The sequence below is a fragment of the Nymphaea colorata genome, chromosome 11 (assembly GCF_008831285.2).
Source record: "Nymphaea colorata isolate Beijing-Zhang1983 chromosome 11, ASM883128v2, whole genome shotgun sequence".
Taxonomy (NCBI): Eukaryota; Viridiplantae; Streptophyta; class Magnoliopsida; order Nymphaeales; family Nymphaeaceae; genus Nymphaea; species Nymphaea colorata.
The window spans coordinates 19,576,690-19,635,009 of NC_045148.1; the positions used below are offsets into that span (position 1 = coordinate 19,576,690).

At 41.7% G+C, this 58,320-nt stretch overlaps 3 protein-coding genes across 3 annotated transcripts; 1 reads left to right on the forward strand and 2 right to left on the reverse strand.

Annotated features, from left to right (window-relative positions):
- Nucleotides 1-544: 544 nt before the first annotated feature.
- LOC116263637 (cysteine-rich repeat secretory protein 38-like) lies at nucleotides 545-1,429 on the reverse strand. Its single transcript, XM_031643369.1, has one exon. The coding sequence runs from the start codon at nucleotides 1,427-1,429 to the stop codon at nucleotides 545-547; it is 885 nt and encodes a 294-aa protein (XP_031499229.1).
- Nucleotides 1,430-6,507: 5,078 nt separating this feature from the next.
- Nucleotides 6,508-12,111, reverse strand: LOC116263638 (cysteine-rich receptor-like protein kinase 10). The gene is made up of 9 exons (XM_050080610.1): nucleotides 11,354-12,111; nucleotides 10,911-11,036; nucleotides 10,624-10,815; nucleotides 10,046-10,164; nucleotides 9,710-9,920; nucleotides 8,680-8,920; nucleotides 7,498-7,670; nucleotides 7,261-7,411; nucleotides 6,508-7,006 (listed from the first exon to the last, which is right to left on the reverse strand). The coding sequence occupies exons 1-7, from the start codon at nucleotides 11,694-11,696 to the stop codon at nucleotides 7,589-7,591; spliced, it is 1,314 nt and encodes a 437-aa protein (XP_049936567.1). The 5' UTR covers nucleotides 11,697-12,111; the 3' UTR covers nucleotides 6,508-7,006; nucleotides 7,261-7,411; nucleotides 7,498-7,588.
- A 40,018-nt stretch (nucleotides 12,112-52,129) lies between these two features.
- On the forward strand, nucleotides 52,130-53,244 carry LOC126410500 (uncharacterized). The gene is made up of 3 exons (XM_050080366.1): nucleotides 52,130-52,895; nucleotides 53,010-53,066; nucleotides 53,210-53,244. Exons 1-3 carry the CDS (start codon nucleotides 52,130-52,132, stop codon nucleotides 53,242-53,244), a joined length of 858 nt encoding a protein of 285 aa, XP_049936323.1.
- Nucleotides 53,245-58,320: the final 5,076 nt, after the last annotated feature.

The window sequence follows — 58,320 nt, forward strand, 5'->3', positions numbered from 1 at the left end:
GCAATAATCATATAGCTAAACCAACGCTTGCAGGAATTTATTTCACCAACTGAAATGAAATGTGACAAAACCATAACATTGGAGGAAGAGGAGGTTCTGGTGAGAAGCAATCGTGAACAACTGGAGTCCGTCACAGTGCTGTCCACAACAACAAACAAGAAGAACAAACAAATGCACTCGCAGAACACATATGAGAAAAACGAAGAGTTTACTTTCGCAGTCTGCACATAGAAACCGAACATGATCTGCCCTAGCTATTTGTAACTACGACGGCATCATTAGCAGCCAATATGTCGACACCAAGGCAAGAGTGATGACGGTGATCATAGACACAGATGTTGCGCTTGAGTAGCTCAGTTTGTCTGCATGGAGAAATTCTTGCAGTTAGCTAGAGAAAGAGAGAGAGAGAGAGAGAAGGCTTTAACCAAACAACAAGTAATAAAAAAGAAAGGTAAATGCAGCAAAAGAGAAAAATAACAAAAGAAACCACGAGCAAGAAACATGCACAAACAAAAAACTGAAGCAAAAACAAGAGGAAGAGGGACTAGCCTGACGTAGTGTTAAATGACCCATTTGATGAAGGACTTGGAGGTTCCGGAGGGGGTGAGTCGAATGGAGGAGATGGGCTTGGGCTTGAATTTGATGGGGATGGCGAATTGGACGGAGGAGACAGGCTTACAGTTGGGGTGCCAGCATAAAAGAGCTGGGTATCATACCTCACACGGCAACTTCCAGTGACAATTTCACAGCCGTGTGCATTCTTGCAAGTAGTTTGGATTAGGGAGGTGGTGTTATCCAAGCACAGCTTGCAATCGGCAAGGCTGGTGTCCCAGGTGCACTGCACTAGCACGTATATCGTCTGTAGATCGCTATAAGGGATGTATCCCGTCACAAACATGAGCCTTGAAAGGTCTATTGTTGCTAGATAGGTGAGATTCTTCAGCAGACTCCCCAATTTCTCGTTGAAGACTTTAGGGTCAATCACTTTGTCAGCAACCCAATACCAAAAACCAGAATCCTCAACATTGAGGCGAGCAAAGAATTTGGTGTTGGAGTAGCGGAGCTGGCAATTTTCATACCATATGATGGCATCGACTGCGCTGGGACAGTATGTGTCGACGACTGCTTGAGTGGAATTGTGGATGCAAGCCTTGCAGTCTTCCTGATCAATGTCGCCCCTGCACTGAACCAGGCCATACACTCTGTCCAATCCTTGGCCCCAGGTGGCAAAGCCAAAACCAATGGGAGGAGCAAGGTTTGTCAAGGTGAAGAAGACCCTGCGCATGTTCGCTTCAAACTTGCTTCCTGCCGTGTAATTCACAGCGGCGTTGCAGCGGCTGTTGATGTAGTCATTGCTGCTTATTGCACGGTCGACAAGGAAGAACAGGAGGAGGAGGGTGAAGCCAACCTTCAACAACCTTTGCCCCATGACAGAGTAAACCATATCTATTTCCGCCTGTTAGGGACAGTGGGAAGAAGTCTTCGCTAGATGGAGGGGAGCTTTGGTTATGTCTGTGTATCCAAGGATGCACTGGCGGAGGCAGAAATTTTTGGTTAATGGACACTATTTTAGAAGTTCTCATTCTTTTAAGCGGCACATGGTTACATATAAATAAGCATATGCGATTGCAAGACAACTAGATAATATGTCACAATAAAATCCAGTTGAATTATAAAAATCAGTTTTTGAATCGGCAAGGCTGAACAGGTCGTTGCGAATGGGTTAAAAATATTCAGAAGATCATTTTGCAAAAGTAAATGGAAAACATATAAAAATTATTAAAATAACGAATTAAAAGATTAGTTAAAATTGAACGGATGGCACTCTTCAATTAGCCATGGAATCAAATGCCAGCTTAAAAGGAGAAATCTAATGTAAAACGATGTAAGGAGTGAAATATTGCAATAATCATCGCCCAGTAATCTCTCGTTAATCAGAACAAGTTTCTGCGGCAGAATAACAAAGAGGTCTAAGAAGCAGCACCGAAGGGTGTTTAGCTGCCTGCGCGCACGACTCCTCCAGCTAATAGGACTGATAGATAGGAAGACAGTGCGTCCCTTGAGAGTAGGCACCAAACCGATGACTTGCTTGATATGAATACCAAAGACCGACTTCCTCGTGTCATTTAGATTGTGAGTGGCCTTGGATATCATTCGATATAAATCCACTCACCATCGCCGGGCGGCGGCGGAACTGTCTCACCATAAAAGGCCTGGTTCCTCAATTTCCAGACCATCCCCACAACCTTGGGGAATAGACTGCCAAACTGCCGCGAGCCATCCTCTTTTAAAGCTTGCAGTCTTCCATTTAATGGAAGCCTCTTTCAGATCTGGGGGCATTTGGATTTCTTTCTTAAATTTTCGGCCCAACCACTTCCATAGTTTCATTGAGTAACTACATTGAATGAATAAGTGCGGTGTATATTCCTCGTCTGATTTACAGAGAATGAACAGATTCGCCAACGACACTTGAAATCTTTGTGTGTTGTTTAAAAGTCGGTTTAAGTGCAATACTTGGTCACATGTCATTGCCTGCTTTGGCATTCAGTGTCCTCCATCTAAAATTTTGTTATGTTGAATTCTTATGGTGGTTGGGAAGTCGGTTTCCTTATAAGGAGTTATAATCTTGCTGGTTATTAGGTTTCAATTATGGTGATTTGGAGTGCTATAATTCTCCATCGACTGGAAAAAGGTTAATGCCACCTCTATCAGAGTTCAGTTGCAATCGGTATATAGTTGTGATGAGTGGGTATTTCACCTTTAAATAGAGAGATTATCACTTGCCTCCTTAGGTTAAAATACATGTTTCTTACATATTTTAAAGAAAATGACGATTATTTTCTTGAAACGTTGCTAGCTAGATTGTACTTTGTCAGAATGTTATTCTCTAACAGTAGGACGCGAGAAGATGAACCGTTGAGTGGTTGTGCAATCTAGCAGTGTTTCAAGAACCTTTTCCACTTAGCATTGCAATAAGGTAGCATGTCATTGCCTGGTTTGGCATTCAGTGTCCTCCGTCTAAAAGTTTTGTTGTTTGTTTGTGTGGGAAGTAAAAGTTGAGGCACGAGTGAAAGTTGTACAATTGGTTTACATAAAAGAAGCTGTCTAGTTGGAAGGCAAAACTGGTTATGTGCAAAGGAGTGCAATGGGGAATGTGCAAGCGCGAAAAATTGGTCCACAGGAGTGGCAATGATCAAACTACTCCCATAAAAATAATAATTTTTTTTTTTAAGGGAATAAAAACGGATTGTGAAAAGTAAAAATGTTTAAAATGTCTATTTTTATAAAAACAAATTAAAAATACCTCCACCCTCATTTGTCTGTGCACGCAACTGAATCTGGCTGGAAGGTAGCAGACAGGAAAGCTGTCAATCCACAAAGTATTTCTTTGAATATTTTTTCCCAATTGTTAAATTTATTCTTGACAAGGGCAGGTGGCCAGTTGCTAAATTTATTTCTTCATTTATTTATTTTTTCGTTTTGGCCAAGGAAAACTCATCTAATAGCCTTTCCATTGGCCAAAATCTGATGAAGGCCACAAGAACATATCATTTTACATGCGGTTTACAGTTGAGTGCGTGCACACTCCATGATCGTGATGCAGCAACGGAAACAATATTTCGCTCTTTTACGTCATTTTGGTACAAATTGGACTCTTTTTTTATTTGGAACGACATGACGTTTTGGGAGATCTCCTTTTTGCTGTTCAACATTTTCATTTTTTTTTTCCTCTCACTAATATATAAATTTAATTTTTGATGGTTCTGATTCTGATTCGATTCAGTTGATTCTTAGTTTTTTTTTTTTTGTTGACCAAATGTGTAGTGATCGTCCTACTCTTTTACTTCCTATGCTAACTGCTTCACGTTGCTAGACGTTACCTCTTCTATCATTTGCTTGTCAATGGCATGTTTGGCTGTTATTGCTCTCAATGTTCTTGGCCACATCTTGGCCAGCATGCTTTAGGGGGCATCGAGGTACTAAATGAAGTGAATTTGGAGCATGCAATGGCCGAGATGTGAATTTTTTAACATTGCTGATATTTGATTTTATAATTAGAAGGAGCGTCCTCGAAATCAAATAAAAAAGTAATTTTCGTATCTCAAAATTCAATATGTTGTGCTTCAGCTTCTTGGGTGCTTGCTGCCTTGAAGGAAACAAAAAGATTCTGGTCTAAGAATGTTCTGGTCTAAGAATGTGTGCCCAACAGAAGCCTTGACTACTTTTTACTTCGTAGTCAATTCTATCTTCGCTGCTGAGTCAATTCTATCCGTCATATAAATTTCAAATCCGGGTTATGGTGCTCATATGATGGCCGGCGATAGTTGAGTAAAGATTTTAAGTGGATCCGCTTGGACTATGTTACGAATGAATAATAGCTTATATTTCATAAAAGATCTTGGTCCTTAACCGGTCCTTGGTCCTTTATTTATAGTTCTTGCATTAACTGGTTCGGAATTAGGTCTAGCTATATCACAAGCTTAGAGTAGATCAAAGTAATCAAAGGCCCCAACAAAGGGCGCAAATAAAAATGATGGAGCATGCGCATTGTTCCTTTTTTTGATATCCTTAGAGTATTTGTTATTATAGAGATGCCATAACTTTTTTTGCAGAAATAACGAATAGCTTTTCTCCAGTCATCAGCAGTAGCCAGGTCTGCAACCTAGTGAATAGCTTTTCTCCAGTCATCTAACTTCTTCGTTAATGACAGTCTATGCTGCGTCGACGTGAACATAGATGTGGACGTTATCAGATAAAGCAAACCTTAAAAAATTATATATATATATATAATATATAACGCTAATTTATAATCTGCTATATAATTAATTAATCAAGTATTTAATAGGTTTATTATTTTAAATAGAAATTTAATTTAATAAACAAAGTCTTTTTAGAAAAATAACTTTTAAAAGATGAATCATCAATTTTTTCAAAGAACGATAGGTCTCTTGTAACGAGGTTTAGCCTTGTATTTAAAATTGTGAAAATTCTTAGAGGATTTTTAAAAGATATTATTAAATGGTCAGTTGTTTGGATTCCTAGTTTTTTAGAACTAAAATGGAAATTTGTTGGGGGTAGAGTTGGGATCCGCCAAACTGAGTCGGTGACATCCCTGGCATCTTTCTAAATGTCATCTTTATAAAGAAGAATAAGAGTACATAATAAGAGACAGAGAGAACATTAACCCCATGTCCACCGTTTTAAAATGACAATAGGTTTTTTTCATCCTTCTCAAAGAATGATAGGGAGCTTGAGAGAGAGGCGTGAAAATGAGGGCAGAAACGAAAAATGAAAGTGAAAGAAGGAAAAAAAGAGAGAGAGAGGGATAAAATATGTCATTTGGACACTGTCATAGTTAAAAAATAGAGTTTCAAGTGTCATTGCCAATGTTGGACACGGCCAGATTCTGACTCTGCATATTTTTTTGAAGTGACCATGCAACATAGATGAAAGTGTGACCACTCCTATGATAGCCACCTAGTTACTCAGTTCAGGACTATTGACATACCATATACGACTTCCATCCAGCAAATACCGCAGCTTTTTAGTGACTGATTAGTAAAAGGAAAATAGCCCGCTGATCATCTTTTGTTTTTTCTAACTATTATCTGTGTACGATTGTCCATGCTATTACATATTTTGCATCTGACTATTACATATTATAATTATTATATGTTAATTACCAATAGGGCAAACGAACTACTGCTATTAGAAAAATCTTACAGACAGACAACACATTATATTCTATTACAAAAGATAGAAGACTTGAAGAATAAATAATTAGAACATTAAATAATATATTGAACTTCACAATGGAACTGGCTATTAGCCAACACCAAGTCAATTAAGATTTGCAGACGTAATATGTCTATGAATAGCTATAGATATTTTCCCTGAGACTTACCACCTTGAAGGCATGACATGTCTAAACATTTCAAAAGAAATATGAATTATCACTAATTATTTATCTTGTTTGATGTTAACCTCACATGACCCGTAAAATCTTCCATTTTTCCTATACGTAAGCCTAATTTATGGGGTTTTGACCAATATCAGAAACAAGTCACAGTATTCTAGCTTAAATATACACAAATTTGGCAAGGTAAAATTAAAAGTAATTTCCATGTTAATGCTCATTTCCCGCGCGGTATTTGGCTGCCGTCAGGTCCTAGTGTCAACATTGATTCGCCCCTTGCCCCGCGGCCATATACAAATTGTATGTTAACTCTACCTCATGAGCTTCCCAACCTTTTTTGTGCTTCAAATAAAGAAAATAATCAAAGTTCATATACAGAATAATGTATAAATAAATATGCAGTGTGCACTTGCTTGAGGACCATCCATCTTCATGGTGGTAAAATCTGTTGGAACATGTTAACATTAGATTAACTTGAATGGATCCAAACGAGCAAGTGGACGGTTTGTCCTACCCAGACTAAGAAGGTATACAGTATTGATCTCTTCATCAGACTATAAGCTTAGACATTGTACTACACAATATTGAATAACAACTTATGTATACATGGAGACATCCCACATTCCACTGAGAACCATTATAAACAAAGAACACGACTGCGAAAAAACAAAAAAAGAAAAGAAAGGGAGGTCAGAGATGAATGCACCAGAAGAAGGAGCCGTATTTTGAAAGGCACGGAAGAGATGCCCATCTCAACTTCCTCCTCTCATGAATCGTTCAAAGCTTCGCTAGGCAGACGAACCGAACTCTGAACTAATCCCTGACCTAGTTGAGCTCGTTTGCTGTCCCAAAGGAATGTTTCTGCTTTTTTCAGGTAGGAGGAGCAGGGTTCATAATGGATGGAAGGATCAAGGAGCTGTTTTCAAGCATCCCAACAACCTTGGACATTCTGGGCCTGCTTGATGCATCTTATTGGATACATAGCAGGCCAATATGGATGCATCTTAATACCTCATTTTCCTCATATGTTCCTACCAGTATTTGATCCACAACTTGCTGTGCGTTGTTCTCCCCCCAAAGTTTCCATACCTACACCATAATAACATATTTTTTTTTGTTATTTACTCTGTAAAGCTGTGATAACACCTAGACCGATCAATATGGCGGAGGGTGTCTATTAGGTCTGGAAGCAGTCCAACAGAGTACATTTATATTCATCGTAATGAACGTGCTCTTTCCTTGAGAATGGTTTAATTAGAAACAAGTTGCCTTTAAAATATGGTGCTATTTAAACAATAATACCAGTAAGACACAAAATTTACTCAACAGCGTTAAACGCTCACATAATTTAGTAGACCTTCGTCTGTTTCTCCTTGACTTGAGGAGAACCTCCTTCTTTCACTTATGATCTCCAGCAGCAAAACACCAAAGCTGAAAACATCTATCTTGACCGATACCTTTCCTTCAAGAAGATATTCTGGTGCCATATATCCGCTATAGAAAAAAATGAAAATTTGAAAAAGAAAAACTATTAAAGCTAAAACAGACTAGAATGCATAGATATCGACGGTGTTGCTTACTTGTTAGTACCATGCTCAAGTTCGCTTTGTAGTAAATGCATAATTGGTAGAAGGACGAGAGACAGGATCTGTTGCCCCGTCTTTTCTTTCTTCATTCTTGAGGAGAAACCCTTGGGTGGAGGCTGAAGGTTTTCCATCTGCTTTTATCCCTTCTTATATCCTTCTTTTTCTTTCTATCGTGTCCGACAGAAAAGGTTGATATGATTTCAGATCTTCATTAAAGCAGACCCGACCGTAAAATATGTCATAGGCCATCCAATATAGCCATTGGAAGGTTGTAAATAACAAGACTTTTTAGGCGGCGTTTGATGGCCTTGAATTTTGTTTAAGAATTAAAATTTTCGAAACAAAATTTCATCACAAACTGAAATTGGAATGAAAATTCTAATGCTAGTTTCCCTATGTATTTGATAGTTTAGAATTTTGATTCCAAAATTGAAAATAAGGAATTTGATAAAACATGAATTAAAATTTTAGAATTGACAGAATTAAACCATCACAACATATGTCCTAATGAGATGGAAAAATTCAAAAATTTTATAATTATAATTCCACCCTTATGATAGAATCACAATTGCAGAATTTTGATTTAAGAATAAGCCTATAATTCTGGTATCAAAATTCTTTGTTTGATAATATAATTTCCATTTCATCAAAAAAGTGTATTTTAATTCTGGGATTCCACAATTCCGGCCTCATTTAACACCCCCTTAATGTGGTAATGACTTTGGAATAAACTTTCAATCAGTTCTAAACAAAAATTTGTGGATATATGTAATTTAACATTACTATTACCTTCTGATATTGTCCATAGCTCTTTTTGGTGTCAATATGAAGCAAATTAATGGGCAAGTTGGTACCTAATATGCTTGCTATATATCAGGCCAGGTCTTCACATGATAACCCATATTTTTGTTGGAACTAATTGAAACAAAGTGGGTAACATCCAGATTTACAAGTAGCTAAATCATGAAGACAGTTTAGTAGCAACCAATGGCCTGGGCCTTAGCTAATCTATTCGAGGAATTCTTGCTAGCTAACTGTTAATGCCACTGAAATAATCAACTTTGAGAAAGCCATGCATTAAATGGCGGTTAAATTGATGCATAAGCACTTAAGTATTTGCATTTTTTGCAAAGGCAATCTTTTGGAAGTACAACAAGCAAGCAACAACCAACTTACCGAGTCCCCATGATCTGCAAAGTGTCTACTTGTGTTTGGTCTGTGTCAAATATCTTTGCATTACCAAAGTCTGAGATCTTGGGAATCATGTATTTATCTAATAAGATATTGCTTGCTTTTAGATCCCTGTGGACAATTCTCAGCAAAGAATCTTCATGAAGATATAAAAGCCCCCTAGCTATGCCATTTATGAGCGTAGACCGTGCTGCCCAGTCCAATTGCATGCGCATTATTTCCTCTCCTTTCAAAGTAAAACAAAGTTAAAAGTAATGACCTGCGCTTATTCTTTCTAGCTAGTAATGTTAACCAAATAAGTCACAATTAAGTACACACACACATATATATATATATAATCAACATCTATGGTTGAATGAGTATATTTATATTTTGCAACACTTAAACACTAATAACATTCACAAATGGAGCATTATGCAACAAAAATTCATTCGCTACAGTTTGTAGCATATTTCAGTTTGCTATACATACACACACACACACACATATATATATATATATATATTAATTGATTTTCCTTATTAAATTAGTGTTGTATTAAACAAAGTATATATGTAGACCCCACCCATGCATGACATTGTTTTTATCTGGGTCTAAGACAAGCTACGTCACAGGGGTAGGTGGAATGTGCCCTCCTACCAGTACCAGAGCCTTTCTCAAAACAGTACACAGCCAATCGCAGAGCACCTTCATTGGAGCTCTTCTCTGGCCATGAAAAACAAGAACCCAGGCTTCAACATGCACTCCCGGGCGGAGGGAGTTGTGGGCTACAGCCTACACGGATCCCAAAAGTTTTCTTAATTTTATATTGACATTTTTGAGTAATTTTTTTTACTTACATTTTAGTGCCTCTTAAATTTTAAATTTTATATCTGGTACCTCTGGCTAGAATTTTCAGGGTCCGCCCCTACGTGGACTCCCTTCTCACAAAATCTCTTATCCCACCAGTGAAACATAAAAATCTCCCTTATTTAATTAGGATAAGAATAACAAGGCAAAAGTGAAACAAGCTCACCGAACAGAAAATTATCGAGACTGCCGTTGGCTGCATACTCATAGACGAGTATCTTTTCTTCACCTTCCAAAAGGCCTCCCAAAAGACGGACAAGATTTCTGTGCTGAAGAGTAGCGAGTGCCTGTACCTCATTGATAAACTGCTTTGAACCTTTCCCTGTATTCCGTGATAATCTCTTCACAGCTATTTCTCGATCATCTGGGAGTTGGCCCTGACTAATGAGTGTTAATTAAGGATGCAGATATGGTAACTCAGTTTCAACAGCAGCACTCTCAATTCTTCAATTGATGCTTCAGTATATGCCGTATTTTTGCAACAGAGGAAAAGACTGAATACCCTGTAAACTACACCGAATCCTCCCTCGCCAAGCTTATTTCTCAGTGCAAAATCCTCGGTGGCAGATCTGACGGTAGCGAGGTCAAGCGTTCCATCCATCGCATCTGCTCTCTTAAAAGCTGAAACGAACAACTTAACAAAGTCAACAAAGTACTAAAATTGGTAGTAGATGGAAGGTTTCTGTTCTCAGGTCCGCCAGCTTCTACCCCATTACCTTTGAAGGTAGTTTGTCTTTCAAAATTTTGACCTCACAATTGAGGCCGAATTATTCAAATATACATGTTTGAAAAAATAATGTCTAAATTCGCAGTGCACATGCAATTATAGACCAATTTTATTATAAAAAAATTGTGAATCCCAAAGCCGACTAGTGTATTATGGTTTAACAGGGAGATGTAGTTGCTTGAAATTCATGGAGTGTTTATGTTGTGGGTTCATCAAGCCTGTTGATCCAAACTTCATTTAGCAATCTGTCAATTCAATGTAATGGAAAGACCCAAAAATATGTTTGAAATAAAACGATCAAACTCTAAATGTGTAAGCAAAACATGTAATTTAGGGCCTCCTCTTCTTCCAACCTTGATGTTTTAGGGCCTCCTCTTCTTCCTTCCACGGAAATCCGCCTGGCTTCAACTTCTTTCTCCGAAAGGAACAAAACCCTCTCTTCCAGCAGTATAAGCCGCAAATCACACAAGTAGCAAGAATCACAATCAAGGAAGAGATGACTATTCGTTTAAACACAAGCTTTCCGTTTGCACTTTTCCCCTGCTCTGCAAATATAATTTTTTTTCATGAGAGACAGAGAGAGAGAGAGAGACCAATATAATAGTGTTGGATGCGCCGTTTGGTGGAATAGAGGATGCACCATTTAACGGAGTAGGGCTTGAATTTGATGGGGGTGCTGAAGTTGCAGCCGCCAAGGTGGATGATGCAGGAGAAGGGGGAGACAATGCTGTGGACGGCCTAGGGGAGGAAGGTGGGGATACGCTGCCTGAAAGAAGAACATGACGACCATTGGTTTCAGGGAGAGAAATTAAATTCAGCATTGCAAGATCCCACGAAAAACTGGAACAAGAACTGGACAGCAGAGAGTAATTTTTTTTTTTTAAAACAAAAAAAAAGAAAGTAGAGCCTAGTAACAAGATGCCAGTGGCGCTGAGTAGCTGTTTCATGACTTCGGACTGCGCGACTCCCTAAAACTGCCTCGAGAAGCAGCTTCTTTCTTCATCTTCTGCAGGAAAGTCACCGTAACCGAGAAAAATAAAATCGAAGAAAGTAAGGAAAAGAACAGGGCTGTCGACAGGATACTGGTTTTACAAAGGGAGACGTCAGCGGGGACTTTGCAGATGCCCGGGATCTCCCAAAGCCGGGTCAGGTTGAGGCCGTAGGAACTGACGGTGGAGGGCGAGTTGTAGAGGACGCACAAGCACTTCATCTGGTTCCTCACGACCTCGCTCACGCCCTTGCAGCAATCGGTCGACGGCTTCCTTGTGGGGTCCTGAAGGGCCTCAAGGCAGCCCTGCAGATTGGGGACCAGCATCGTAATACAGTCCTGCACCTGCTGTTCATCACTGACTCCTCCACTGGCTGCAGCCATCGCCACCACCGCCACCACCATCAAAACGACCGTCGCTTTCCACTCTGAACTCATTTCTTCCTACCCTTCAGGCTCCCCGCTTACCTGAGATCTCCTCTTTCCGCTTCCTCTCTCCCTGCTAACTCACCTCCTCAGGAAACAAAAGGATCCGCCGTTCCAGAATTAATCATCCCCAGTTAACAGTACGAACTACGAAGTTAGAGCTAAAAGTTGCAAATTCAAGCTCGATTAATGCAATGGAATTGCATCAGCAAATAGGAGGCGGACTTAATTAATTCGCTACGGCAATTGGCAAACCACGCTACTCCATTGCCAGTCGACAAAAGGCAGGAGATCAATAAGAATATTGAGGACCTATAATTGCTTATCAATAACTGGAGGTTCAAGGAAGAAGGTAGATGGAAATCATGATCATGGACCAACAACATCCACGATGCTCGCTCTCTGTCATCACCTGCATGAACCTACAGATCTGCTTCCTCTGATTTGGTATAGATGATATTGCACGATTGATTTTTAGGACATTGCTTCATCTTTTATTCTTTTTACCCGGAGCTAAAGCTCAAAGCAGAAGCCATCCCGTGAATAATCAAGTCAACAATATAATAATTACGGTAATAGAAATAATAGAAGAATGACTGCAGACACAAACAAGCTAAGCAGGGAATCTTAAATTAACTCTCCAAATTTGCCAGCTTTAAGCCAACTTCCATAACAAGTTGTACAAATTACACATCAGCTAAAGAAGAGTTGAGCAGATTCAAATTTATTGAATCAATATCCTGCACGTGTTTTTGGATCTCTGAAATGCATTGGAACAAGAAATGATTTTATTTAAGCGTTTCAAGCCTCGTTCCAGATCGATTGGTTGCATCCCCATGTCAAGTTCCTGTGGTGCATTTTAACCTAAAAAGGACTAACTTAAAACGACATAATGAACGAGCAGAGCCCTGTATATCTTAACGATATATTTTAATAACTCCTTGGATATTAAGGATGAGAACATTTTAAATTATATTGGGCAGTCTCCGTCGTGGGAGACAAGGTAGGAGTAAAATTTTTCCTATCTATGTAGTCCCCAGCAAATATCGTACTTGGACTCTCTCACCATCTTTTAGTAGAAAAAATGGAAGGCGTGACAAGCAAGGTGACAGACTGGCAGTGGAATGACCTAAATTGAATATAATCAAATCAAGAACTCTTTCCTATACATTATTGCCTGAAACTTGAAATAATTTGCATTTGTGTTCATTGAAACACAAGTGGGTTACTTATTAAATGTTCATTTCAGTTAAATAAAAATTTAACGGATGGACAGGTGAAAGTTTTTCAAACCTGCCTAAGCAAATTTTACTGTGCAACTAAGAATTAGTTTTAATAATGGTATTCACTTTCATATGTGTTTAGGACACTCACCCATCGGAGTGTGCAGTCAAGATCTGAAAAAAAAAAAACGGAAAATTAAATTGGGTGATCAGCGGAGACTTATGATGAAGATTGTATATATCCCGTGGAAGACAAAGAAATAAGGTTGTGCTACCAACTCAATTGTAATTAACTTGTCACCTTTGTTCAAATTGGCTAATTAGTTTGGTAGAGTATCTAGTTGAGGTTTAAGCAAGTCGATTAATTTATTCCGCTGCCACCGAAATCGATTAATTTATTCTGCTATCCTACACAAATATTGATTAATTAAGCTGTTTCTGTCTACAGCCACAAGCACGTGACAATTCAGAATCTGAAAAATTTAATGTAAAGCCTCGGCAAGTCTTTCATTGTTTGCTTTTCATATATCATTTGCTTCCTAGGAAACACTTCTACCAGTTGTAGACGCTGATGTCCTTTAACACTATTTATGGAATATATTATTGCAGCATGACGCCCTTTCGGTTTGTCTGTCAACTCAATGAGCCATTGAATATGCGATTGATATATTTGACATACTGGCTAGACCTATCATGTCAATTGCACGTGTCTTTTCAGTCATCCAGTTGCTCCAATTTGCCAACTTATCAATTGCTAATGTTATTTATACTGATCCCATCTTGTATCCATAAAATTACTAAAGCATTGTTTCATTTCATTTATAGCCATCAAGTAAGTGGGCTGAACCTATGCCTGGACATGAGCCGAGTGGAGCTTGAACTGGGCCAGCACGAGCTTGGCACGAGTCTTAAAACCTTGAACTAGAACTCAATTCGGTAAACTCTTCCTTGTAAGTTGACTTGGGCCTGACTTGTCGAGTTTGTTTGAAGTTCACTTGAACAATTAAGCTTCAAAAAAAGCTTGTTAACTTAATCGAACCTAGTGATACTCGAGTCAAGCCAAGGTTAAATGAATCGAGTTCAGCAAATTTGAACTTTAATTAATTAGCAAAACAGCCAGTTCAAACTTGGCCTGTTAGCTATTGACACCTAGCTGGACACCAGGTTGTGCTGCCATGTTCTCTTGCTTTAGTGGACCTGGAGCTCGAGTACAGGTCTTGGATCTGTAAAATTCCAACAGAGTACTGCAGGAAACTAGGGGTGGGCATCCGGGGCCGGGCTGGGGCGCGGCCTGGTAAAGGCCGGCCCGTTGGGCCGGGCAGCCCGGTCCAGGCCTGGCCCGATAGCCCGGGTCTCGGCCCAGGCCCGGCCCGGCCCGGCCCGCTGAAAAATAAAAAACATTTTTAACAATAAAATAATATTTTAAAATATAAAATATATTTATTAATAATAAATATATATTATTAAAACAAAAAAAATTAAAAAATATATATATATTTTAAACTTAAACGGGCCGAACCGGACCGGGCCGGCCTATCGGGCCCGGGCCGGACCGGCCCGACGCCCACCCCGGCCCGGCGGCGTCCCGGCCCGACGCCCACCCCTACAAGAAACATTGAAAGTTGTACTTGGAATTTGGAAAGTCTCGTACGTATCAAGCTGGGTTTAAGAACCGCGATAAGTATATATATATATATATATATATATATGTATATATATATATATATATATGTCTTGCAAACCTGAATCTGCTGATACTGGGGCAGTGACAGTGACCGAGTAGCTGCCTTGGTCTTAAATTTTTATCATCATACAGTGTCGTTGAGTGCATGTATTCAACACAGGAAATCTTGGTTCAATGCTAGTTACATGTTCCATCATATTACTCTCTTCAGACGAGTTTTGTTGGGGGTAGTTTTTCAGACAAGTTTTGTTGGGGGTAGTTTGACAGCAGAAATATTGGGTAATTATTCTATGAATCTGTCCATAATATTCTTAAATCATTTGTAAAAGTATTCCATAAATCTGCTCTAATATTTTAGACAGATTTACCAAACAGCCACACGATGTTGCTTATTCCAAACAGCCCTTTAAAGTATACCTGAGGAATCGAACGAAAACCAAAAAATCATCTAACAGAACATGAAAAAATAATCTAATTTAATCTGCGGAGCAACTGAACAGTGTATATAAGAGTAGATGAGAATTCTGCAGTTAGTTTGTAGGATAACATGGAAATTTTCATTGTATGGCCTACATTTGAAATATAATTGCAGAAAAGGAACACCTGTCATGCATTCCCTACAAATGACCACACTTTTCCCAAACTTGTCAAACAAGGGCTTGGGATGAATTTTGTGTGAATTAAAAAGCAAAAATTGCCAGCTAAAACAATAAGAAAGTAATCTAGTACTGACAGGGGGTAATATTGAAACATAATTGTTCCCAATTTTTTCTATTTTCCAAATCTTTAATCTTCTATATATCCTAAAACTGACGCGGATTCACTTCAGATATTACACAGTTTTCATAAATATTCAAACATTACGGAAACGGCATGAAAGTAAGTTCAGATACCATAGTGAGTGTTGAGACAGCCTTCTACTTAGACACACTGTTTCTCTTGCCACCTGCCTAGATATTAACCGATCGTGGTCATGAAGCTACTCCAAATCAAAACTTGGAAAATATTTTCATTAAAAAAAATGAGCATTCGATTTCAAAAATCTTTTGTCATCTGTTCTTAAAAGATAGGCCAATAGACATCGTGTATGTCACGGAAACGAACTAGGGCTTGTGCAGTTCTATGAATTAGGTATTTTGGTTTCTAATTATACTTTATCCTAAATTTAATTTCAAAAATAAAAAATAAGAAATACGTTCATAATATGGGAGGACACGTATTAGCCAATACATCCTGTCCATTAAAAAATTTATGTCGTAATGACTAGTTTGTTATGGTTCATTATCACTCTTTTAGCTACAAGATGATGCTAGGAGTTGGGTACGTTTTGGAATCTTGATGTCGTCCACTTTAACTTACATGATATTGCCATCGGATAGTTGGATTTCAAATTGTTTATTTTATTTGCTATAACCTTTTTCTTTAATTTCCTTGTTGACCTAACTAGCTAGGCATTTCATTAGCTATTGACATTTTGATAGTTTTAGCTAACCTAATATTTCTGATGTCGGCGAAACCTTGTCGCAGATTTTTGATAAACAACATCGCTTTTTAAAATTGTATGTTAATTAAATATGCACAGGTAATATATATATATATATATATATATATATATATATATATATATATATATATATATATATATATATATATAGGCCTCGAATCTGCTGATACTGGGGCATAGATAGTGACCGAGTAGCTGCCTTGGTCTAAAATTTTTGTCGTCCTACCGTGTCATTGAGTGCATGTGTTCAACACAGAAATCTTGGTCCAATGCCACTGATATTTGCATCATATTACTCTCTTCAGACCAGTTTTTTAGTGGTAATTATTCTATGAATCTATCCCTAATATTGAGTTGATTCATGAACCACTTGAAAAGGTGTTTCATAAATCTGTTTCAATATTTGAAGCAGATTTGCAGAGCAGTTACACAATGTTCCTTATCTCAATCAGCCACTTAAAGTATGACACCTGAGGAATCGAACAAAAACCTAGAAAACAATTAAAAGAACATGAAAAAACAATCTAACTTAATCTGCCGACCAACTGAATGGTGCATATAAGAGTAGATGAGAATTCTGCAGTTAGTTTGTTGGATAACATGGTAATTTCCATTGTAGGGCCTAGATTTGAAACACAGTTGCAGAAAATGAGCACCTGTCATGATTTTCCTACAAATGACCATACTTTTCCGGAACTTTTCAAATAAGGGCTTTTGTGTGAACTGAAAAAGCAAAAAATGCCAGCTAAAACAATTAGAAAGTAATCAGGTACTGACAGAGGGTAATATTGAAACGTAACTGTTCCCAATCTTTTCTATTTTCCAAATCCTTAATCTTTTATATATCTCAAAACTGACGAGGATTCACTTCAGATATTACACAGTTTTCATAAATCTTCAAACATTACGGAAACAACATCAAAGTAAGTTCGGATACCATAGTCAGTGTTGAGATTACCTTCAACTTGGACACAGTGTCTATCTTGCCACCTGCTTAGACATTAACCGGTCGTGGTCATGAAGCTATTCCAAATCATAACTTGGAAAATATTTTCATTAAGAAAAAGCAATGAGCATTCGATTTCAAAAATCCTTGTAGTCTGTTCTTAAAAGATAGGCCAATAGATAGATAGAAAGAGGGAGGAGGATCCGTATTAGAAGATACCTTTGATGTCGGGATGTCCTTTTAAGCCAATCAGAAAAAGATTTTGAAACATTGCAAGGTTATGCTACAACAGAAAGATCAACAGTTGAGCGGCTACATGTATTTCCTTTGGTAATCTGGTTGTGCTTGTTCAATTTGTGGCATTATCTTTCCAACAACATGAAAATCTAAGGGGAAAAACTCTTTGATCACATGCGCTAATTACCTTTTGCAATTGATAGAGTGAAACAGTCCAAACCCGTATACGTAGACATCTTTGGTCGCTACACAGCTGCCCTAGAAACAGCGATAGCACAATCAACTAGATATGCTTAAAGAGGGAAGGTCGAGCAAGTCCCAATTACCAGGATACCCTGTTTCAAAGGTAGAAGCTCAAACTTCAATGCATTTGAACTTTGATCCAGATGAAGGTCTATGACGAAGAGGGCAGATCGACATTAATGCGCTATTGGTGACAGATAATTCTGATTAGATTATGCCAGTTCATACAAATTTTCGTTGATCGAATCAATGGAGGTGAATCACATTCAGTTCATTTGTTTATTGCCTACATGTTTCTTGACTTTTCCGTTCATATTGTCGATATCACCCATGGCTTTGTCACTACTGTATGTAATCGATAAAAGGAAATGGTTGCTTCAATATTCCCAAATTGGAGGAAGCCGTCATTATTTTCTCACAAGATAATTAAAATATCCCGGCGTCTACATGTTTCCGGATGGCAAAAAACCCATAGGGGGATATTAGCGACGATTTACTGTAAACCGATTATGTGTGCTAGTTCTAACAACAATTTATGGTCTTCTCTGCAACACTTTTAAATTTGGCCATCCGGCAGATTTCAATTCAATTTTCAACTCTCAGTAGAGAAGCTCTTTAGTTCTGTCGGTGGCCCAATCAAAATTGTTATTTTGATTTTTATAGCATGCAATTGAGTAAGAGTTCAAGGATCTTGCTATCTATTTCATCAATATTTTTAAACATTTAAAGGTACCTAAATAATTAATTAGGCGCACACGCCTTTACCACATCGTGATCGGCATTTGGCGATAGACATGCCCCGACATTCAATCAACGGAGCCTCCTTTCTGTTGAAGCATCATTTTACTGTTCATCTTCCATCGATCGGAAACCCGGAGAACGATAATGCAACATTAATGCATATTGGTCAATATGCATGTTGGCTCATTCTGATCTTTAAAATATTTACGAAATTAATAAATTTTAATTGATATAATATTGGTGTATTTGAGCCCTTGGGGGACACTATATATATTGACTTATTCTTCTTAAATGTTGTGTACACCCTTATGCCTGTGCAGCTGACGTGGGTACTAAAAGAAGGGGATGTTTTTGTAATTAACAAAAAACGTCCTTTGTAGCAAAAGTTCATTTATTTTTTTGTCATTAACCATATTGGCACATAAATTTTTTTGCACCTGAGAGATATACATATAACCAGCTTTGATTCCTAAAACACTTTCAAAGTCGTACCCATTTCCTCGAAAATGCCTCTCCGCTCAGCCGGGCGGCATCATCACACATATTGAGAAACGCGATTACATGTACAGTGACAAAAGATCATGGGCACACATAGTAACAAAAGTGTTTATGTATGTGAAAAATAGTTTATTTTGTGATCAGGGCTTTCATCCAGAACCTAGAGAACTACCAACTAGTCATTCTTACTTTAGCCGTTTCTGGATGCATTTTGTGTAGACAAGAATCTCCAGTCGAACTTTCAAAAAAAGGATCATTTCTTGAGAAAATCAAAATGTCAATTTTGATTGGGCCACCGACAGAACCAAAGAGCTTTATCATGCCGCCACTACCATAGCATGCAATTGAGTTTTATTGTTGGCAGAAGAAAAGAAATTAGGGCATGCCGCTGCCATTCATTTATCCAATCAATAAAAGAAATGGTCCAATATAAAGGTGGTAGCCAAGAAATCTGCTGGTCCAGCGACCTACTTTAATGGCAGAAGCTGAACCTTCAACAAGCCTGTGCTTCGCAGAAGGAATAGAATTCAGTGCATGTCATTGTCACTACTCTATCCGTAAGTTCAATGATATTGGCCCAATTAATAGCTGGTGTCCAGCAAAGCTACTAGTTTCTATGAACTTTTCAAAATCTGATTGAACTCCGAAATAATACGGGTTAAGCATTTAAGACGATTTTTTGTTAAAATTGGTTTGAATTGGCCGTTTTAGATCGGATTTGCTGAACTTGGTTTTAGGTTAGAACAGTGGCTCATGACTTGGTCGGCTTGTTTAGGTAATCACTAGAAGATATTGATGGTTGGCCATAAGTGCTTTGTTCCCTAACAGGGGGGCACATTGCCCTTACATCTAATGAGGGAAGCTGCAGCTTTTGAGGAGGGGTCACACAAGCATCTCTTTCATCCTCACTGACCCAATAGCAAGTGGGAACTTCTTATTTAGTGGCCAGAGTTTGTAAGGCCTAGAGTATTCTAATGCACTGTAATAAGACATACAGCTGACCAGTACTGGGATGTCCTCCTCGCTTGTGTAGCTCAACGAACAGTGCAAGTTTTTATGGAATTATTTTGCCTCATCTCCATTCTTCAGTGCTTCATCCTCTACCATAGAACTGTTGGGTCGGGTCCAGCCTCAAGTGAACCCGATCCAGCCCGTCACTTAAGTGACGGGCGGAAGAAAAGGAGGGCACGCGATGTGCCCCCTCTCTCTCTCAATCCCTCTTACGTCTTTCTCTAGGGTTCCGTTTTTGAGAAAAAGAGGGTTCCGTTTTTTGGGATAAGAGAGGTGTGCTCTCTTTTGTGTTCTCTCTTGGTGGCTGCACAACAAGAGGAGAGAAGGAGAAGAAGAGAGGAGAGAAGGAGAAGAGGAAGAGAAGGTTGCGAGCTTGGCTTGAGCAAGATTCAATTCCAACGAGGAGGCGAAACGCATCTCCTCCCAATCCACGTTTTGGGCATTCAATCGGTGATATTTTTCCCTTGTTTTCTCATATAGCTTTAGTGAGATTATTGTTGGAGGGTTGGCTTTGTGTAGCCCCTCGTGGGACAACTTATATCATTGATTATAGTGGATTGAGTTTTGGGTCGTAGTACCCCGTGGTTTTTACCCTCATTATTTAGAGGGGTTTTCCACGTAAAAATCTTCTCGTGCATTTGTGATTGTTTGGTCGTTGGTTTGTTGCTTCTTGCACGATCGGTTTGGGCTATACTTCGTTGTTGAATCTTTTTTAGTAGATTCGTGTTTATCCGCATTTTATCCCAACAAAGTGGTATCAGAGCCAACATGGTGGATAACAAAATTGATTTTGGTACTAGCCGTATGATTAGTCTAAATGGGACTAATTATAGTCTATAGAAAAATAAGATGAAAGATCTCTTATATGTGAAGGCTATGCACCTCCCAGTTTTTGCCAAAGAAAAGCTCGATTCTAAGTCTGACGAAGAATGAGAATTTGAACATGAACAAGTTTGTGGTTTCGTTCGACAATTTGTGGATGAAAATGTTTATAACCCTATTCAAGATGAAAATCATGCATGTAGTTTGTGGGCAAAATTAGAAAATCTTTATGCCTCCAAGACAGGAAGTAGTAAATTATTTCTTCTGAAAAGATTGATGAATTTGAGATTCAGGGAGGGCAGTTCAGTGTCAGATTTTCTAAATGATTTTCAGGGGGTCATTAGTCAGTTATCCAGTATGGGCGTTAAATTTGAAGATGAGATTTTGGGATTATTATTGCTTGCTACTTTGCCTGATTCGTGGGAGACATTTAGAGTCTCGCTTACTAACTCTGCACCTAATGGGGTTGTTTCTTTAGAGACTGTTAAGTCAGGTATTCTCAATGAGGAGATGAGAAGAAAATCTCAGGCTTGCTCTTCTCAGACAGAGGTTCTTTTCACAGAGAACAGGGGGAGGAGTAAATTCAAGAGTGACCGGGGCAGAGATAAAAGCAGAAGCAAGTCCAAATCGAGATATAAGAATTTGGAATGCCATCATTGTGGAAAGAAAGGACACATAAAGAAGTACTGCTTTCAGCTGAAAAAGGAGAACAAAATTGGGGAAAAACAGGAGAAGAAAAATGACCGAGATGACAATGTCGCAGCTGCTGCACAACATGAAATGTTTGTTGTTTATGATACTAACATGGTCAATGTTGCCAGTGATGATACTTGTTGGCTTGTTGATAGTGGTTCAGCTCTTCATGTTACTTCCCATAAGGATTTTTTCTCTTCATATATTTCTGGTGATTTTGGTACTTTAAGAATGGGTAATGGTTCTTTGTCTCACGTTGTAGGCAAAGGCGACGTCATTTTAAAGAATGCGAATGGAGCTCTATTGAAGCTGACAGATGTGAGACATGCACCTGACATGCATCTGAACCTTATCTCTGCAGGAAGGCTCGATGAAGAAGGGTATCACAACACTTTTGGTGATGGCCAGTGGAAGCTTACTAGAGGTTCCTTGATTATTGCTCGAGGCAAGAGATGCAACAATAATCTTTATACCATGCAGGCATCGATTTCCAGAGACATGGTACATGTGACACAGGATGAGAAATCTATAGAGTTGTGGCACAGGAGGCTGGGACATATGAGTGACAAGGGACTACAATTCTTGATCAAGAAGAATCTTCTACAAGATGTAAAGAAGGATAAACTTGATAAATGCAGTCATTGTTTTGCAGGGAAGCAGACGCGGGTCTCTTTCAAGAGTCATCCACCTTCCAAAAAGTCAGAAGCACTTGAGCTGGTTCATACAGATGTATGCGGTCCTATGAAAGTAAGTTCACATGGTGGTGCACTTTATTTTGTCACGTTTATTGATGATTTTTTCAGAAAAGTTTGGGTCTATTCTTTGAAGAGGAAAGACCAAGTCCTTGGTGTTTTCAAGGACTTTCATGCATTGGTTGAAAGGCAGTCTGGAAAGAAGCAGAAGTGTGTTTGCAGCGATAATGGGGGAGAGTATATTGGTCCATTTGATGAGTATTGCAGATCTCATTGCATCAGGCACCAGAAGACTCCACCTAAGACTCCTCCATTGAATGGCGTGGCAGAAAGGATGAACAGGACACTCATGGAGAGAGTTAGATGTCTCCTATCTGAAGCTAAGTTATCTGATTCTTTTTGGTGTGAAGCTTTACATACTGCTGCTTATGTGATTAACTTGTCTCCACATGTTCCTTTGGATGGTGATGTTCCTAACAGAGTTTGGTATGAGAAAGATGTATCCTATGAGCACTTACGTGTATTTGGATGCAGGGCATTTGTGCATATACCAAAGGATGAGAGATCGAAGTTGGAATCAAAAAGTAGGGAGTGCGTGTTTTTGGGTTATGGCCATGATGAATTTGGTTATAGATTGTATGATCCAGTTGAAAAGAAGCTTGTCAGAAGCAGGGATGTTGTATTTGCTGAAGATCAGAATATTGAGGATATTCAGAAAGCAGTAAAGAATTCTTCTCATAGCAGCTATTTGCCAGTTGATGTGGATCCTATTCCCTTGCAGAATACTTCAAGAGCAGTGCCAGATGATGATGTTGGGCAGATACATGATAGAGAATGACAAATAGACGTGTCATATATTCCTAATTCAGATGACGAAGGTGACGATCATAATTTGGAGGGTTCTTCCTCAGATGTAGATCGACAGCGAAGATCCACGAGGGAGCGGCGTCCCTCAACTAGATATCCCGCACATGACTATATTTTGTTGACTGACAGTGGTGAGCCTGAATGCTATGAAGAAGCTGTGCATGATGTGCACAAGGAAAAGTGGATGGAAGCCATGAAAGATGAGATGCAGTCACTTTACGACAACCACACCTTCGAGCTTGTGGAGTTGCCCCAAGGCAAGAGGGCATTGAGAAACAAATGGGTTTTTAGAGTGAAGCATGATGAAAACTCTTTAAACCCAAGATACAAAGCTAGGTTGGTTGTGAAGGGGTTCAATCAGAGGAAAGGAGTTGACTTCGACGAGATATTCTCACCGGTGGTCAAGATGTCATCTATCAGAGTTGTTCTTAGTTTGGCAGTCAGTCTTGATTTGGAGATCGAGCAGATGGATGTGAAGACAGCTTTTCTTCATGGTGATCTTGATGAAGAAATTTACATGATGCAGCCAGAAGGTTTTCTTGTGAAAGGTAAAGAAAATCATGTTTGCAGATCAAAGAAAAGCTTGTATGGTCTGAAGCAGGCACCTAGGCAGTGGTACAAGAAGTTCGAGTCATTTATGGGGGAGTATGGCTACACCAAGACTACTTCAGATCACTGTGTCTTTGTGAAGAAATTCTCAGGTAATGATTTTGTCATTTTGTTTATTTATGTTGATGACATGCTTATTGTTGGCAATAATATCTCGAGAATTTCAAGCTTGAAAAAGGAGTTGAGCAAGTCTTTTGCTATGAAAGACTTGGGACCTGCTAGTCAGATTTTAGGTATGAAGATCACACGAGATAGGAAGTCGAAGAAGCTATGGCTATCTCAAGAGAAGTACATTGAGAAGGTACTTCAAAGATTTCACATGGACAAGGCAAAGCCTGTTAGCACCCCTCTTGCAGCGCATTTCAAGTTGAGCACCAAGTAGAGTCCAAGGACAGATTCAGAAAAGGAAGATATGGAGAAGATTCCCTATGCCTCAGTCACAGGTAGTATGATGTATGCTATGGTTTGTACTAGACCTGATATTGCTCATTCAGTTGGAGTTGTTAGTCGGTTTGTCTCAAATCCAGGAAAAAAACACTGGGAAGCAGTTAAATAGATTTTGAGATACCTTCGTGGGACTAGTAGTTTTTCACTTTGTTTTGGGGCAGAAAAACCTATTCTTGTTGGCTATACAGATTCAGACATGGCAGGAGACATTGATGGGAGAAGATCTACATCTGGTTTTTTATTGACATCAGTTTCTTGGCAATCCAGACTTCAGAAATGTGTAGCATTATCTACTACTGAAGCAGAGTTTATTGCAGCTACAGAGGCGAGCAAGGAGCTCTTATGGATGAAGAGGTTCATGCAGGAACTTCAGTTCAGTCAAGACGAGTATGTGCTTTACTGTGACAGTCAGAGTGCTATTCACCTTGGAAAGAATTCTACTTTTCATGCAAGGTCAAAGCATATAGACGTAAGGTATCATTGGATACGTGATGTTCTAGAGTCGAAGCAGCTTGTTCTTGATAAGATCCATACAAATGATAACCCTGCAGATATGATGACGAAGTCTCTATCTAAAGAGAAACATGATATGTGTAGAGACTTAGTTGGAATGACTGCTTTTAAGGCAATATATTAATTTTGTTCTTTTTGCAGGAATGTTCCTTCACTTGAGGCTGGAGGGGGAGCTTGTTGGGTCGGGTCCAGCCTCAAGTGGACCCGATCCAGCCCGTCACTTAAGTGACGGGCGGAAGAAAAGGAGGGCACGCGATGTGCCCCCTCTCTCTCTCAATCCCTCTTACGTCTTTCTCTAGGGTTCCGTTTTTGAGAAAAAGAGGGTTCCGTTTTTTGGGATAAGAGAGGTGTGCTCTCTTTTGTGTTCTCTCTTGGTGGCTGCACAACAAGAGGAGAGAAGGAGAAGAAGAGAGGAGAGAAGGAGAAGAGGAAGAGAAGGTTGCGAGCTTGGCTTGAGCAAGATTCAATTCCAACGAGGAGGCGAAACGCATCTCCTCCCAATCTACGTTTTGGGCATTCAATCGGTGATATTTTTCCCTTGTTTTCTCATATAGCTTTGGTGAGATATTATTGTTGGAGGGTTGGCTTTGTGTAGCCCCTCGTGGGACAACTTATATCATTGATTATAGTGGATTGAGTTTTGGGTCGTAGTACCCGGTGGTTTTTACCCTCATTATTTAGAGGGGTTTTCCACGTAAAAATCTTCTCGTGCATTTGTGATTGTTTGGTCGTTGGTTTGTTGCTTCTTGCATGATCGGTTTGGGCTATACTTCGTTGTTGAATCTTTTTTAGTAGATTCGTGTTTATCCGCATTTTATCCCAACACATCCTCTACCATAGAACGTCCAAACCTCGAATTTAAAACACGGATAGCTTTTTTTTTTCTTTTCAATGAATTTTGCATTCCATGTTTGCATCTATTTTTGATGAAATGGGACTACAGTGCTCTGTTTGAGCACCAGAACGATGATAAAGAACGTACTCTATAACAATCTGTTTGAGTTAATTTTGGCAGCTTCTTCCCCTACCAATACATCAACCGAGGCCACTTATTACCGTTTAATAAAAATTTTAGACTTGTTATAAGCAGACCACAGATTAAAAGGGAAAGCCAAAGTACTCGTCAGTCGCACACCCACAATGCACTAAACCTTGGTGAGGAAGGGTGGGGACCCTCATGATAAAGGCTTTAGCAATTGGAGGTTATGGAATAAGTTCCATTAAAACATCGGCTGGAGACATTAATGCGATAGGATGAAAACGCAGACGCTTTTGTGGTCAGAAGCGCACGAAAACTTTTATAAACTTATCGTATCCAACTGTGATCACCAAACAGTAAAGAATAGACGAATGACATAGGAAATGGTAGACTATTTGGAGTAAAGGGATGTACCATTCAGAAAAAATCATGTACATTGGAACTTTTAAATATTTAGATGCATGCACAGAGACTAGCTATAGGATTTCGATGATGCTCAGATGCGATTTTTCATTTTTTTCCTTTTCTTTTTAAATTCCTTTTTTAGCTTCGGGGCTATCTTGTTTCAAATTTCAGTTGTTGGAATTTTATGGTTATTGAGGTTTCTGAAGTATCCTAAAATTAAAAAAAAGCTGAAAATGGCGACGACATTGGTTAGACAAAGGAAATGTCTGTCTGCAAATAAGGTGGACAACTTCATCTTCTGTCGTAACAATCAATTTAGTTTGATTCATCAGTTGACATTTCTGTTAAATCAACCACCATTTATTGCCATTTTGTTAGCGCCTTCCAAACTTGTTTAGGATGCAGAGTGATGCTAGAATAGTTTATGCTTCTAAATATTCTTGTCTTGTATGTTATTGCCTTAGGTTGTTCGATTTCTAATTTAATTATTTGCGCTATTTGCCATGATAAACTTTCTGCGACCTGTTGTTGACATATCGACTCACTTCAGCAAGTAATAAGTTTACCTTGTGAGACTGTCAATTTGAGATGACATTAATGTCTACGTCTCGTTCATAATTAATAGGACGAAAGAAGATCATGGACGGTCGAGTGGCATCTAGAAGCTTTTATGCAAACAATTTTCAACTAATATGACTTCTGGAATTGCCACTCTGACAGCGTAAACCTTCGAAGGAGAAAAGCCCTTTATCACTTGTGCTAACTAAGCAATTCTTTGCGATTGAAGGGGTTGGCGTTTGACCTTAAATTTCGACTGCAGTATCAGGCAGCCTGAAAATGTGGTTAAAAAAATTGGGAAAGGGAATAATAACATGTGGACATTTTCGGATTCGATTTGCTTACAGCTTCACCTTTTTTGATGCAAGTTGCATAATGAATTCCCTTTAATGGTCAAGGGTTCAGAATACATGCCAACGGAAATGAAACTATATCTCCTTACACATTTATCTCTGCGTATCCTACACATCACCAATCATGTTTATAAGGCTCCCTAGCTAGGAGAACTAGAGATGGGTTACTCTGTAATGGTGCTAAGGATGAAGATCGGATTCCCCCTCCTCCTCCTTTTCCTCCTCCTTTCCTTCTGGGTCGACCATGCAATGAGCACTAATGACTATGTTGATAACAACTGCAACGCAGATATCAGTTACGATGACGGAAGCGAGTTCCAAACGAACATGCAGCACGCCTTTGCCGCCTTGATTGCGGATGTCAATTCCCTTGGTTTCTCCAACGCCACACAGGGCGAAGGACCGGATACAGTGTATGCCATGGCGCAGTGCAGGGGCGACGTTGATCAGCAAACCTGCAAGGATTGCATCGATACTTCAACCCAAGAAGTCGTCAACACATACTGCCCCAACAAAACGGATGCCATCATATGGTATGAAAACTGCAGGTCCGCTACTCCAACACAGACTTCTTTGGTCTCCTGGATGTCTGGTCTCCTCGACGTCAAATATAATGGGTATAATAATTATAAAATGATCACGCTAGCGAGTCCTTCAACGAGACGTTGGGTAGTCTGCTTCAAGATCTGAGTTCCCGGGCGGCAACAGGGCATTCAACGTTCATGTTTGCTAAGGGATCCATCCCGCACGACGGCCTACAAACGATATACGGGCTGGTGCAGTGCACCGGGGATATCAGCCCTGCTGATTGCAAAACGTGTTTGGAAACCACCAGGTCCCATATTCCATCGTCGGATTGCTCTAATTACATCAGCTGTGAATTGGTCACACAACTTCAACCCCATCTCCTCCTCCGCCTCCACCAAATTCAAGCTTAAGCCCACCTCTATCAAGTATCCGACCGCCAAGAGTATTAACTCCTCCGCCCAATTCAGCACCTCTAACATCCAACACTACTACATCAGGCTAGTTTTCTCTCTCTCTCTCTATTCTTTTCAGCGATCTCTCTCTCTCTCGCTCTCTGTCACTGCTGGTATTTCTCCTTGCAGACGAGCGGAACCACTCACGCAACACATCTGTGGCTATAATCACCGTCATCACTTTTGCCTTGACGACTACATATCTACTCGCGATGCCGTCGGGTTATAATCTGTTTGTTTGATCGTATTACAAGTGTATGTCGTGTGATTTTTTCATGTGTGATCTGTCAGTGTATTTCTTTGTTCTTTTTTGTTGTTGCCAACAGCACTTCGGCGGACTCCGGTTGTTAATGGTTGCTTCTCACCGGAACCGCCTCGTCGTCCAACGTCATTAGTCCACTCAACTTTCAGTTCCTAAATGTCCAAGCATCATTTGCGTCGTCATCATTTCGGAGATTGTAGTTATCGTCTTTTAATACGAATTTGAAGGAAACCTATGGAGTTATAATGCTGGGAGATGTTGTTAACTTCTTTGGTCTGACTATAAAGATCGACTTGCATGGGCATTAATCGAATTATGACGACCATGATGAGATGACACCCAAGATCGTCCTAATTATGCAAACACTTTGTTTGTGGCCATTTAGAGCAACAAATTGTTACGGTTTCATAAATTTGTATGTGGCCATTTAGAGCAACAACTTGTTACCGTTTCATAAATTTGTATTTGGTTAATCCCTACTGTTACAGATGTCATAGACTTTCGATCTCATAATGTGTGTGGACATGGGGTGAATCCAATTACAAACGGGTTCAATTGGATTTTGCAGCCTTCATATAATGTCGCTGGATTCAAATTAATTTCGTGACTTGCATAGATCAAACTTTTCCCACTTCTGTTGTGATATGAGCTTGGATGTAGAATGCGCAATTACTATATATTCGAAAGAGACGTGAAGGATCCCATTATTACCATGGTGATCACGACATTTTCAATTTAGTATTTCCTTTGACTTTTTTATATTTTCATTTTTTTCCCTTTTTCTACTTTTCCTGCTCTTTGATTTTTAAAAATATAAACAACCAATTTTAACATTGATCTGATTCATGAACAGGCCTCATTCGATTAAATCAATTAGTCAATTTTTGTTTTTTTGTTGACCGATTCAATTTAAGTATATTAACAGCATTAATGACATGCAAAAAATACTAAATACGTCCTTCATACTTTTTCCTCAGGCAAGGTGAATCCCCCTTTATTTCTTGACTTTTCCTCTTTTATTTATCATTGCCTTGCCAATGTCAGCCTAGCTAGCACGCCGTCCCAGTTCATCCTGATCCAGAGGGAACGCAGCGTTCAGAAAATTGCAGGTCATTAGGTGCGGGGGCTATGCCAAGAAGGAGGACAAAAATTCCCTTTTTGAAATGAACATATAGGTTGCATTTGATTGCTCCTCATCTCAGTTCCAGAGAGTTGCACTTCATTGCATGGTAGAATTAGATAACATCGGCGAATGTTGAATTTATTAAAGGTTGTATGTTGAATGAAATGGTGTAAGTAAAGGTTGGATAGAAATCATAGAGTTTAATAAATTTATCGAACTTGGAACCATTGCATGAAATAGGTATTCATCTTCTTCATCTGTAATATCTATAAGGTGTTAAATATTTCACAAACTTTGATGTATAATTGTTGAGAACAGCTAATTAAATTTTCTAGCAAATAGTAAAACAGTGTAATCCTTTTGGCGTGAGAAAAAAATGTACTTAGATTTCCTTTTTATTTTTTACATGATTTTTTTTTTGTTATTATATATTATATTATTTTCGCCATCATTCCGTACACATCGGGTAGCGGGTTGCTACGCCTTTGCTTGACTGGCTTAGCGTCGTTTGGGTTTGTTGTGCTTTGAGAGGAAGAGCACGCCTCGTACTGCTCAATTCAATGATTTGTCTACCAATCATTTGTCCAAAACAGTGCACCATATATAAGAACTAGTGGGCACCGGGCCGGGCCTCACTGGTATCCAATATCCGACCCAGACGGGCTTGGGTCTGGGCAAAAAAAAAACCTGGTCTGGGTTCTCCACCCCGGCCCAGCAGATCCAGCCCAGTAATATTTTAAAAAAATATATTTTATTACTTTTTAATTTAATAATATATATTTTATAATTAAAAAATTATTTTATAATTAAAAATATTTTTTATTATCAAACCGGCCCGGTTGGGTCTAGCCAGCCCAATGCTTAGAACACTTCATGAATGTCAGCCCAGCCTACAGCCTGACTGACTTGTATATATTACATTCAACATCTTGCATACCCAAAATATGTTCAAAATATTTCCTAGGTAGTGATGTTATTAGGCCGCCATTTGTGATGATCATTCTTTCGCTAGACGAACTTCACAAGTTAAATTATGCCAACGAACGCACAATATTTAAATCACATGTTTAAAATGGTTCTCATGCATAAAGATTTCAAGGATTATTTCTTTTAGCATTCTTTGCTGATAAAATTTTATTGTCATCAAATTTCTACATTTTTTTTCCTTTATTTTGGCAGGTATTACATTTATGTACGTACGTACATTTATTTTTAATGACTAAAGCACTTAATGGCCTTGATTATTTTGATTGTCCCGATAGTAGGTTGTCGTGCACTTTAACGTAACAGTATATCAAAAAGTTACAATAACACCAATTTTTTAGCAGAATAGAAAAATGGCTCAACATTTGAAACTTAACAAATAGGCAATATTCATCTTTTATGATTGCCTTGCCAATGTCATCCTAGCTAGCACTTCGTCCCTGTTCATCCTGATCTAGAGGGAACGCTGTGTTCAGAAAATTGCAGCGTCATTAGGTGCGTCGCCATACCAAGGAGGACAAAAATTCCCTTTTCGATTATCAAAGGTTTGAAATGAAGATATAGGTTGCATTTCATTGCTCCTAATCCCACTTACCAGAGAGTTAATTTAAGATCCTCGGCTCTTCAGAACCGAGCTTTTAGAAAATCTCATTTGATACCTTTTCTCTTCTCCCTCTCCTTATCTCCACTCCACAGCCCTAAGTGAGTCTCTCTCTCTCTCTTGGTTTCCATTAGGTCGATGGTTATGTCTGGAATCTACGACGGCGTAAAACCCTCAATAGCCCACCGGGTGGAAGGTTTTTAGGTTTGAAACCCTCGATGGCCGTCCAGGGCTACAAGAAGATGCTAGTAAGGGTGGGCATCGGGACGGGCCGAGCCGGCCCGGCCTGCTAAAACACGGCCCGGATCGGCCCGTCAGGCCTAAGCCCGGGCCCAGGCCCGGCCCAATAATATTGCCGGGCCAGGCCGGGTACCGGGCCTGACCCTCAAAAGTCAGGTCCAACCCGGCCCGTTTGGCGGGCCGGGCTGGCTTGCGAGAAGGGGGAGAGAGACGGGAAGAGGGGAGAGGGGGAGCGGAGAAGAGGGGGACGGGAGACGGGGAGACGGAGCCAGAGGGGAGCGGGAGAGGGAACCAGAGGGGGAGACAGAGAGGCAGAAAGGAAGGGGGAGGGAGCGGGTGAGGGGGTGGTAGGGTCTGCCCAAATGCGGCCACGAAATTGCCAATGTACCGTCGAGGACCCTCTCCAAGATCTAGGAGGAGGTTGTCGCCAATAGGTTTAAAATTTAATTACAATGAGTGGTTCCCGCCGGACAGTCACCCCGGCTCAAAAATAGGTCAAGACAATACAAGAATGGCTTCCCCAACCCCGGCTTGAACCTACTACAAATTTCTAGAATAGGTGTGAGGCTTAATACAAAGCATAGCGATACAAAATATCACTCACCTCACTCAACATTCATCACACCATTCAAACCTCCCTGTCATGCAATCCCTAGTCGCAACAAACCACAACCTTATCCCTAGGTGGTCCACAACCCAAAAATCGTGTCCTTAGCAAAGTGCCTTAGAGGGATTCCAGCCGGTTGTCAATGCCGTAGGCGGTTTGAAAAGCAAATGCCCCCTTTCCCTGGATCTATAGGGTGATCCGATGTTACCTCCCAAGGCCTCGCTTGGGGACTCCTCGTGCTCACCGAAGGAAAAGTCCAGCAACTAGCAAGTTACCCTTTGGTATTCAGCTTCCTTTACTCCCGGCCAGCAATTCCCCTTGGATAGAATCACAAGAACGAGAGAGCAATCAAGATTCTATCTAGGAATAAACGATTGAGAGAGAGGGAGTATCGTCACTGAAATCCCAATCAACCCCCAGAGTGAACGGAATGTCGATTGGGGGATGCTATCGTCGATTTCGCCCAACGGATGCGGTTCCTTCTCTCTCTCGGGCTCCCATCTCCCACGGGAAGAGGTTGAGCCACACGTTTCCTTGCTGGAATGAGGATTTGAGAAACAAAACCAGCAAGTATAAAGTATAGAAGTGAAAGAGAAATCAACTTCTAGATGAGGAAAGCCTTCACCCGTAAGACTAATTTAACCCCGGTCTTTTGTAATTAGAGGGAGAAGCAATCGTCGGTGCGCCGGCGGACGTTGAGGCAATCCTCAAGTTACGCTCCTACTCCTTCGTTTCCGACCCCTACTATCTCCCACGAACTCACGGGCAAGACTCCCAAATGAACTACACGAACACAAGTAATCACGATCCAAATGATAAAAGAAATGAAAGAGGGTTCATGGATGCACTTCACTGGATAGTCGAATAAACCCTAGGAAGTGTCGTAGATAGGGGGAAACAAGTGTTGGAAGCGCCAATACACGCGTGACTTCCTTCTTCTCCGGTGAAGTGGAGAGCTCCGGCGATGAATTTTAGTCGAACTCCAATGCGGTGTCTCCCTCCTTACTCTCCACGGCTCCTCGAGTTCTCAAAGAGTGGTCGTCCTTTTTCTCACACGAGCTAGGGCTAAGAGGCCTCCCCCAAGATTGACATGAGGCTCCCTCCTAGGATCGTGGAAGAATCTACCTAATCGTGCGTTGAGAATCTCCAAGGATGGCGCCAAGATCTTGTCTTATTTGGATAATGACCAGGTGCAATGCACCTAATCGGCTGGCCGATCTCCTTCCTTGATTGTTGGAGATCAAATCGGGAAGGAGGATCTTATGGGGATGACGCGAGCTGCCTCCTGCCACGTGTCCTCACCATGTGGCGCCACCTAGCACCTGCCTTATTTGAGAAGGGTCCAGATTCAACGTACCTAAGGCACGGGAATCTCCTTTCCAAAGTTATAGGGACGGATCTAGAAGGAGATCGCCTTCCCTTTTTCCGTCGCTGATTTGGTGGGCCAGACAGATGGCGCCTTCCTTCCCGAGCTGCCACCTGTCCTCCTCGTCAATCAGCTATGGATCACTTGCCAAAAGCGTCGTAAGAGGATAAGGAAAGGCTGGACGGCGCCCAAATGTTGCCTTTTTGATGTACTTATGCGCTAGGGTTGAGCTCGCCTCTCGTGACCAAATTGCCCATGATAAATGTGAATTAATTCAAGTAAAATCAAGATATAGCAAGGGCAGACTTGGAACTAATTACCCAATGGTCGGATCTGGCCAGACATTGCTGGATCTGGCCGAAAAATTATCCGGAATTCGGACCTACTCCATGAAAATCGGCAAACAGTCCTTAAATGTCCAGAACTTGCAGTCGATGATTCACCGGTCCAATGAAGTCCAAATACTTTGATTTTTGGATATGTTTCGAACTTTTAATTACGAATCCAACGGTATATGGCTCGCCTGAAAACTCCACCGGAATCTCCGAAAATAGCCCCTGCAAGTGGTGGTTCTGCGGCGGACTGCGTCTGAGCGGCGGCGAAGGAAACAGCGAACTTCATCGGTGGATTTGACTGGTGCCCCCTGGTCCCATCAGGCTGAATTTTAGTATGTTGTACCTGAGGATGAGAGCCTCAAAACTCCCAATAAATCGTCTGGAACAACCCTCAGATCAGAGAGGTCTCTTGTCCTCTTCTTCAAAAATCTGAATCTCGTCTCTTCCACGTTTCTCCACCTTCCTTACACGTTTTCTCTCCTTCCTTCCGCGAACTTTCTTCCTCCTCGCCCCTAGTCTTCTCCTATTGTTATAGAAATATAATAAAGACTAGGGACGCCTTATCTACCTCAGATCCACCAGGCAATGGGAGACGCCTTATCTACCTCAGATCCACCAGGCAATGGGAAGAATTTAGGCTGCTGGATATGCTTCCAGCCGGATGCTCCTGTCCTTCTTCTTAGTATCTTCGAAGATAGATCTTTCTCTCCAACCAATGCCGGTAACTCCCAACCAGTTAGACCTGAGATGTCTCACGAATACAGGAAGGGATTCACCGTTGATGTCTTGGGTAGGGCGATGCCGAAATCTCCTTCACTAAGTACGTAGGAAGAGGGAGTACTTAGCTTTCGAATGAAGATCTCGCTGGATGTCAATGGTGGGAAGCCAGCGGGCAGAACCACGGTTCGTCTTCTTCTCCACCTCCCTATAGAGGTGGCCGTCTCTCAACTCCCTCGTGATCAAGGAGAAGGCACGACTGTCTACCCAAGTTCAACCTGATTCGGGTACGTCGTTGCTCTCCTCCGTTAATGGCTACCGGCAGTCATTAATCCTTGAGAAGAACTCTAGTGCTCTCACGGCAAGGGTGAGTATTGTTGTGTATTGCTGGAAACCAGCCACGCCTTAGGGACCAATGAACTCTCCACACATGAAGGAAAGAGAATATCTCAATTTGATTAAGCAAGAATGAATAAAGTGTCTCGGTTTTGGCTTAAATACAAATGCCAGATCGGTTCAAAGAAATGTCTCGGGACGAGACGCTAAACAAACCGAATCAAACAATAAAACGGTACAAAAGTAAATCAAATCATCCTAAGTGTTCAAATCTGAATTGGGCCAAAGTTCCCACCTCACCTAGGTCTGCCTGAGCTTCATCAACTAGAACCATGAAGTGGGCTTGAGCCCACTGCCCTTGATCTGCACCCGGACCACGCCTGCTCCTCACCAAGCTGAGCCCACCATCATCTAGTCCAGTCGTGCCTATGTCTTCATCTTCCGGACTAGGAGAGTCCGGGTCTTCTTCATCTAGGCTAGGTGTGCCTAGTCCTTCCGCACCTAGACCGGATGGGTCTAGGTCTCCTAGGTCCGGATTCCCTAGGTCTTCTACGCGCAAGGCTCCCTTAGCCTCACCCAGAATCTCAACGCGCTCCCGGCTTTGCTCCATTTCGTTCTTTGCCTTTGTTGAGGACTTAACCTCACAATGAAAATGTCCGCCTTCCTCTATAGAAGCTGCCTCCACCTGTTTTCTGCAAAACTCAAAACAAGAAAAGTTAGTGTCCCTACCAATACAAGCGTCTTCTGCGAAGGTGCCAACATGGGAAGTAGGAGTTCTAGGAAGGCTCGTTTCAACCCCACTTTCCTCAGATCGAGCTTGTCTCCAAGCTCGTGTTGCAGGGAAACGGAGATGAATCTGATCCAATTCCTCCCATGAAGTCCCACCATCTGGACCTTCCCTCTCAATCAAGACCTCATGTCTTTGTCTTCCATCCCTCAAGGCGTACCGGTGTCTCAAGATTCGATGCGGAGTAGGCTGCTGGTTTGGGATGTGCTCTATGTTCCCAGGGAGTGAACTGTGATGAGGCTTCAATGGAGTCACGAGAAAAACCGGGTGGACTTGGGGCAGCTGGAGGTAAAGCGATTCGATAGGCTGCCTTCCCGATACGTTGAAGTACTTGGTATGGACCATAATACTTGGGAAGGAGCTTCGAATATGGCTGCCCCAACAAGGATTTCTGTTTGAAGGGAAGTCGCTTCAGCCACATATATTCTCCCACACTGAACTTTCTATCTTTTCACCCCTTATTATAGAAATGACGCATTCGAGTTTGGGCTTTAGCGATGTTTTGCTTAGGAGATTCCAAAATCTCTTCCCGAGTGCATAGGGTACTATCCAATTCATTATCCATGGCTGTTCCTTCCTCATATCGTGGGATGGTGGGGGGTAGAAAACCATACACTACCTCATACGGTGTGACTCTTGTGCTTGAATGGAGGCTAGTGTTATAGGACCACTCAGCCCACGATATATGTCTGACCCAAGTGTTGGGTCGTGCCCCTGCATAACATTTGAGGTACGTCTCCAATGTACGATTCACTACCTCACTCTGTCCATTTGTCTGAGGATGGTGTGCAGTGTTAAAATGTAAGGAGGTACCCGCTAGTCGCATGTACTCTTGCCAAAAGGCCCCCAAAAAGATCGAATCTCGATCACTCACGATGGTGTTGGGCATCCCCTGGAACTTCCCAACATGATCGTGGTATGTAGCCGCAACTAAGGGACCCTGATATAAACGGGGCAAGGGTACGAAGTGAGCATATTTCGTCAGTCTATCAACTACCACCATGATTGACTCCTTTCCCTCTGACCTTGGCATTGCTTCTATGAAATCCATAGAAACATCTCTCCACGACTATGTAGGAATGTGTAAGGGAACTAAGTGCCCAGAAGGCCTCACTGCCTCATACTTCTCCCTCTGACATATCTGACAGTCATGCACAAACCTCTTCACATCCGCCTTCAAGTCCTCCCACCAAAACTGGGGCCTGATCCTGCCTATGGTCTTGGTCACCCCTTCATGACCGGCTGTGGCTGACTCGTGGAAATGCCTAATGAGTTCGTCCAAGAGAATGGACTGCTCGGGAATCACAACCTTCTTCTTGCGACATAGGAGCCTTCCACGAATGGAGTAGTTAGAGATGGATCCCTCGTTTTGTATCACTGATGCCTTCAACAGTCTAGTGCTATCTTCAGCATCTTGCTCTAATGCAATCATGTCCCACAAATTAGTGCTCACAACTGAAAGTGTCATCAACATATTTTCTCCCAAATGTGAGAGAGCATCTGCGTCTGTATTCTCAGGACCCTTATTGTATTCAATGGTGAAGTCGTATCCCAACAACTTAGACAGCCATCGTTGTTGGATAGGAATGGTAATGCGCTGGTTCACCATGCATTTGAGGCTATTGTGGTTCGTCCTAACCACGAATCTTCGTCCAACAAATAAGGACGCCACTTGTCCACTGCTAGCACCATAGCCAAGACCTCTTTCTCATAAGTAGAGAGAGGCTTGACTCGTTTCGTAAGTGCTTTAGACATGTACGCTACCAGATGTCCCTCTTGACTCGTTTCGTAACAGCCCCAACTCCCACATCACTAGCATCTATATTAACCATGAATTCCTTCTCAAAATCGGATAAAGTCAAAACTGGTGCCGATACTAGTGCTGCCTTCAACTAGACGAAAGCCTCTCGTGACTTTTCTGACCACTGAAACGGCCCCTTTTTTAGTAGGTGGGTCAATGGTGCAGCTATTGACCCATAGCCACTAATGAAGCGTTTGTAATAACCGGTAAGTCCCAAAAATCCACGCAACTCCTTTGGATTTTTGGGTAAGGGCCATTGCTCGATCGCTACCAACTTCTCTGGCTCTGCTCTGACTCCATTCTTGGAGACAATGTGTCCCAAGTACCCCACTCAGGTCTGGCCAAAGGTACACATAGATATCTTAGTATAAAGCTGGTTGTCCCTTAAAATGGTAAGGACGGTGTCTAAGTGCTTCGCATGCGTCTCCAATGTCGGGCTGTATACAAGTATATCATCAAAAAATACTAGCACATAGTCCCGTAGATATCTCCTAAAGAGGTCATTCATGCACCTCTAAAATGTGGCAGGTGCATTTGTTAATCCAAAAAGCATTACGAGGAATTCGTAATGGCCATCATGCGTGTGAAAAGGTGTCTTATGAATGTCCTCCCTTTGCATACGAATCTGGTGGTAGCCTGCTCTTAAGTCCATTTTTGAAAAGTAAAAAGCACCAGCCAACTCGTCAAGTAACTCATCTACAACTGGTATAGGATGCTTATCGTTTACCATGACCTCACTGAGGCCCGGTAATCCACACAAAATCTCCAATTTCATCATTCTTCTTTACTAACAGAACAAGCGATTAAAATGGGCTACTACTGGGTCGGATGACCCCACTCTCGAGCATCTCCTTCACAAGCTTTTCTATCTCGGCCTTCTGACTATAGGCATACTGATACGGAAGCACATTCACTGCCTCTGCTCCCTTGGTGAGGGTGATCCTATGATCATAGGAACGAGTGGGAGGCAAGCTCTTTGGGCTCTTCAAAAACTAAAGGAAACCGATCAATCATACACTGAATACCCCAAGGAATCTCTTCAACACTAGTGGTGGAATGTACAACATCTTTTACTATGGATACTAGCCAATATGCTGGCTGATTTGCAATGAGGGCCTTCAAGGTCGGCTTAGGGTCCACGCTAGGATTGATTGCTCTGAGGGTTACTTCCCCTCCACCCTTCTTAGGAAACGTCATAGTCATGTCATCCAAGTCCCACAAGATCCTTTTCAAGGTTTTCATCCATTGAATCCCAAGTACTACATCTACACCCCTAATGGGGAGAAGGTATAGATCTACCTTGAAAGGAACCTTGTGCATTTTCAAGCTCATGTTTTTGCAAATTTCATTGCAAGCTAGTTTCTCTCCATTTCCAACCATGACATTGAAAGAAGCTTGGGGAATAGTCTTGCCATCCACGAGATGAGCCAACCTCGAATTGAGGAAGTTGTGGGTGGCTCCGGTATCAAGAAGAACAATCACCTTTTGGTTATTGATCTTACCCACAACGTTCATGGCATTGGGCCCGTTGTTTGTGAGGGCGTGACACAAGCCCTCTTCTTTCTCCTCGGTCTCATCTTCCACCTTGGTTATCTTAGTGCCCTTGGTGTCTATCTCTTCATTCTCCTCAAGTTCCTCATCACTATCTGTGACCTCATATAACTGAAAATGTTTGCACTTATGACCCGCATGCCACTTTTCTTCACAGTTTAAGCAAAGCCCCTTTTTAATCCTTTCCTCTCTTTTTTTACGGGAAATGTATTTAATGGGAATGTTATTGCGAAAGGCAGGCCGATTTTCAAACTTTCTTTGGGGTGGAGCTGATTTTACAAAGTTAGGCTTAGGTTTGGATGCAACCCCCATTTTGTAAGCCTTCTTTCTTGCCTCTCTTCTTCTAAGTTGCTCCTCAATTGTCTTGGCCAATGCAAAACACTTCCTCAACTCGGTAGGAGGATCCCTAAGCATCTCGATTTGGATGTCCTCATCAAGACCTCCTATGAAGTGGGCGATCTTAGAGTCCTCTGGCCGATTCTTAACCATGATACACAATCTCTCAAAGTTTCCTTGATAGTCTTGGACGGTAGAAGTTTGTTTGAGATTTCTCAATTCAATCTTGTGGTTAACATACATTGTTTCTCCAAAGCGAAGTAAAAGTTCGTCCTTGAAGAGGTCCCAAGTGGCATTTGGATAGTCTTCTTCCCAAAAGCAATACCATTGCATAGCTTCCTCTTCTAGATACATCTTTGCTAATGGGATCTTGTGTGGTTCTGTGATTTCTTGACAAATGAAGTATAGTTCGGCTTTGTAGACCCATTCTTTTGGCTTTTTCCCATTGAATTTAGGAAAATCTATTTTTGGCATAGGGAGCCTTGGCTCCTCATTTTGTCGGCCTCTCCTTCCATGGTTGAAACCAGCATGATGCTGGCCCCTACCTTGGCCGTTCATCATCTCGATTTTCCTATCCAATTCTTCTTCAAACTCGCCAAAAGTCATGGATTGCATGGAACGATTCTCGTGATGTCTCTCCTTGGCCCTTCATGGTGTGGACCCAAATTTTGGTAAGGCTCGTCGTGGTGCTGCCTTTCTTGGTTTTGCCTTTGCTCTAGGAAGGCTCTCCTTATCTCCTCCAGTGTAGGTCTCTCACCCCCTCATCTGGCCCTCTCTCCCACATGTATTGGTGCCCCGGGTTGGTTTGTACCATTAGTGAGTTGAGGGTGGACAATTTGGCGTTGGATAGAAGGTTGTATAGGTTCATTTTGGGGAACATGAGTATGGGCTCTCGGTGGTTGTTCTACCCTATGTCCCCTTAGGTTAGCTCTCCTAGCATCCACCAAAAATGCCTCACTCACCGCTCCTATGGGGTCATTCCTACGGTAATAGGAAGAAGTGTGTGAACGGGGCGGGTCTCTCCTTTGTTCAAGGTTGTTCAACCGACCATCTATGTTCGCAATGGTTTGGTTTACACCGGCTAATTGGCTAAGGATGAGATCTAGCCTGAAGTTGGTACTCGAGGGCTCTCCTCTCTCTACTACATGTGACTCTTCAACCACGACTTGTTCACCCTCCACCACAAGGGTTTCGGGCTCGATAGTCTTAGCCTTGTGTGGAGCCATCACAACTCAACTTCAAGCAAAACAGAATCAACAAAGGCTGCTAAGTGTCAAACTGAAAACTGAAGTAAACTCTGCTATAGTTGCTAGAAAACCAAGTGCCCAAACTGCCCAAAAACTGTCAGAAACCGAATCCCAAAACTAGCCTCAAATCTACCCTGTCTAATCCTTGCGCAGGCCGAATCTACCAAGCTGCACCTCGGGTGTCTCCAATGGTTTCCAAGCAACAAAATCAGCAACAAAGTGTCCTCCAACCTAGCTCTGATACCAACTGGTAGGGTCTGCCCAAATGAGGCCACGAAATCACCAATGTACCATCGAGGACCCTCTCCAAGATCTAGGAGGAGGTTGCCGCCAATAGGTTTAAAATTTAATTACAATAAGTGGTTCCCGCCGGACAGTCATCCCGGCTCAAAAATAGGTCAAGACAGTACAAGAATGGCTTCCCCAAACCCGGCTTGAACCTACTACAAATTTCTAAAATAGGTGTGAGGCTTAATACAAAGCATAGCGATACAAAATATCACTCACCTCACTCAACATTCATCACACCATTCAAACCACCCTGTCATGCAATCCCTAGTCGCAACAAACCACAACCTTATCCCTAGGTGGTCTACAACCCGGAAATCGTGTCCTTAGAAAAATGTCTTAGAGGGATTCCAGCCGATTGTCAATGCCGTAGGCGGTTTGAAAAGCAAATGCCCCCTTTCCCCGGATCTATAGAGTGATCCGATGTTACCTCCCAAGGCCTCGCTTGGGGACTCCTCGTGCTCCCCGAAGAAAAAGTCCAGCAACTAGCAAGTTACCCATTGGTATTCAGCTTCCTTTACTCCCGACCAGCAATTCCCCTTCGATAGAATCACAAGAACGAGAGAGCAATCAAGATTCTATCTAGGAATAAACGATAGAGAGAGAGGGAGTATCGTCACCGGAATACAGTCCTTCAACGTCCAGAACTTGCAGTCGATGATTCACCGGTCAAATGAAGTACAAATACCTTGATTTTTGGATATATTGTTGAACTTTTAATTACGAATATGGTATATGGCTCGCCTGAAAACTCCACTAGAAACACCGGAAACAGCCTCTGCAAGTGGCGGTTCTGCGGCAGACTGCGCTTGAGCGGCAGCGGCGGAAACAGCAAACTTCATCGGCGGATTTGACCAGTGCGCCCAGGTCCCATCAGGCTGAAATTTTAGTATGTTGTACCTGAGGATGAGAGCTTTCCAACAAGCTATAGATCGCCTCAAAACTTCAAGTAAATCGTTTGGAACAGCCCTCGGATCAGAGAGGTCTCCTGTCTTCTTCTTCAGGAATCTGAATCTCGTCTCTTACGCGTTTCTCCACCTTCCTTCCGCGAACTTTCTTCCTCCTCGCCCCTAGTCTTCTCCTATTGTTACAGAAATATAATAAGGACTAGGGACGCCTTATCTACCTCAGATCCACCGGGCAAAGGGCAAAATTTAGGCTGCTGGATATGCTTCCAGTCGGATGCTCCTGTCATTCTTCTTAGTGCCTCCGAAGATAGATCTTCCTCTCCAATCGATGCCGGTAACTCCCAACCAATTAGACCTGAGATCTCTCACGAATGCAGGAAGGGATTCACCGTTGATGTCTTGGGTAGGGCGATGCTGAAATCTCCTTCACTAGGTACGTAGGAAGAGGGAATACTTAGCTTTCGAATGAAGATCTCGCCGGATGTCAATGGTGGGAAGCCGGCGGGCAGAACCACGGCTCGTCTTCTTCTCCACCTCCCTATAGAGCAGCCATCTCTCAACTCCCTCGTGATCAAGGAGAAGGCACGGCTGTCTACCCAAGTTCAACCTGGTTCGGGTACGTCGTTGCTCTCCTCCGTTAATGGCTACCGGCAGCCATTAATCCTTGAGAAGAACTCCGGTGCTCTCACGGCAAGGGTGAGTATTGCTGTGTAGTGCTGAAAACCAGCCACGCCCTAGGGACCAAGGAACTGTTCATGCATGGAGGAAAGAAAATATCTCAATTTGATTAAGCAAGAATGAATAAAGTGTCTCGGTTTTGACTTAAATACAAGTGCCAGACCGGTTCAAAGAAATGTCTCGGGATGAGACGCTAAACAAATCGAATCAAACAATAAAACGATAGAAAAGCAAATCAAATCATCCTAAGTGTTCAAATCTGAATTGGGCCAAAGGCCCCACCTCGCCCAGGCCCCTGATCCGCACCCTGACCACGCGTGCTCCTCACCAAGCCGAGCCCACCATCATCTAGGCCAGTCGTGTCTAGGTCTTCATCTTCCTTACTAGGCGAGTCCGGGTCTTCTTCATCTAGGCTAGGTGTGCCTAGTCCTTCTGCACCTAGACCGGATGGGTCTAGGTCTCCTAGGTCCGGATTCCCTAGGTCTTCTACGCGCAAGGCACCCTTAGCCTCACCAAGAATTTCAACGTGCTCCCGGCTTTACTCCATTTCGTTCTTTGCCTTTGTTGAGGACTTAACCTCACAATGAAAATGTCTGTCTTCCTCTATAGAAGTCGCCTCCACCTGTTTTCCGTAAAATTCAAAACAAGAAAAGTTAGCGTCCCTACCAATACGAGCGCCTTCTGCAGAGGTGCCAACATGGGAAGTACGAGTTCTAGGAAGGCTCGTATCAGAGGGGGAGATGGCGAGACGGGAGAGGGAGAAAGGAAGGGGGAGGGAGCGGGGGAGAGGGGGAGTGGGGAGAGGGAGAGAGAGAAAGGAAGTGGGAGGGAGTGGGGGAGAGGGGGAGCAGGAAGAGGGAACCAGAGGGGAGACTGGAGAGGGAGAGGGAGAAAGGAAGGGGGTGGGAGCAGGGAAGAGGGAACGAGAGGGGAGACGGGAGAAAGGAAGGGGGAGGGAGCGGGGGAGAGGGGGAGCGAGGAGAGGGAACCAGAGGGGAGAGGGAGAGGGAGAAAGGAAGGGGGAGGGAGCGGGGAGAGGGAGCCAGAGGGGGACAGGAGAGGGAACTAGAGGGGAGACAGGGGAGGGAACCAGAGGGGGAGACGGGAGAGGGAACGATGGGGAGCGGGAGCAGAGAGGGAGAGGGAACCAGAGGGGGAGAGGGTGCAGAGACTCGAGAGGGAACCAGGGGAGAGGGAGGAGAGAGAGAGGGAGTCGGGCCTGGCGGGCCACCGCCGGGCCGCCCTATTGGGCCTGGGCCCGGCCCGGGACTGCTGCCGGGCCGGATTATCGGGCCCGGGCCTAATTGGGTCAGCCCGGGCCGGCCCAGCCCAATGCGTAGGCTTAGATGCTAGGAGTTGGGTACGTTTTGGAATCTTGATGTCGTCCACTTTTACTTACATGATATTGCCATCGGGTAGTTGGATTTCAAATTGTTTATTTTATTTGCTATAATCTTTTCCTTTGATATCCTTGTTGACCTAACCAGCTAGGCACTTCATTAACTATACATTTTGATATAGGTTTTATCTTTTTTATGTTGATAGTTTTAGCTAAGCTAATATTTCTGATGTCGGCGAACCTTGTCTCAGATTTCCCATAATCAATTAGATAGATATAAAGAGGAGAAAGGTTCATATTGTGCCATCTTTGATGTCGGGATGTCCTTTGCCACCAGTCAAACCCTTGACAGGTATCTTGCTTGTAACAACTCGACCCAGTCGAGGGCTCGGGCTCCTGGTTCGGTGGATCCCAACCTGCCTTTTAGCAGTTTCGACTCCAACCCTTAAAAGGTTAGAAACCAGGACAACCATTTATAGTAATGACCCCCTTTATAAACCCTTGAAGATTCCGCACAATTCTTTAATACAGGACTAAATATTTAGGGTGTTACATTGCTAACACAAGTATATGATAGTATATTAACGATATCTCTATTGCCAAATGAAAAATTACTTTGAAATTCCCACATAATTTTGGTGGGTACTGGACTCAAATAAAAATTATTGGGGCCAAATCAGGCTCCATTGGGTTGAATCATGCCCCATGGGGCTGACCCGAGGCTGGTGGGGCCAATACCGGGTACCCGTCTGATACCCAGACCCAATGCCTAACTTTATTACATTAGGCCAATTCATAAAAAAAAAATTCTTTTGATCGAATCTGTTGACGTGAACCACATTTATTTCCTTTCTTTATTGCTTCATGTTTCTTCACTTTTCCTCTTATGTTGTCAATGTCACCCATGGCTTTGTCACTACCTTATCTAATCAATAAGGCCACGTTCGATGGCCGGGGGAAACACTGTTGAATAAGAGAAAAAAGAAATAAACGTACGAATTCAACCGGTGTTATCAAACACCGTGAAGTTTTCCCTGGTAAAAAGATAGTTCCAAGGCAATTTTCCCCTGGAAAAAAGTCGATTGCGGGGATAATTTTTTTGCCCGTTAGGGCTTCCTCGTCACTCTCATTCCTCTTCGACCACTTGCCCCACCGCTGCTGCTCTTGGTGTTTCCAACAAGTTGAGCTGTCGTCGTGGTCTTTTGAAGAAGGTGAGGTACGCCAAGTCTCTCTCCCTATTCTGCGTTCTTTCTTACAATTCATTCATCGCCGTTTTTCCTTCCGTGGCTTCATGGGGAGCCTCGCAAGTTGAGGTTTGGGGGAGCAGTGGCGGTGGTGATGGTGGAGAGCACGCTTTCTAGTGGAGAGTTGCATAAGTATTCATGCGTTTTTTTTTTCAATGTTGTTATGCTCACCGTTAATTGCTAGAGTTCCGACTCTTTTTCATTTTCCATTTGCTTGTTGTAGCATACTGCTTCCTCGAATATCATCATCTATTCTAATGCAGTGTTTTCTTTCCCAAAAGTCATTCCTCCATTGTCGGTGTCCTTTTCATTCATTGGTGTCTGATTCTGTTCGAGGGCAGAAATTGAACTGAGCAGATGGTGTTACCCATTTCTCATAAAACAAGACTAACAAACACATTACTACATCAGTACCATTTTAGTCCAAGTTGATATTTTTCTTTTGGAGATGAGAAAGATGCCCATTATATATTGTCTGAAACTCTTTCTTGAACTGCTATAATTAGAAGATGGGCAGATATATGTACTTTCTGCTCTTGAGTTAGGTTATTGATCGCACCAGCTCCAAGTGTTCAGTAAGTTAGAATGTTATGGACCCGAGTTTATAGAGATCAACTGAACTCTAGAATTTTAGGGTTTCACTCATACTTGAGTGCTACCTAGAATGGGATTCAGATTTGATAAATCTGATTAGTCTGAGTTATTTGTCAAGTTTTTTTGACTCTATGTGTTTGATCGCTGGTTGTTCTTGAGTGGCAGGTTGATTAAATATACACTTGGTGCTAGTTGCCTGCGTAGATGCAGAGGGGAATTAAGCTGATATCATCTTATTTTTCATTTTGTTCTGGATGCTTGAACAAATACATCCCAATATATTTGTGGGATAAGCAAGTCCATATTGCAAAATCTTTCCTTTTCTGGGCCTGTAAATCAAGATTCTGATATCACCTCTTGATTCAGCAGCTCCTTGTCCTCAAAGACATCATAGTATGAGTGTTTCAGTTTTTCATACTTGTGTTTTTTCCTTATGGTTCCTTCTCCCCAAGACTGCATACCTTGCCTTAGTTCTTTCTTATGTTGAGGTGAATCCAAATAAGAAGTTTCATAAAAGTGAAGCACCAAAGCACAGTGATGCAGGAGTTAAAATGTTATAGAAAGAACAAAGGCATGGTATTTGGTGAAACTTCCTGCTAAAAAGAATCTTATAGCCTGAAAGTGGGTCTACCAAATCAAGACTGAGGTGGATGTGAGAGCACTACAAGGCAGGCCTGGCTGCCAAAGGATACAGTAAACAAATTGGAATCAACTATTGTGAACCAGATTGCTCCTCTTGCAAACATAACCACTATAAAATCACTTATTGCAGTAGCTTCATCAATGCATTGGAACTTGTGGGAGCTAAATTTAAACACCTGACGGCAGCCATTTCGGTTTTCTGGGCAGCAGTTACAAATGAACAAGATGTTGGGTTTGATATGGAACTGGGGAAAGAAAGTTGTAATAACTGGTACAGTTGTATCAGCTGCACCATTTGTGATTCCTCCACTCTTCCTCATCTCCAGTTTGGGGTTCATGGTTTCTGTCCCTTTTGGTTTTGCATTCATGGGATATGCATGTACTGCAAAGGTCTTGACAAAAAAAAAAGATAGTTCAAAGGAAAAACTTGTGGACACTGGTTTCTTCACATCTGCATGCGGTTTTAGTTATAGAATAATTTATATAACTTCAAGTTTGCATTTCATGCTTAGCTTCATAAATTAATTAATGTTTTCCGCTGTTGTGTGCTTTCTCTACTATCTCTTTGTGGTTTCTAGCTTGCACAATGAGCAACAGTGTTTGTTCATTTGTTGCCCATCGTGATATGCTTGGCTCAGCAGGGCGTGTTTGATGAAGGGAAAATATGGGAGGAGAGCCACCGTCTGCTTTCTCCCCTGATCTTGGGGATGTGAATCATAAGCTTTGTTACCTCAAGTCTGTAATGGGAATCAAGAAGCCATGAGCCACCTTAAACAGTTTGAAAGTATGTTGTAAATTTCTGCATTGACCATCTTTGGTTCCACAGTTGGACATATGTTAATGTGAATCAGTTACTTGCTAACATGGTTGATAGTGAATTGTGCAAAATATGGCAAGTTCACTGTGAGTTTGGAACACTCTCTCTCTTATACGTGCTTATGTACATTTTTTCTCTCTATATTTTATTTTGAAAGGGGTTCCCATTTCTTTTTCTATTTCCGTTTTTTCTTTTTTGCTGGAAGTCATCCTCCGGCTAGGTTCTTTGAAATGTTTATCAATTTGAGCAAGTTCACGGTGAGTTTAGAACACTCTCTCTTATACATGCTTATGTACATTTTTTCTCTCTATATTCTATTTTGAAAGGGGTTCCCATTTCTTTTTCTATTTCCGTTTTTTCTTTTTGCTGGAAGCCATCCTCCGGCTAGGTTCTTTGGAATGTTTATCAATTTGAGCTAACAGACAGGCATTCTTTACGTTGGCCTCTTATTCAACTTAGGTGTTCAAACCTAGCCTTTTGGGCAGGATGAGGGGCTTGTCATTTTTTTGTTATTGTATTCTGATATGCATATTTGTTTTGTGAGGAGATGATACCGTTTAAACGGTCAAAAAAAATTTTCCTTGAAAAAATTTTCCTATCTATCAAACTAGGCATTTTTTTCCCTTCAGAAAAGTTTCAGGCCATCAAACATGGCTTGAAACAAGAAAAAGGAAATTTTACCCTCCTGTCATTTTACCATGGATATTTTACCCTTGAAAAAATTCCACCTCAAAAAAATCCAAGCCATCAAACGTGGCCTAAAGGAAATGGCTGCTTCAATCTTACCAAAATTGAAGGAACCCATCATGATTTTCTCACAAGAAAATCGAAATCTCCCCGCCGTTGCATGTCGCCGGATGGCCAAAAACCCACAGGGGTATTAGCGACGATTTTCTATAAGCCCATTATGTGTACTAGTTTTAACAATAATTTATGGTTTTTTCAGTAACACTTTTAAATTTGGCCATCTGATTTCAATTCAATTTTCAACTCTCAATAGGGAAGCTCAACCAAGTCTCAGCTAGCTCGTTCAAATGGTAGAAGCTCAACGTTGTGAAATTTCATAGCATGCAATTGAGTTTTGATGTTGGCAGAAGAAACAGAAATTAGGGTATGCCGCTGCCACTATTTTATCCAATTAATAAAAAAAAGGCCCAATATATAGGTGGTTGCCAAGAAATATGCTGGTCCAGCGACCCCACTTTAACGGCAGAAGCTGAAGCTTCAATGATTCTACGGATTAGTGGCCGAAGAAATAGAATTCAGGGTATGTCATTGCCACTACTCTGTCCGTAAGTTCAATAATATTGGCCCAATGAATAGCTGGCCTTGAACCTTTCAAAATCTGATTGAGCTCAGAAATAATAATGGTTAAGCATTTAAGACGATTTTTTGTTAAAATTGGCTGGTTTAAATCAGATTTGCCCAAAACGGTTTTAGGTTAAAACAGTGGCTCATGACTTGATCGGCTTGCTTCTGTGATCACTTGAACATATTGATAGCTGGCCAAGAGGAAGCGTCACACAAACATCTCTTTCGTGCTTACTCACCCAATAACAAGTGGGAACCTCTTATTTAATGGCCAGAGTTTGTAGGGCTCTAGAGTATGTCTATTGCACTGTAATAAGACGTACAGCTAACCAGTGGGACGTCTTCCTTGCAAGTGAAACACACGAGCAGTGCAAGTTTTTGTTTATTGGTTCATGTTTCTTGATTTTTCGTCTGATATTGTCAATGTCACCTTTGGCTTTGTCACTACTTCAGTAATCAATAAAGGAAATGGTTGCTTCAATCTAACCAAATTGGAGGCAGGTGTCATTATTTGCTCATGAGATAATTAAAATCTCCCGGTTGTTGCATGTTGCCGGATGGCCAAAAACCCATAGTGACATTAGCGACGATTTACTGTAAACCGATTATATGTGCCAGTTTTAACAACAATTTTTGTTAGCATCTTTCAACCTTGTTAAGGATGGTGGCTGATGTTAGAATAGTTTCTGTTTTCAAATATTCTTTTCTTACATGTTATTGCCTTTGGTAAGTTTGATTTCTAATTATTTTTCCTATTTGCCATGTTTAACTTTCTGCATCCTTTTGTTGACATATCTAAGTACTTCAGCAAGTCATAAATTTACCTTGTGAGACAGTCAATTTGAGATGAGATTAATGTTTATGTCTCGCTCATAATAGGACGAAGAAGATCATGGACTCCGGAGTGGCATCTAGAAACTTTTATGTAAACAATTTTCAAATAATTTGACATGATATTGCCATATGAGCGTAACATTTCAAGGGAAAAACCCAGCTTGATCACTTTTGCTAATTAAGCAATTCTTGCAATTGATCGGGTTGGCGTTGGACCTTAAATTTCGATGGCAGTATCAGACAACAAGAAAATGTGGTTAAAAAAAGTCGGAAAGGAAGTAAAATGTGGGCATTTTTGGTCACCTTACAGCCGATTGATGATATATATATATATATATATATATATATATATATATATATATATATATATAGATAGTTGACGGATTTTAGGGATATCAACGGCATTGACGCTCGTAATGTGTAGTGGTCTTAGATCTCCCTCAAAGAAGAGGTGCATCGCATTTACGACTTCGGTTTACAGCTTCACCTTTTCCAACTTTCTTCTTTTGCCATTCATGGCTGTTACAACCTCCTGTCGCTGTTCAACATTTATACTGTTAGGTGCCATTAATCATAGCAAAGGTGCACACTGAATTTCGATCCCTTTAATAGTTGAGTTCAGCATACAGGCCAATGGAATTGAAACCATATCTTCGTACACATTTATAAATCTTGCACACCGCCAATCATGTAGCAACATCTTATAAGGCTCCCTAGGTAGGAGAAATAGAGATGGGTTACTCTGTAGTGGTGCTAAGGATAAAGATCGGCTCCCCCCTCCTCCTTCTCTTCCTCCTTCTTTCCTTCCTCGACCATGCAACGAGCACCAATGACTATATTGATAGCCAATGCATCAACACTCCCAGTGACACAGACGAAAGCGTGTTTACGAACATGGAAAGCGTGTTCAAGAACTTGGCAGACTCTTCTGCAACTACAATTTTTTCCAACGCCACAGTATGATTAGAAGATACAGTGTATGGCCTAGTGCAGTGCAGGGGCAACCTTGGTCAAGATGCCTGCAACGATTGCATCTCTAATTCCACCCAACAAATCGTCGCATACTGCCCCAACGCAACGGATGCCATCATATGGTATGAGAACTGCCAGCTGCGCTACTCCGACACCTACTTCTTTGGTTCCCTCGATGTCAATCATTCTTCGAATTGGCGGTGGACGTATAATACCGTTGAAAACCCTGTTGCCTTCATGGATAAGTTGCAAACATGACTGTTGAAGTCTCGCTTGTTGCCTCAGAGGTCAGTTTAATCAGCAGCTGGCAGTTCTCATACCATATGATGGCATCCGTTGCGTTGGGGCAGTATGCGACGATTGCATATCTAATTCCACCCAACAAATCGTCGCATACTGCCCCAACGCAACGGATGCCATCATATGGTATGAGAACTGCCAGCTGTGCTACTCCGACACCTACTTCTTTGGTTCCCTCGATGTCAATCATTCTTCGAATTGGCGGTGGACGTATAATACCGTTGAAAACCCTGTTGCCTTCATGGATAAGTTGCAAACATGACTGTTGAAGTCTCGCTTGTCGCCTCAGAGGTCAGATTAATCAGCAGCTGGCAGTTCTCATACCATATGATGGCATCCGTTGCGTTGGGGCAGTATGGACGATTGCATCTCTAATTCCACCCAACAAATCGTCGCATACTGCCCCTACGCAACGGATGCCATCATATGGTATGAGAACTGCCAGCTGCGCTACTCCGACACCTACTTCTTTGGATCCCTCGATGTCAATCATTCTTCGAATTGGCGGTGGACATATAATACCGTTGAAAACCCTGTTGCCTTCATGGATAAGTTGCAAACATGACTGTTGAAGTCTCGCTTGTCGCCTTAGAGGTCAGATTAATCAGCAGCTGGCAGTTCTCATACCATATGATGGCATCCATTGCGTTGGGGCAGTATGCGACGATTGCATCTCTAATTCCACCCAACAAATCGTCGCATACTGCCCCAACGCAACGGATGCCATCATATGGTATGAGAACTGCGAGCTGCGCTACTCCGACACCTACTTCTTTGGTTCCCTCGATGTCAATCATGTTGAACGTTACTTCCTGTAACAATCGAAGAAGATCGCCCAAAATCAAGGAATCAGAGATTGCCCAAAATCAAGGAATCAGAAATCGCCCAAATCAAGAGGATGAGTTGTTAGACGTTGCAGATTGAGAAATCACAACAAATTAGGAATGATGATCTTGTATGAGCAGAAATCAGGGATAGGATCGCTTCTCTATTTTTATCCAATTGCCCCTATATATACCTTGTAAATGGTTCATAGAAACACAATGAGAAATACGGTTTCTTTCCTCTCACCATCGTTCCTATTCCTCTTTCTTTAACATGGTATCAGAGCTATGTTAGATCGTGAGGAATAGAAGAAAAATAGAAGGATCTGCCGCCTACCTTCTTGCTGCCGCTCGCCGTTCTTCTTCATCCGTCGGAGCTAACTCTTTCTCTGTTGGTCATGGATGATCCTGCTCACAAGCAGCAGAGGCGGTCTTGATCCACTCTGTTTTTTTGGGGAAAACCCAACTTTTTTCGGAGGAATAAAAGAGATCTGCTTTATCCCTCTCCTGCATCGTCCTCCTCGCTTCCCACCTGTTCCAGCGTCGCCCGCTCTCTACTTTGAGCGCCTGTTCATTAAGCAAGCCCCTGCATCGCCCGCTCGAGCAAGCTGCTGCATTGCTAGCTCGAGCTGCTCCCGCTCGAAACGCCCCCTCGAGCTGCTCCTTGCTCCCGCGCCCGCTCCTCGCTCGAGCATCGTACTCTCGAGCAAGCTTTTGCATCGTCCGCTCGAGCCGCTCCCGCACGAGGCGCCCGCTCGAGCGACTCTTCCTGCATCGCCAGCGAGCGCTCTCTGCTGCATCGTCCGCTCGAGCCGCTCCCGCACAAAGCGCCCGCTCGAGCGTCTCCTCCTGTTCCAGCAAGCGCTCTCTGCTGCATCGCCACTGCTGTCGCGAACGAGCGGCTCAAGTGCCCTCTTCGTTTTTTTTTTTTACTACTCCGGTGGTGGGCGTGCAAACAGAACACCGACTGCACCCCTGTTTTCGCCTTGTGCCTTCCTTAAGACAAAATCTGGGCACAACTTACAAGGAAAACTCCGGTCGTTGTGAGATTTGGGGCGTCTTTTTCTTGCGGTGTCCTCTGGAGACCTGTGAAGGGACCTTCTTACAAGCATTCGGTTAATTATTTTTGTGCCACATCATGTCAGATTTTCATCGAACTTCAGGTAATTCTATGTCATCAACCACTCAAGAAGATAGTCCATTCTTTCTTCATCATTCGGACAACCCTGGTACGTGTCTTGTATCCCAACAGCTCACTGGAGATAATTATGAAACGTGGAGAAGAGCCATGACCATGGCCCTTTTAGCCAAAAATAAGATGGGTTTTGTTGATGGTTCTATTCCGAAACCCACGGGTCCCCACTCTCTCATTGTTTCTTGGGAGAGATCCAACAACATGGTACTTTCTTGGCTGCTGAATTCTCTTCACAAGTCCCTGACTTCAACAGTCGTTTATGCCACAAACGCTGCAGACGTTTGGCATGAATTAAAGGCTAGATTCTCCCGGTCAAATGCTCCACGTCTTTATCAAATCCAACAACAGATTATTAACTGCAAGCAGGGACAATCTTCCATTAGTGCGTATTACACTCAAATCAAGGGCCGTTGGGATGAGTATGATTCGCTTGTCACTCTTCCCACCTGTGAATGTGGAGCCATGAGGAAAGCACATGACATTCAAGAACATGACAGATTAATTCAGTTCTTGATGGGGCTGAATGAGAGCTATGGAGCGATTCGTAGCCAGATCTTACTCATAGATCCTATCCCCAACACGTCCAAAGCTTACGCCCTGCTGGTTCAAGAGGAATGCCAACGTGATCTCCATGTTCCCCTACAATCTGACAACATTTCAGCAGCTATTGTGAAGAAACAGAATCATGACAACAACCGCTTTAAGAGTCGAACCAGACCTCAATGTGAACACTGTGGGCGACTTGGGCATATTAAGGCTCGCTGCTACCTCCTTCACGGTTTTCCCAAGAAGAACACTTCTAATGGCCAACGACAGCAGCCTCAAGCAAACCTTCATTCTACCAATGATGCATTGTCAATTCCTCCATCCACAAAGTCTCAAGAGCAGTCGCCTCCCCTCACACCAGAACTATACCATCAGTTTATGGAATTCATAAATTCCAAAACACCCAAGGTCAACCTGGCAGGTATGTTAGAGTCACCCATTGTTTGCTTAGCTTCCTCTCAAGTATGGATAATTGATACCGGAGCTACACACCATATTACTAATTGTTTGTCTAACATCATTTCCCCTTCTTTAGCTCAATCTAATCCTGTTAAGCTCCCTAATGGTTCCACCACTCCAGTTACCCATGTTGGTCAGTTGTATTTAAATTCTTCTATTACGTTACATCATGTCTTATATGTTCCCACCTTTTCTTGTAACCTTTTATCTGTGTCCAAGTTGGTTGCTCAAAACAATTGTCAAGTTATCTTTGATACTCATTCTTGTACCATTCAGGACCGACGCTCGATGAAGACGATTGGGAAGGGTAGAATGCAGAATGGCTTGTATATCCTTAAGGATGAAGAACCACGCGCCGCCGCTGCCTCACCAAACCAATCTGTTCTATGGCATGTTAGACTCGGTCACCCTTCATTTGCTCGCTTAAAGTCCTTGTTTAGTTTCATTGATTCCTCTCATGTTAATGAGCATTGCTTCATATGTTATCTTGCCAAACAAACTCGTTTACCTTTTCCTAATAGTTCAATATCCACCACTAGCATATTTCAATTGATTCATTGTGATATTTGGGGAGGTTACAATACACCTTCACTATCTGGCACTCATTATTTCCTCACTGTTGTGGATGATTTCTCACGTTGCACATGGGTTTTTCTCATGCGTTATAAATCTGAGGCATTCTTTTATATTCAAAAATTTATCAATTTAGTAGAAAATCAATTTCAAACCTCCATTAAAAAAATCCGAAGTGATAATGGAGCTGAATTTTTTTCTGCAAATATGGAAAAATTTTTACATCATAAAGGCATCGAGCATCAACATTCTTGTGTTGCCACTCCTCAACAAAATGGAGTGGTTGAACGCAAACACAAAGATATTTTAAATATTGCTCGTGCCCTTCGTTTTCAAGCATGCTTGCCTATAAAATTTTGGGGGGAATGTGTTTTAACTGCTGCTTATTTACTCAATCGTTTGCCTACTCATCCTTTACAAGAAAAAACCCCCTATGAAGTTCTTTATGGACAAACTCCCAAATATAATCACATTCGTGTTTTTGGTTGCCTGTGTTATGCATATAACATTGGCAAAGCTCATAAATTTGACTCACGATAACGTAAGTGTGTCTTTGTCGGATACCCTTATGGTCAACATGCCTATAAACTCTATGATGTTGACACCAATGAAATTTTCACTAGTCGAGATGTTAAGTTTATAGAAAATACATTTCCTTTTCAAAACCACCAAGTTCAAGATAGTGAAGTTGTTATACCTCTACCATCTCAAGAATCACTTGAATATGTACCACAACCTTCCCCAACCAGCCCACCACAACCTCCTCCACCTCAATCACCTACACTCTCACCACCGGCACCACCATCAAATCACCATCAACCTAACATTGTTGATACTGTTACCCCCCACATTGATTCCTCTCACTCAATTGCGGCGATCAACTAGACGGCGCGTTCCACCTTCACACTTTAAGGAATATCAATGTCATTCCATCACCCAGCCTACATCTTCTGCATCGACGTCGGCACATATGCAACCTAAAGGAACGAGGTACCCCCTTTGTCACTACCTTCATTTAGACAAGTTTTCTCCTACTTATCAAGCTTTCCTTACATCTATCCTCAATCACCATGAGCCGTCCACTTTCCAAGAGGCAATGCAACATCAAGAATGGAGAGACGCTATGGCAGCTGAAATTTGGGCACTAGAAGCCAACTCAACTTGGGATATTGTTTCTCTCCCACCAGGTAAACACCCTATTGGCTGCCGATGGGTCTATAAAATCAAGTATCATGCCAATGGTACTATTGAACGTTATAAGGCTCGACTCCTTGCTAAAGGGTATACTCAAACCGAAGGCATTGATTACACAAAGACATTTTCTCTGGTTGCTAAAATCACCACTATTCGATGTCTTTTATCAGTTGCAGCCATCAAAGGTTGGAGTCTTTCTCAAATTGATGTCAACAATGCCTTCCTCCATGGTGATCTACATGAAGAAGTCTACATGACACTGCCTCCCGGGTTTACCCGACAGGGGGAGAACAAGGTGTGTCGGCTAAACAAATCTTTATATGGTCTCAAACAGTCATCTCACAACTGGTTTTTTAAACTATCAGAGACTCTCAAACACCTTGGCTTCTCTCAATCTAAGGCTGATTATTCTTTGTTCTTCAATATCAATAAACAAGGCAGTATTTTCATCATTGTGTATGTTGATGATATAATCATTGCGGGAGACAATCGTGATGCCATTGAGAAACTGAAAGTCATCCTCAATAACAAATTTCAATTGAAGGATTTGGGAGATTTAAAATATTTCTTGGGTATTGAAGTAGCCCGATCCAAGAAAGGGATTTTTTTTATCCCAAAAGACGTACACACTGGATATCTTACATGAAGCAGGATATAGTGGTGCCAAACCTAGTGAAACACCCATGGAGCAACATTTAAAGTTGGATGATGAAAAAGGGCAACTATTACAAGATCCCACCTTTTTCAGGAAAATAATTGGTCGTTTGGTCTATCTAACCATTACACGACCTGATATTATGCACAGTGTTCACATGTTGAGTCAGTTCATGTCGCAACCAAGAACAACACACTTAGAGGCAGCTTTCAGAATCCTTCGCTACATCAAATCTACAGCAAGTTATGGGGTCTTCTTATCATCTCATAGTGACATGATAGTCAAAGCCTTTTGTGATTCAGATTGGGCATCTTGCCCAATGACAAGGAGATCCACTTCAGATTTTTGCATTTTTATTGGTGAAAGTCCAATATCTTGGAAAGTTAAGAAACAAACAACTGTTTCAAGGTCTTCAGCAGAAGCCGAATATAGAGCAATGGCTTTGACTTCTTGTGAGATGACTTGGATAAAGTACATTCTTAATGATTTTGGAATTATTCTTCATCAACCAATGGAATTACATTTCCGGTGTTTCACGAAAGAACGAAACATATTGAAATCGACTGCTATGTCATTCGAGAGAAGATCCAAAGAAAGGAAATTTGTACTAAGCAAATTGACACTGAAAATCAAACTGCAGACATTTTTACTAAGGCATTGGGAAAAGATTCGTTTGTAAAATTCAGATGCAAGTTGGGTCTCATCGATCCTGGAGCACCAACTTGAGGGGGAGTGTTGAACGTTACTTCCTATAACAATCGAAGAAGATCGCCCAAAATCAAGGAATCAGAGATTGCCCAAAATCAAGGAATCAGAGATCGCCCAAATCAAGAGGATGAGTTGTTAGACGTTGCAGATTGAGAAATCACAACAAATTAGGAATGATGATCTTGTATGAGCAGAAATCAAGGATAGGATCGCTTCTCTATTCTTATCCAATTGCCCCTATATATACCTTGTAAATGGTTCATAGAAACACAATGAGAAATACGGTTTCTTTCCTCTCACCATCGTTCCTATTCCTCTTTCTTTAACAAATCATTCTTCGAATTGGCGGTGGACGTATAATACCATGGATAAGTTGGGGAGTCTGCTGATTAATCTGACCTCTGAGGCGACAAGCGAGACTTCAACAGTCATGTTTGCAACGGGATACACCCAGTACACCAATCTAGTGTCGATATACTGGTTGGTGCAGTGCACCGAGGGTACCAGCCTTGCTGATTGCAGGACTTGTCTGGATAACACCAGGTCCCAGATCCCAGCAACTTGCGATGACGCACACGGTTGTGAAATTGTCACGGGAAGTTGCCGTTTGAGGTACGATACGCAGCTCTTCTATATTACCACAGAACCAACCCCATCTCCTCCGCCACCTCCACCAGATTCAAGCCCGAGCCCACCACCTGCCCGCAATTCAACACGTCCACGTTCAAAGCTACCGCCCCATTCAGCAAATGCTACATCCAACACTACTATACCAGGCTAGTTCTCTCTCTCTCTCTTTCTTCTTTTCAGCTCTCTCTCTCGCTGCTAATATTTCTTCTTGCAGGCAAGCTGAACCACTCAAGCGACACATCTGTGGCTATAATCACCGTCATCGCTTTGGCCTTGACGACTGCATGTCTACTGACGATGCCGTCGTGGTTATAACTGGGCCCATCATATTCCGTTTGTTTGATCATATTATAAGTGTATGTTGTGTGATTTTTTCATGTGTGAAATCTGTCACTGTATTTCGTTGATCTTTTTTGTTGTTGCCAACAGCATTTCGGCGGAGTCCGGTTGTTAATGATTGCTTCTCACCGGAACCGCTTGGTCGTCGAATGTCATAAGTCCAGACAACTTTCAGTTCCTAAATGTCTAAGCATTGTTTACCTCGGCATCATTCCGGTGCTTGTAGTTATGGTCTTTTAATAAGAATTTGAAGGAAACGTATGGAGTTATAACGTGTTAAATTTTGTGATCATCACAATACATCCACAATCTGCCATGGCACACAGAAATTGAGTGGTTTGGTGCTACATCCACAAGAGAAGAGATGACACCCAAGATCGGCCTAATTATCGGAACACTTCACTTGTGATCTTTTAAAGCAACAAGTTATTACTGTTTCATAAATTTGTATTTGGTTAATCTATACTTCAACAGATTCATAAACTTTCGATCTCTCGAATTATGACGACCATGATGAGATGACACCTAAGCTCGACCTAATTATGCAAGCACTTTGTTTGTGGTATTTTAGAGCAACAAGTTCTTACTGTTTCATAAATTTGTATTTGGTTAATCCATACTTCGACAGGTGTCATAGACTTTGGATCTCTTTAATTATGACGACCATGATGACATGACACCTAAGCTCGACCTAATTATGCAAACACTTCGTTTGTGGTATTTTAGAGCAACAAGTTGTTACTGTTTTATAAATTTGGATTTGGTTCATCCATACTTCAACTGATGTCAGACTTTCAATCTCATAATGTATGGCCATGTGGTGAATCCAATTACAAACGGGTTCAATTGGATTTTGCAGCCTTCATATAAACTTCATATAATGTCGCTGGGTTCATATTAATTTCGTGATTTGCATAGATCAATATTTTCCCTTTTCCGTTGTGAAATGAGCTTGGACGAAGAATGCGCAATTACTATATATTCGGAAGAGACGTGAAGGATCCTATTATTACCGTGGTGATCATGACATTTTCATATGAGATCCACATCCAAGGTCCATTTTTTTAATACTATATATATATATATATATATATGTTTGTAAACCTCGAATCTGCTGATATTGGGGCAAAGATAGTGACCGAGTAGCTGCCTTGGTCTAAAATTTTTATCGTCCTACAGTGTCATTGAGTGCATGTGTTCAACACAGAAATCTTGGTCCAATGCCACTGACATTTGCATCATATTACTCTCTTCAGACCAATTTTTTGAGTGGTAATTATTATATGAA

Bases quoted from the DNA above. Each gene is read 5' to 3' on its own strand.
- LOC116263638 (XM_050080610.1), bottom strand. From the start codon at position 11,696: ATGAGTTCAGAGTGGAAAGCGACGGTCGTTTTGATGGTGGTGGCGGTG. The intron at 10,165-10,623 runs GTTGGAAGAAGA...TGTTCGTTTCAG, and splicing joins GGAGGCCCTAAAACATCAAG to CTTTTAAGAGAGCAGATGCG. The intron at 7,671-8,679 runs GTAAGTTGGTTG...CGGACACGATAG, and splicing joins TTGCAGATCATGGGGACTCG to AAAGAAAAAGAAGGATATAA.
- LOC126410500 (XM_050080366.1), top strand. From the start codon at position 52,130: ATGGTACTTTCTTGGCTGCTGAATTCTCTTCACAAGTCCCTGACTTCA. The intron at 52,896-53,009 runs GTATGTTAGAGT...CCCCTTCTTTAG, and splicing joins ACCCAAGGTCAACCTGGCAG to CTCAATCTAATCCTGTTAAG. The intron at 53,067-53,209 runs GTCAGTTGTATT...TGTACCATTCAG, and splicing joins CACTCCAGTTACCCATGTTG to GACCGACGCTCGATGAAGAC.
- LOC116263637 (XM_031643369.1), bottom strand. From the start codon at position 1,429: ATGGGGCAAAGGTTGTTGAAGGTTGGCTTCACCCTCCTCCTCCTGTTC.